We start from the raw sequence: 72,089 nt of genomic DNA, 5'->3' as shown, positions 1-72,089 counted from the left end.
TCTCATTTCTGGTATACAAAACTCCACCACCTTAATCTTGCAATTTAGTTGAGCATTATAATGAGCCAACCAATCCATTCCTATAATCACATTATACCTCTTGAGGTCTAAACTTATCAAATCCCCAAATCTCACAATTTTTATAAGGGTAAAATACATTAAATCCCCTTGTGATTTGAGTTATTATCATAAAACCTCCTCATTATTTAAAAACCCCCATATAAACTCCTTGTGCTTTGGACTTCTTTGGAAAATGGATAGAAATCATCCAAATTGACGAAAAGATGTAAAATTCCAATGCTAACCCCGTTTTCAAAATGTACCAATAGTTAATTCAGGATTAGCTGTTATTTTATTAAATTTCTTAATTCATTTGAGAAAAAAAAGTAAATTAAGGGGCTAAATTGAAATTTTAAAAAGATTTCATCTTTTCCAAACAATCATCTTCTCCAACCTGCCTACCTTCACACTGCAAACACTGATGCCTTTTCCATTATCATCATCTCTAGGTTCAACCATCAATCATTTATACCAGGCCTCTTTTTTTTTGCATTTTTCTTCATATTCCTTTTCTTTTCTTCCTTCATACTAAAATGGATCAGATCAAATTAATATCAACGCCAAGAATCTCAATACTAAATTAAGCAAAAATCGCTCAAATTAAAGTCAACTTGTATTAGATTTGGGCAATGAGAAATCAAAATTCAACTAAAACCCACAAAATTTTTTCATGAAAATCACTGGATCAAAAATGTCTACACATTAAGAATTACACCCAATAACTCACTTCGCATTTTCATATAAACTTTGCCGGCAGTGGCTTCGCTGAAAGCTCCGGGAACACTTGGTGGGCAATATGGAGCTTCAAGCCATGCATCAGAGTTGGAGAGACGTCTACAATGGTGAGTGGCTTGGGCAGATTGTCTATCGAAATGAGATCTAAACTGGCCTTGTAGTCGTTGACGGACTTGGCGATGCGACCCATACTAGGAAATCTAAACAATAGTGCTGATGGCAACAGCGATGAAGCAAAATTGGTGGTGGTGGTGGATGAGGACAAAGGGGAAAGGAATCACCTGAAGGCTATAAGATGGTGGTGTCTCTGGCTTCATGAATCAAGTGAATTGTATGTTTAAGGGAGATTTTGAGTTGGTGAGAGAAATTCAAGTCCGATTTGAGAGGGTTTATCAGAGGTCATGGAGCTTTGGGTTTCTACTTTTAGTTGCACCAGAAGGGAAAGGAGAAAAAAATGAAAAAAAAGTAAGAAAAAGGAGAAAGGAAAGAAGAAAAAAAGAAAAGTAAGATTAACAAAGGTTAGTGTTGATTTTGCTTTTGTTTTGCTTCTATTTTTCTACTCCAGATAGTTCAGAAGAAAGAAAAAGAAGAATGAACAAGGAAAAAAAGAAAAGAAATAAAATGTAAAATTATCACATTACCCTTGACGTATTGTTATCATACTCACTTGTCAAGCGTGTGTAGTATACTTTCCGTCAATTTGGATGATTTCCATCCATTTTTCAATAAAAGTCCAAAGCACAAGGAGTTTATATGGGAGTTATTAAACAATGAGGAGGCTTTATGATAATAACCCAAACCACAAAGGGGTTTAATGTATTTTACCCTTTTTATAAACCATGTTGATAATTAGGTTTTGATCCCCCGTAAGTATTTTAACTTCCAAGTCAAGGGTAATTTAACGGAATTTATATCAATACCGCACATAAAGGTAGGATTTGCAAAAGAATGGGTTGCTCCAAAATCAATTAAAAGCTTAGTTAAATGGTGGAATACAGGGATCGTACCTTCCACCACTTTAGATGACTCGGGAGCTCGCTGACGATCCAAGGCATAAACTCTCGTACATACTTTCGGTCTACTCCCACTAGCAGTAGATTACTTAGGGTTTGACTTTTCTAGTTGCAAACTCTCATTTTCTTCATGGGTTTTAACAGGACAGGCGGTGATCTAATGCTCGGAACTTCTGCAACGAAGACATTTTTTCATCTTTCGCCAGTAAGTATCCTCGGTGTGGTTTGTCTTACCACAACATCCATAGTTTACTCGGGGAGCTGGTGCATAACTTTCTTCGGAGACAGTCCTCTGTTGTCCTCTTCCATTTTGAGCCCCTCTGGATGGAACTCTTCTCGGTGTCCCTGAGATTCAAACTCCACTCGTACCTCTTTCAAACTTAAGAGAATGTATATTTTGATTGCCTCACCCGATAGTAATACTAGATGCATCTCGTCTCGTTGTTTGAAAAATCTGAACTTGAAATCGGTCTTACTCCACTCGTTGAACTTTTTCAAGAGCATCTTTAAATGTATCAATTTGAGTTGAAACTAAGTCTTTTTGGATTTTCACATTCAAACCCGGTGCAAATCACCTTATACATTTCTGCTCATTAACCACTAATTTCGGAGCAAATTTAGAGAGTCTGGTGAATTGGGTCTCATATTCCGCACATTTGAAGTGCCTTGGCAGTTTGATAAACATCTCTTTTCTCCTAAATTAAAAGCGAAAAAAACTTCTCATTAAATTTCCTAGTGAAGTTAAACCAAGTACGTGCGGTTTGCTCCCTGTCCTATTTTGCCCTTATTACGTTCCACCAGAAACGGGTCGCGCCTTCTAACTGAAAAATGGCAAAAGTTACTTGCCTTTTCTCGGTGTAGTGTAATGCAGTAAATATATCCACCATTCTTTCAAACCAGTTCTCGGCAATTTCGAAATCTGGTCCTCCAAGAAATTTAGGAGGAAAAAACTTTTGAAACCGTTCCAGAGCCCTATCTTCACCTATTTCAGGGCCCTTTTGCTGATTACCGGACACTTGACCTTGTTGGTCAACCAATCGAACTAATAAATTAGTCATACGATTGATAACCATAACTATCTGGTCCCCTTCTTTACCTTCAGGTCCCTGGTTCTGATTTGCTACAGATCCTTGTTCCTCTTCTTGATCTTGAGCTTGTCTGGGTCCACGCCCACAGCCCCGACCACATTGTCGTCTACCCTCCATTATTTCTCACCGGTCTAGAGTTTACGGATTATAACTAATGGAGTAAATAAGTATTTGTATATAATAAATACTTATGCATCATCAAAAGTTAAAAGGAAATAAAGTCAGAATCATGATAGGCAAGTGAAAACACAAAGCATTTAAATGCCAAAATCGAAATAAAGTCAAGGTCAAAATTAATATACATTTAAGGGCTATAAATTATTTACAATCAAACAAGGCCCAAAATATCAAGCATAAGCCCCAAAAGTACAGGCATAGTTCATCAAGCCATGTCACACAACCATCGAATCAAAATAAAACTGTACAACCACCGAGTCACCACATCCCCTACCCTTTCTATGTACAATGATCAAAATCATCCAAAATGATAACCTAACAGTCAAGACTTAGTCCACCGCAGGACTAGCTGACCTCCCATCCTGGGCAGGTTCAGCTCCTACATCATCTCCTATGTTAGAAGTCTCATCACTTAAGTCTTCAAATAGATCACCACAAACATTTAGGATAGATTCAGCTCTAGACCTCACCTTCAGTGTTCCCCTAACCAGTTGCTCCTAGGTTCTCCAAGTTGCGCACAGAGATCATCGGTCCTTTCTTGACCCTCAATCACATCATTCTCAAGCTCTTTAATCCGATCAGTTTGCATTTTAATAGTTTTCCTTAATTGATTCAATTCAGGTTCAAGCCTAACATTATCCTTCTGTAAGGATCGAAGACAACTTAAGAGGGGGTGAATTAGGTTTTCTAAAACCAGATAAGATATAGGTCACCCTTTTTCTTTTTTTTTACCTGCCCTTCTTCTCTCGAAGACCACTCAATGGATCAGATTGCAAGATAGCTCAGTTGTTCGTGAGATGAACAGATGAACAGATTATGAAGTAAAGCTATAAACAGAAATAGAGAGACAAACCAGGTTTCAAACTCCACTTGAGTTTGAAATACACTTTATATAACAAGCTACTTCAGGTTGAATAGACTTGCAACCAATATCTTGTGTACAAGGGAAGAATCACTTCCTTCTTGCCTCAAACCACACTTGGTCAAGCAAGAAAGTTTTACAAACACTCAGATAACCCTCACAATGCTACACTATTGAAGAAGCTTTATCACACCTGAAAAGCTACAAGAAAATTACACAAGCTGAGAATACAAGAGTTCTTTTTGAGTATTCTAACACTCGAATCACTCACGAATTGATGTAGACTTGTTGTGCAAAGTTCCTCTGAGGTGGTTGACTATTTTCCTTTTATAGGAGACCAAGAAATTCCACAATTAATGCTGTCAACGGATAGAAGCGAACTGAAGATTCAACTAGCCGTTGGTACTGTCGGACGTCCGATATTCAGTTTTTATGCGTCCGAACGAGATCAATGAGTTCTGGAAGTTTTCTTGAATCTCTTAGAACGTCCGATCCCCTATCACCATGCGTCCGAGGGTAAGATGCACACTTGAAATTTCTTCTTCAATTCCTTCGGACAGCCGATGCGTCCAATGTGTTGTGTCCGAAGTGCAGCAATGCTTGTCGGACGTCCGATACTCAGGTGTTGAGCGTCCGATCGTGATCAGTAATTGTAGAAGCCCTGGCTTGTCTTCTTCGGACGTTCGAGTCTGCGTTCTTCATACGTCCGAAGTTACTCAAAGGATGTCGGACGTCCGATACTCTCCTTTTGTGCGTCCGACATCTTCCGCAGCACTTTTCATCCTTTTTTATTTTCTTTTTGCTTTACGTCCATAGACCTGTTTAGTGTCATTTCTGAAAAAGGTCTCTACAAAAAATATTAGTAACATCCATTTGTTTTGTAATCATCAAAAGATATGAATTGAGATAAACAATCTCCCCCTTTTTTATGATGACAAAACATTTGGATAGAGCAAAAGTATACGAACTGGGATATAACAACTCCCCCTAACGAAGTGCATGAGTATACAGTAAGAAACGCAACTTCCCCTGAAACTGACTCCTCCTAACTAGTTACTCTACACCATCAGTGCTAATCCAATTCTCCCCCTTTTTGTCATCACAAAAAGTGGGTATCAATTTTGATACCAGCAGCATCAGATAACATCAGTACGATCCATCAGAAACATACGCAATTTGATAATACAGATTTCTCAATCAGATAATATCAGCAAAATTCATTCATGTTCAGCACAATCTGGAATCAACAGAAACATTCATAACAAACACATTCATTCAGCAGATTCCATAACAAACAACCAGTCATAACAACCATCCATAACAAACATTCATAACAAACACTTAGTCATAACATCCATCAACAGTAGAAAATATCCAGTTGTACAAACCATGAGTACAATACTTAGTACATAGCATGTGAAAAGTTTTGCAATGCAAAAGATGAACTATAGTCCTAGATTAAGGTGCAGTGACCTAGTAGTGCCTAGATGGTGATTTTGGATGATCCAGGCCTCCTCCTGGCCAGAGGAAACTGTTCAGGGTCCTCTTCTTCCTCAGTTTCTTCACCATCATCTTCATATGCTTCCTCAGTTACTGGAGTCTTGCCTTTATCCTTGGGCTGAGAACTGGAAGCTAGTGTGGTCTCAGTACCAGTAGTTGGCCCTGTGGGCTCAGGTCTTGGCTCTTTCCCATGAGCATTTGCATTGTTTTCAGGTATTGGAGGGACAAGAAGGTTTCTTTTTTCAATGAAGGAGGATTGTTGGGTAGGAGTCATGGTCATCATGAGACCATCTTCAATAAGCAAGACATGCTGTTTGAGGTCTTCAAGCAATGAGATGACTTCAGAATTGGAAGATAAGGACTTGTTGGCAGATTTTCTGGGATGAATGGTGAAAGGGGAAACATAGTCTGACTGATCATGAGAAGTCCTAGGAGTGACAGGGATTTCATGAAAATTTTTTCTTCTAGACTCAGCCACAGTCTACTTATAGCACCAATGGCCATCAAAGAATCTTAGTTCTTTCTTTCAAAATAATCTTTTGAAAAAACTGTTGAAACACTGTCTTTGGGTGATTTTCCAGAAAAAGGTATTTCAAAATGGGCAAATATAGGAGCCAAAAATTTACCATAAGAGAGCTTTCTACGACTATCAATGCTAATTTTGAGCAGAAACTTGCACATCACAAAACCAAAGTCAATGCGGATTTTTTCAACAAAACAGTAGAAAAGATAGAGCTCCATTTTGTTTGCATCTGTTCTGTGGCCATCAGTTGGCACCAACAGATTTGAAATGATGGTGAAGATGATCAGATTTTGAGGACTGAGATCATCTAATCTTGCCTCAGCAGGAGTGTTGAATTTTGTTTGAAAATATGTCATGAGTTTAGCATTGTAAAAATGATGATAGGCAGAAGGAAATTCCTCATACGAAAAGAAGTTTGCAATTTTTCTTTTGTAACCATCTTCAATCTTTGTTTTCAAAATGGAGTTTACAATGTCAGGTGTTAATGTGATGTTCACAGAGTTGACCCTAGAGATGAGTTCTGTGTGTGAGTTTTCCTTTCTAAAATTAGCAAAGAACTGATAAAGCATGTCAGGGTAAAAAGTATTAGGAATGGTCAAGAGATGAACCCATTTTTGGAATTCAAACAGTTTAATAACAGGTTCAAGATCAAGCTTATGAAATTCGTAGGGAAGGATGAGCCTTTGGATGATGAACCCTTTTTGAGAGACTAACTCAAATCTGTCTCTGGCTTCATCATCAATGAATTTTGGAAGAGGAGTTGGTTCTGTTACAGGCTGAGATACTGGATTCTTTCTAGAACGTTTCCCTTTCGAAGTTTGTGTGACAGATGCCTCCACATTTTGAGTTTCAGACCTTGTCCTTGGAGACTTCCTGGTGGAAGGTTCAGAGGTTTGCTGATTCTCAGCAGTATTTCCCTCATTCTGCTGATCAACAGAGGGATCAACAGATGGCTTTCTCTTGGATTGGAGAGTGCTTTTCCTTTTTGCAGTTCTTTTTCCTTTACCAGATGACCTTGTGACAGTTTCATCAACCTGGATAGCCTGCTCTGGTTCCTCATTTCCACCAACAATGTTCCCTTCCGAGATCTGCCCTTCCATCTGCTCATCAGATAATTCAGAAGTTGGAGTAACCAGTCTTCTTTGGGCAGTTTGCTTCACTTTACCACCACGGGTCACAATCTTCTTTTTAGGTGCCACAGTAGATGGTTCCACAATTTCAATGTCCTCATCTCTAAGCCTAAAGGACCGTCCGGCACTAGTAGATTCTCCTCTGATTCTAACCATGATGCAATGTGGATATGATTTTTGATGCAGAATGTGGTGTATAGAGGAGGAATGCAGTATGAGCCAACTAGAATGCACTAAAATACCGTAAGGAGAGAGTTATGTGAAGTTAGGGTTTCGTATGTAAATTGGGAGTTTTGGGGTAGTTGGGGGTTAGGTGTGATTTTTATAAGTGATTAATGAGCAACAAAGGTGTAATGGAGTTGGTTGAGTCAATTTCTTGGAACTTGGTTTGATGAGAGAGGAATTTGAATTTCAAATATGAGAGGAAACTGAAAGGTTGCGTCCGAGACTATGGAAGATAATGAACTGGGAAGAATGGGTAACTACCTTATAGTGCTCAATTTTTGAGTGTTGGACGTCCGAACGAAGTGAAGCGTCCGACACAACCGTCCGAACCAGGGTTTTTCTGAAACTGGACGAAGAACACTGTCGGACGTCCGTTCCAATTCATCGGACGTCCGATAAAGATTGACCAGAAACGAAACTTAGAATATTTTTTCTGAAATGCCTAGTTTTGTTCTTAGGAACACAAATTGATCCAGTAGAAGAGCTTTTGTGAGGATATCAGCGATTTGCTCTTTAGAACAAACAAACTGGACACGGATTACCCCCTTTGAGACAAGATCGCGAATGAAATGATGTTTTATATGAATGTGCTTAGTCCTAGAGTGCTGAATGGGATTTTTTGTCAGATTAATTGCACTAGTGTTGTCACAGTACATAGGTACACATTCATACACTAAACCAAAATCATTTAATGTGTTTTTCATCCATAACAATTGAGCACAACAAGCACCAGCAGCAACATATTCAGCTTCAGTAGTGGACAATGAGATAGCATTTTATTTTTTACTAAACCAAGATACCAAACAATTTCCAAGAAAGTTGCATATACCAGTAGTGCTTTTTCTATCTATTTTACAACCACCGAAATCAGCATCAGAGAATCCATATAAAGAAAGTTCATGACATTTTGGATACCACAAGCCAAAGTTTAAGGTACCTTTAAGATATCTAAAAATTCTTTTTACTGCATTCAAGTGTGATTCCTTTGGACAGGATTGAAATCGAGCACATAAGCATACAACAAACATGATGTCAGGCCTACTGGCAGTTAAATAAAGTAAACTTTCAATCATACCTCTGTACTTCTTTTCCTCAACTTTTGTACCTTCCTCATCTTTGTCAAGTTTGGTAGAGGTGCACATAGGTGTTCCAACAGGTTTTGAATCCTCCATTCCAAATTTTTTCAGCAGCTCCTTGGTGTATTTTGTTTGATTTATAAATGTTTCATCTTGGGTTTGAACCACTTGGAGTCCAAGGAAGAAGTTTAACTCTCCCATCATGCTCATCTCAAATTATTTTTGCATGATGATGGAAAAATCCTTGTACAAGCTCTCATTAGTAGCACCAAATATGATATCATCCACATATATTTGCACAATTAAAAGGTCTCGTGAGTTTTGTCTTGTGAAAAGTGTAGTATCTACAATGCCCCTTTTAAAACCATTTTCAATCAAAAAATCACTCAAACGTTCATACCATATTCTAGGAGTTTGTTTTAATCCGTATAAAGCTTTTGAGAGTTTAAAAACATGATCTGGATAAGATTTATTTTCAAAACCAGGAGATTGGTCAATATAGACTTCTTGATCTATAAAGCCATTTAAGAAGGCACTTTTAACATCCATCTGAAATAATTTAAAATTCTTGAAACATGCAAATGCTAGAAACATTCTAATGGACTCCAGCCTAGCTACGGGTGCAAAGGATTCATCAAAGTCTATTCCCTCTTCTTGGGTGTATTCCTTAACCACCAGTCTGGCCTTATTTCTAACAACCTCCCTTTTTTCATTCATTTTGTTTCTAAAAACCCACTTTGTGCCAATGATAGGATGGTTTTGTGGTCTAACCACCAGGGTCCAAACTTTGTTTCTTTCAAATTGGGTTAACTTTTCTTCCATAGCTAAAATCCAGTGCTCATCATTCAATGCATCAACAACATTTTCAGGTTCAAAATGTGACACTAAAGCAAGATTATCTACCAGATGTTTAGAAGAACGAGTTCTGACCTTTTCAGATGGATCACCAATTATAAGCTCCCTGAGATGGTTCTGGACAAATTTTCAGGTTCTTGGAAGATCATTAGGAGTAGTGGTATCTTTGTCATTCGCTTCTCAAGTTGGACTGTCCTGAGTATCAGCATCCTTTAAATCAATTTCTGGTAAGGCAGAGCCATGATCATTGATTGCTAACTTCTTTAATTCTTCTTGAACACCTGTATCATCATCTTCACCACAACTCATGGAAATGTCACCATTAGATTCATCAAAAGAAATGTGTATTACCTCCTCTATAACCAGTGTTCTACGATTATAAACTCTGAAACCTCTTGTGTTTTCACAATATCCCAAGAAAATTTCCTCATCAGATTTCTTGTCAAACTTTTCAAGATGTTCCTTGATGTTCAAAATAAAACATTTACAACCAAAACTTTAAAGTAACCAACAACAGGCTTTTTCTTAAACATGAGCTCATAGGAAGTTTTGTTCAAAATTGGTCTTAAGAGAACTCTGTTCATGGTATAACAGGCTGTGTTTATGGCTTCAGCCCAAAAATACTTTGGTAAATTGCATTCACTAAGCATGGTTCTAGCAGCCTCTTGGAGAGTTCTATTTTTTCTTTCCACAACACCATTTTGTTGGGGGACTCTAGCAATAGAGAATTCATGTGTGATGCCATTGTTATCACAAAAATCTGGAAAGCCACAAAAACGAAATTCAGTACCATTATCACTTCTAATTTTGATAATTTTCAAGCCAATCAAGTTCTGAACTTTAGCAAACAGTAATACAAAGTTCTTGAAAGCATCATCTTTATGTGCAAGAAACATTACCCATGTATATCTGGAATAATCATCAACAACAACAAAACAGAATCTCTTACCACCAATGCTTGTAGTTTGTGTAGGACCAAACAGATCAAGGTGTAAAAGTTCTAGTGGCTTTGAAGTAGAAACACACTTCTTGGGTTTAAAAGATATCTTGACTTATTTTCCAAATTGGCAAGCATCACATATCCGGTCCTTTTCAAATCTAATTTTTGGGAGACCTCTAACAAGATCCTTTTTAGAAATTTCTTTTAGCAAATCCATATTGAAGTGACAAAATCTTCTATGCCACAACCATGGGTCCTCATTTGCAATTTTGAGACATTTGAGATAGGAGGAATCAATTTTTTCAAGGACAACTACATAGATATTATTAACTCTTTTTTCTTTGAAAATAATGTTGAATTTTGAGTCAAAAATGAGACATTCAAGTTTCTTGAACAGTACCAGCAGATTCCTATCACACAGTTGGCTAACACTTAATAAGTTATAGCTCAAATTGTCAACAAGAAGAACATTGTGGATGAAGGTTTGACCATTCTTACCAACATCACCAATACCAACAGTTTTGGCTTGGTTATCATCTCCAAACGTTACCTTTCCACTTGTTTTTTGCTTAAGTTTAATGAATTGAGATGCATCACCAGTTATATGTCTTGAACATCCACTGTCAATGAACCATTTTGATTCTTTAACAGTAGTATCCAGGTTCACCTACACACAAAACCACAAGATAGTACTTGGTACCCTTTACATATTGGGTCCTTAAGAGTTAGCATTATGTCTAACCATCCACATACATCTCATACCATTTTTCATGTTTTTCTTAACATAGCAGTTGCTATTCATGTGACCAAATTGGCAACAGAAATTACACACTGACATTGGATCAATCAAACGAACTGGTTTAATAAATCTGACTTGCCTTCTCCTATGGATAGCAAACTCATTTGCGTTTTGATTCAGTCTTATTTGATGAGTGTTAAGATGAGGTTTAATGTCATTCTTTTGAAGACAGTTCTGTTTTATATGACGTAACAATTTGCATAAATCATCCATCATTTTTCTTAGACAACATTGTTCACTTCTGAGTGTGTCACAGAAATTTTTCTTTTTGTTGAGTTCAGCAAGCATATCAGTTTCAATTCTTTTCAGGTTTTCATTTTCATGCTTAAGACACTTGTTTTGTCGAAAAAGATTTGCATTGTCTTGAATCAGAAAAGTAATTTTCTGTTTTAGTTCTTTATTTTTAATATAAGATTCTTTCAAATTGTTGTGCATTTTTTCCAAAAATGAATTAACATCATCATCAGATTCATTATCACTATCAGTTTGAGAAGTACAGGCAGTTACCTCATCATCACCAATGGCCATGAAAGCCACTTGAACAGATTCCCCTTCTTCCTCAACTTCACCTTCTGAGTTGCAATCATTCCAGGTGATCTGGAAATTATTGAACTTTGGTTTTTGTTCAACCTTGTTCTCCTTCTTTTTCTTCATTGGACACTCATTTGCATAGTATCCTGGTTGACCACATTCGAAACACTTATCAGTCTGCTTCTTGTTGAACTCCAGTTTTCCTTTGTTTCTGAAGTCATTAGACTGATTTGGGAAGGAATTGCTGGATCCACCTTTCCTGAATCTTCTCTTGTTAAGTATTCTTTTGAAGTCTCGTGTGATGAGTGCAATATCACTGTCATCACCTTTCAAATCATTTCCATCCTGTGAAGTTGTTTCATCTTCGTCTTGTGATGCTTTCAGTGCAATACTCTTTCTTGCCTTGATGTCTTCTTCATCCTGCATCTTAGATTTAACTTTTAGTTCGTAAGAGGTTAGAGAGTTAATCAAAGATTCAATTGATAAAGTATTCAGATCCTTGGCTTCCTCGATGGCGGTCACTTTGCTCTCCCAGTCCTTTGATAGAGCATTCAGAATTTTTGTGTTCTTTTCACCTAGAGAATACTCCTTCTCAAGCACCTCTAAATCTTTGATCAGATCATTAAATCTGCAATACATTTTGTCAATGTTTTCATGAGGCTCCATCTTGAAAGATTCATACTTGGTAACAAGAATGGATTTCTTTTGCTCTCTCACATTCTCGCTTCCCTCATGGATCTCTCTAAGCTTATCCCAAATTTCTTTTACAGATCTGCAGCCTTTGACTCTAATGGACTCATTTGAGTCTAATGCACTGTACAGAATATTCATAGCCTTAGCATTTAGAGTGAGATGAGTTCTATCTTCAGCAGTCAACTCACTTCTGGTTTTTTGTCTCGGCCTATGGGTAATTTCATCAATAACAGTCGCGTCATATGGACATTCACTAACAATGAACCACAATTCAATATCAATGGATTGTAGGAATATAATCATCATTTCCTTCCAGCTCACATAGTTTGACCCATTGAACATTGGAGGTCTAGTGACAGATTGTCCCTCAAAGAACATGGCATTGTTGGTTGTCATTTTTACTCCCAAGCCGATTGAGCTTAATCTCAAGGAGACCAAGCTCTGATACCAATTGTAAGGATCGAAGACAACCTAAGAGGGGGGTGAATTAGGTTTTCTAAAACCAGATAAGATATAGGTCGCCCTTTTTCTTTTTTTTTACCTGCCCTTCTTCTCTCGAAGACCACTCAATGGATCAGATTGCAAGATAGCTCAGTTGTTCGTGAGATGAAGAGATGAACAGATTATGAAGTAAATCTGTAAACAGAAATAGAGAGACAAACCAGGTTTCAAACTCCACTTGAGTTTGAAATACACTTTATATAACAAGCTACTTCAGGTTGAACAGGCTTGCAACCAATATCTTATGTACAAGGGAAGGATCACTTCCTTCTTGCCCCAAACCACACTTGGTCAAGCAAGGAAGTTTTACAAACACTCAGATAACCCTCACAATGCTACACTATTGAAGAAGCTTTATCACACCTGAAAAGCAACAAGAAAATTACACAAGCTGAGAATACAAGAGTTCCTTTTGAGTATTCTAACACTCGAATCACTCACGAATTGATGTAGACTTGTTGTGCAAAGTTCCTCTGAGGTGGTTGACTATTTTCCTTTTATAGGAGACCAAGAAATTTCACAATTAATGCTGTCAACGGATAGAAGCGAACTGAAGAGTCAACTAGACGTTGGTGCTGTCGGACGTCCGATATTCAATTTTTATGCGTTCGAACGAGATTCATGAGTTTTGGAAGTTTTCTTGAATCTCTTAGGACGTCCGATCCCCTATCACCATGCGTCCGAGGGTAAGATGCACATTTGAAATTTCTTCTTCAATTCCTTCGGACGGCCGATGCGTCCAATTTGTTGCGTCCGAAGTGCAGCAATGCTTGTCGGACGTCCGATACTCAGGTGTTGAGCGTCCGATCGTGATCAGTAATTGTAGAAGCCCTGGCTTGTCTTCTTCGGATGTCCGAGTCTGAGTTCTTCACACGTCTGAAGTTACTCAAAGGATGTCGGACGTCCGATACTCTCCTTTTGTGCGTCCGACATCTTCCTCAGCACTTTTCATCTTTTTTGATTTTTTTTTTGCTTTACGTCCACAGACCTGTTTAGTGTCATTTCTGAAAAGGGTCTCTACAAAAAATATTGGTAACATCCATTTGTTTTGTAATTATCAAAAGATATGAATTGAGATAAACACCTTCGCTAGTGTCTTCCTTACTTCCACCATAGCTAAAACTATTGGATTGAAATAGGCGTAAGTATGTCGACACTCGCAACGCTGATGGCGATTAGCTGGATTCTAATATACGGCAGCTCCTCCTGACCTGATCTGGTACCTAATCATCGGTAACGGATCACAAGGTTGCCCGCCAACTTGACTACCACTAGGGCGACTAGGTCCGTCAATTCTACACAAAATATAGATAAAAGTTTTAGTACTTTTAAGAAAAAATGATCAAATATAACCTTAAAGTCAAAAATTTCTAATATGCCCAAGTCACTTCAAACTTAGGCTCTGATATCACCTGTGATAGCCCCACCTCTCCTTAGGGAGAACTCTAAGAATTAGCAATTTCTGCCCAACTTTCGTCGGGACTCAGTCGACTAATGAACTAACAACCTAAGAAAACTAATGAAATATCTTCGAAGTAAAAAGGTACAAACCATAATGAAAATATACTCGCCACGCTTGCTTCTCAAACTTAGAATATAGATCTAAAAGTCAAACTTATAACTCCAAACTTAATTTACATAGTTTGCAGCAAACTTACAAATTCACGTTTACAAGAGTCAAAGTTAAAATTTTTTAAATAAAAGATTACAATCCAAAGTACAAGTTCAAGATAAGAGTTAATGTTATGAAAGTTCTTGTCCAAAGTCCCATCCGAACCTGTTAAGGAAAAACAAAGGAGTGGGGTGAGTAAAAAACTCAGTGAGATTCCAAATAAACATATAAGCATATAACCAATTAGAGACGTAATATAAATGAGCAAACGCAGTATAATACTAGAACAAATTAATCACAATTCAATTCAAAAATACAGGTGGCTTCCAAAAGTCAAATCAACTTAAGTTTGATCATATTGAAAATCCGTTGACTCTCTATCAATGTTTGCATTTGCATCCAAGGATTCAATGTCTGTAGAACACTACTTACTCCAATTTCGTCCACTAGTCAACCCCCTTATCGGGCCCGAACATCTCAAATAGTATAGTTAGGTAATACTCGAGTATACCAATTTCCAAATTTTAGTAAACAGTCCTGAGAGTTCATCGGTCTTCTCAACCAAACTCTTGTTGGCTCGATACAACTGACTCACCTATGAGGTTGAGTACCCAAACAGTCACAATAGTTGATGGGATATCACCCAAACAACACACATATAGTCACATATAGAGAAATCACATCTTATAATAGCAGTATACAGAGCCTCAATGGAATCGAAAGAGATCGAGTGTGATAAAATACACACTCACCTCGAATTTGTCAAATCAAATGTTTAGATCAAACAATCACAGATCAAGTATTCAGATATCTCACATAGATAGGTAACAAGCAGAGGAACACTCACCTATTAAGAAAGGCAAAGCTTATTCATCAAGTTCCTTGGTTACCCTCACCTCCGTTTCTCAGTCCTAGGGCAACAAGTGAAAGTCATTAACATTCTAGATTCATTTTCCAACCCAAACGTAAGGTCATTAGGTGACCAAGTGAGTTGTTAAATGACTCCATTTACCATGCAAAGTAGACCAAAAATATAGGAAAAGATCATAAGAAAATGAGTTTGACAAGTGCAAGAAAGTTGAGCAAAAGAAAAGTCTTATTCAAGTTCAAAAGTGTCTTCGTGGGTAAACAGTCGCCTACACGCAGTTTCAGAAAAACAACCATATCTCACTGTAGAAAATTCAAAATCATGTGCCGTTATCAGTGTTAGAAACTAGACTCGAAGAGCTTTCCAATGGTATAAAATGCAAATTCTAGTTCCTCTCCTATCAATACCAGTAATCCGGGGAAATTGACTGATTTTCTACATTGACAAAAATTACCTCATTCCTCCTTGCTAACCTCATTTATTTTGGCTCAAATTTATCCAATTCATTCTCTTAATATTCATAATATAGGGGTCAAGTTATATAGCACCATTTAAACTTTAAATTCAACACACAAAATGAGGAAATGAACCAAAACAATCCAGCCAATAAGAAAGAACCAAAACAATCCGCTATCTTGTCCAAACAACCAATTTATTTGCTTCATTGCACCTCAACTCACACATAAGTTTAAACCAAAGTTTAGTCAAGTTTCTCAAGCTTAACAAAGGTTCAATAAGTCATAAAGATCAAAGTGAACCTCTACTCCATGGCTAGACAGCAAAGAGAAAGAAAACAGTCCCCAAGTTCACATTCAACTCCAACCTCCATCCTTTCATTATTGTTAACTTAACAAACATTCCAAGAGTTATCTCTAACTTTAAGAGGGCCCATAATATGTTAATATATCAAGGAAAATCATAAACAAAGTTTAGACAAATTATCAAACACATGACATGCCATACAACCAACCCTACTTCCACTTGTTTAACTCACGGAGTTTAACCACAAATAACATCAATTCAACTTCTAGTTCGTCATCGAAGCCTCAAACACTTGATATAACACAATAAAGATAAGATTTAAGGATCATTTACCTTTCTTAAGTGAAGTTTGAATTACAAAAAAGTCCACCAAACAAGAGCTCCAAGCTTGAAACACACACAAGCCTTGAAGATAGTTCACTCAACTAACTAGGGTTCCTTCTCTTTTGATTTTTGCTCAAAGTTCAAGTTAGGATTTTCAAGCAAGAAAATGGAGTTTTTCTTCTTCTCTTGGAAGTTTGAGAGGGCCGGCCATATGGAGGAAAAAATGGAGCCAACAAGGTTTAAATTCTTTCAATTTCCTTGGTCAACTAAGTTGCATGGTTAAGACATTGTTAATTGTCTCAATCTTGGTCATCCTTCCTTTAAACTTTGCCAAATAAGGTTGCTACCCTTCAAATATTTCAAATGTCTAATTAATACCCTTAAACTATCATAAAAAGCCTCAAACACAATTAGAAGGATATTTGGTCCTAATGCATATAGTGAAATAAAATGATACCACTTCAAGGAGATGTTACAATTCATGTAGAATGCAATGTAAGGAAATGTTTTGATTTATTTAGTCTTAGGGCAATGTAAGTAATTGAGAAGAATTTGTATTTTTAAGTGAGGGTTCTCACACAAACTACTTAATCATGACCTCCTTGAACTTTGCAATCATTCTCGAATTATTTCCTATAAAAATCAAATCATCTACATATAAGTATACAACAAGAATGTTACCATGGACAGCACATTTGATATATAAAGTGTGCTCTTACGGATATATTTGAAAACCAATAGCAAGAATATATGAGTCAATCTTGATATGCTATATCTTCAGGGCTTGTTTCAATCTATACAGGTCCCTCTTTAACTTATACATTTTATTTTCTTGATTGCTTCTAACAAATCCTATAGAATGCTCTACGTATATTTCTTCATTCAGAACTCTATTCAGGAAATCTGATTTGACATCTATTTAATAAAGTTTTCAATTGTTTTTGCAATTAGAGAAATTATCATATGGACTGTGTTAAACTTGGCAAAAAGTGCAAACACTTCAAAATATTTAATTCCATGTTTCTGCTTGTATCCCTTCACTACTAGTTTGATCTTGTACGTATCATTTTCTTTATTCTATTTGAACTTTGTCTTTGTCACCCACTTCACTTCAATAGACTTTTTGCTAGTTGGAAGAGAAATAAACACCTATATGTCATTCTTTTCAATGGCATGATTTTCGTTCTCCATTTCTTTTATCCAACGATCATCATAGGCTGCTTCCTCATACACTACTAGATCAAAATTTACAAACAAAGCAAAATTAATAACATCTTCATCAAAAGGAACATTGTCTTGAGAAATCACATAATTCTGCAAATAAGTTGGCATATATCGTTGATGTTGTAGACATCCTATTTAACTCAATTTGTGGACCTTCAACAATAGGTGATAGCTAAATATCATAATTAGCCATCTTTTCCTGATAATTCAAAGTCATCTTTGCTATTTTGGGATCTTTAATAGACCAATTTCAAATGCCTCTTTCATGAAAAGTCACATTTCTACTCATTATCACATTTTCTGTCACAGAATTGTATAATTTGTAAATTCAAGAAATGTCATTGTAACTAATAAATACGCACTTCTCCCCCTTATCGTCAAGTTTCTTCCTCAACTGATCAGGAATATGAGAGTATCAACTGATCAAGAATGTACGAATAGGTAATGCACCTAAATAATCTGAAATAGCCAACAAATGGTCTTCTACCACTCCAAACTTCTTTTGGAGTTTTTTCGGGAATAAGTTTGGTAGAGCGCCTATTCAACAAATAAATTACACAAAAAACTATCTCTACTCAAAAGATTTTGGCATATTTTTTCGTTTCAACATATATGTCAACATATCCATATTGTTCTATTTTTCCTCTTAGTCACTCTATTTTATTGTGGAAGATACTTGGTAGTCAACTGATGTTGAATACAATTTTTCTCAAAAAAATCATCACACACTACATATTCTCAATCACTATTAGTTCACAAAATTTTAATTTGATAGTCACTTTGCTTCTCAATAAAAGTCTTAAAAATTTTAAAAGTCTCACATGCATCAGATTTTTGCTTCAAAAAATGCATCCAAACCTTTCGACTAAAATCATCAATAAAGGTAATGAAATACCTATAGCCACCATTAGAAGGAAATTCCCCAGTACACCAATCTAAATGAATAATTTTCAGTATTCTTTTGTCCCTCCAGGATTTACCAATATGAAAAACAACCCTGTATTGCTTTTTCAAAACACAAATATCACAAATTTGTCAGGATTTTTGATACCAAACAGCCCACTAATCATTCTTCTACTAGCCAAAAATTTCAAACTGTCAAAATTTAAGTGACCAAATTGCATATGTCACAACCAATTATTATCATCTATCATTATACTCAAAAAAGAAAAATTTTCAATATTCAAATTCAATGAAAATAAGTGATTTAGAGTCATTAACACACTGGAAATCATTCCAATATTTTTATCAAAATAGTGCAAGTAGTATTCCTAACGCAAATGTCATATTTCTTCTCTAACAATTGGCCTATGCTCAATAAATTATAATATAGCACATGAACATAGAAAACTTCAAAAATAAAATTAGTAAATCCATTTTTCAAGCTAATAGAAATTTTTTCCTTAGCAAATACCTGTAAAACAATGTTATTTTTGAATTAAACTTTATCATAGATAGATTAATCAAGCTTCATAAAATAATCTTTCTTGCCAGACATACGAATATTGTAACTTGTATCCGAGTACTACTTAATTCTATCACCCATAGTATTATTAGCTAATAATAAAGTTTGAATTTTTATTATTATCTTGAATCTAATTGTCAACAACATTAGTTTGAAAATTCCATTTTATATTCTTTGTAGATCTACATTCAAATTATCTATGGCAAAATTTTCACAATTATACCATTGAATCTTTTGTCCAAAATTACTATCTCTGCCTCTACCAGGACAATTTCTAAAATTAAAATTGTTACCTCTATTATGTCGAAGGATTTGATACACCTCCTCTGCCTCTATTGTTGTAGCTACTACCACCTCTATTGTTGTAGCTCGGATTTCTCTAATTGGATTGACCTTGCTCCTAAACTTTATTATTGTCTTTAAAATTCAATTGCATCTACAATGCTTTCTCTATCACATCCTTATTCGGAGTATCTTCTAATTTTCTATTAATTCTTTGTTCATGTAGAATTAATAACTCCTATATAAATCTTCAATACTCAAAATTTTCAAATCTTTTTGTCTCTTGAATCATAGCTACACATGATTAAATTTCATAGGTATGGTGTTGAGAATTTTCTCAACAAATATTCTATTAGGAGATCCATATTGGTTGAGTTCTATCTCATTTTTAACATATGACAAATGAGAAAAATATGGCTCAATAAATTCAGACTCTCAATTGTCATCAATTCAAATTTTTGCTTCAACATCATCAAATTATTTTGTTAAACTCTATCAATTCCTTTGTATGTCTTTTCCAAAATATCCCAAGCTTCTTTACCATATTTGCTATAGCAATTTTTCTAAAAACTGACATAACAATCGCCAAATAAAGTTGTAACAACGTTAGACTTTTTTATCTTATCCGCTTTACTAGTATCCTGAGCAAGTGAATTCTAATATGTCGATATAACCCACATACCTTTAGATGGCTTATCATTTGTTTTTACCAAAAATTGAACTTTATCTTCATTTTGAGTTTTTAGGATAGAAAAAACAATATAGGGGTTAAGATTTGCTGTGACAACCCCACCTCACCCTAAGGCAAATCAAAGGGTTCGGCGGACCGCCTGCCCAGTTCTCGCCGGGACTACGGATCCGGAACAAACGGAAACTTTACCCTACCAAACGCTCAAAAGAACTTCGAGAAGATAACATTTTGAACCCAATTGAGTCAAACTAAAAGATACAATAAGCTAATCACACCCGGAAATACTTGTTCCGAAAGATAATACAGTGCTGGAGCGCTACCACGACCGATAAAAAAAACAGAATGAAGATCGAAAACAAGCCGTGGATGAACAGTGACTGCCACGCCACAATCCAACTAAGTACAAGTAAACTTTGTTTAACATGAGAGAATGTACATTCCCAAATACATATGCCACATAACCATGAGGAAACACTTTAAAACATACGTATTAGGAAGTTCACAAACCCAAAAGGAAACATTGTCATAAGATGCATTTAGAGTTTCCAAATTGTTGAGAAGCTATACCAAAAGAACAAAAGAATTTCAAACTAGCTCAACTCATTCTTCAAAACATCGAAGTTTCAAAAGATTGTTCCCTGTAAGGAAAACAAGGATAACAGAACGGGATGAGGTAGAAGCTCAATGAGGTACCAAAAGTATAAATAGTAGAAATCATGAGAAATCACTTTTAGAACACATATACACGTCAAATAATAAGAATGAATGAACACCAAAAATTAAAAGATACAGGTGGCTCTCAGGAGCCAAATCCCCGTTGCAATATTTGATCCAACTTACTTGACACTTCGTCAACATTTAATGAAACACACATGTCCGTAGACCCCACTTACGCCAAAATTTCGATCACCAAACATACCCTTTACCGGGTCCGAACGCCAAACAGGAACATGAATGGTAATACTCAAGTATACTGAAAATTTAGAGTCTTCAATACCCTAAAATTTTCCAGGAACCGGCATCCATGGATTGTCAATTTTCCTTGATCAAGCCCTTGCTGGCTCAATTCATTTGACTCCCCATGAGGTTGAGTTCAAAATTAACAAGAAGGTCGTTGGATACATTTTCAAACGACATCATAGCAAGCATAGGTAACAGGTTCAAGTATACAGAGGTAACAAGTCACACAAGTCAGAGAACGAGGGTAATAAAGTACACCATCGTCTCGTACAAGATAAGCAGGCATTCAAGTAACAAGGTACAAGTACAGATAACCAGTTTAACAATAATTCAGGGGAGTTGTACACTTACCGATTAAAGCAAGGATACTTCAAAAGTTCAACTAAAGTAGGGCTCTAAACATCAAGAAACCCTAGAATAACCAAGGTAAACAATTATGGTACCCATAGCCACAAATCCATTAGATAAAATGCACAAATGAAACTCGACTACAAGTCGTATACCTCGCCAAACAACTACTAATGCAAGGGTGTAAAACATGATTTTGGGAACGAAAAGGTAACATGAAAACCTAGGACTCGAACAACCCCAAAAACCCTTCTTATAAATATCCCAAACCAAACCAAACTCGAAGAAATCCAATATTCCCAAAATTTGGATAGCATATCCCCTACATTTCCTTACTTTTCCATCCTACAATCAATACCAATTCATCTCAAATCAACCACATACAAATCATAGATTATAAAACACACCTCTCGGCACAATAACCACAACTGAAGCTACACTTATCGGATTAAAACAAATCTCATAGCGTTTCGAAGCCAAGACATATACCTACATTTCTTATGAAGACCTCCAAAACCAAATCATGCATTTTCAGGGTCAAAAATGGAAATTTCCATGAAAATAGAAATTTGTCCGCGAAACAGGGCTCATGAGTAGTCAAGGGTATTTCGGTCATTTCATGGGTTACAGTGCTCCGATTGAGCTGAAATTTTACAGGTAGATAGCTAACTCAATTATCAATAACTTTCATGTTCTGGGAAAGGGCTGATTTGACCTCCTTTAAGGACGAACATACAGTACAAAATTAGGACAGATTACTAACCCTAAGCTGGAATTTCCGCACAAATTCTGAAATTTTCCGCAAACAACTACAACTAACACACAAATACTTCATTTCACACCATATCAAGCTATCATTCATGGCCAACCACTACTTATCATATAAAATCAGAAAAAATCACCAATAAAATCTGAAATTTAGCTAACTCTTCCTCAAACTATAAAATCTTCTATAAAATAGCATATTTTGCCACTAAAACCCATTAATTTGACATTAGCAAGAACAAAGAGGAAGTTCCCAAGCAAGGTACCTTGACACTTCAAGAAAGATGATAACTTAGGGTTTTTCCTTCACAAATCCCTCCACTAGAAGTAACTTGGATGGAGTAATTTGATAATTCAACGGTTGAAACTCAAGATTTGAACAAGAATTGAAGTTGAAGTTGAAGAAACTCTCTTGTTCTTTCCTCTCCATAAATTTCGGCCAAGACAATGAAAATGGAAAGAATTTGGGTCAAAATTTGGTTTAGTAAAGGTTAAGACAAGTCCAAGTCAAAATTAAGGTCCAATGTTTCAAGGACAAATGGTATCCAAGGGTTAATCCTCATCTTGTTATCTTCCAATGGTTAATCCCTCTAAGTAACCTCTAATTATTTCCTAGCACCTTGTAAAATAATATTTCTTAATACAAAACTTCAATTAATCGGCAAAAATTTATCGCACTTAGCGCACTAGCGGACCCCACATCCATAATACGCTTCAAACTTAATATGAACTAACTTAAACTAGGAAAATGATTTAAAAACTCTATTTACTTATAAAAATCTCTGGAAAATCAATATAATAGGGTATAATGAAGAAAATGCATGCGAGAAAATAAAATAAAATATTATGAAATAAGGAAGATTTACGAGTCCTCACACTCTCTCCCCCTTAAAGAAATTTCATGCTCGAAATTTTCTTACCACCAGGATCTATAAAATCTAACGTAAATGGCGGATCGTACCTTCTACGTTCTTAGACGGGTCAGGGGCTTGATGTGACTCTAGGAAAGACACCCGAACTGACACCTTCGGTCCAGTCTCTTCCCCCTTCGATTGGCTAGAGTTGGTCTTGATTGATTGTCGATTCCCACCCCTTTCTCGAGATCGGCCTGGGCAATTAGCAATTTGATGATCTGCACTCTCGCAACGTAAACATTTTCTTCCTTTCTTCCAGCAAACATCCTCCGTGTGATTCGGCTTTTCACAGTACTCGCAGGGACCATGGGAAGCAGAGCCCGAGCCTCTCTGTGAAGCATCACTTGACATTCCAGGAAATCTTAATCCTCCAGTTCCCTTTCTGAGCTTGGGAGGTATGCTTGTATCCTCCTATCCCACGCTACTTTCAGGAATAGCTCTTTTTCTCGCCTGAAAAGTTCTAACTTGTAACCTTGCGCTTTCAACTCGTCGAACTTTTTTCACTGCGTCACTGATGGCACTCAGTTGGGTTATAGCCAGATCTTTCTGAATCTCAACATTTAAACCTTGGATAAAACGCCTTATCCTCCTTTGCTCAGTTACAAGTAGTTCGGGAGCAAACTTAGACAACCTAGTGAATTGACTCTCATATTCGGCAACAGTCTGAGCTCCCTGACGAAGCCTAATGAACTCATCTTCTTTCTTTTCTTGAATTAGGGATGGGAAATATTTCGCGTTGAACTCTATCATGAAGTTCGCCACGTCCTCGGTGTTTGTGCTTTTTTCCATTTCAATCTTATTACGTTCCACGAAGAACGGGCTGCTCCCTCCAGTTGGAAGACAGCAAATGTCACCTATCTCTCCTCAGTATAATACAACGCCGCAAAAATATCAATAATCTTCTCTAACTACCATTTGGCCACATTAGGGCTTGGTCCTCCAAGGAATTTTGGTGGGGAGAACTTCTGAAATTGTTCGAGGGCCTTATCTTCCCCCTCTATATGGTTACCAGGGTTTCCAGGTTGAGAATTAAGGTTTTGGCCCTGATGCTCTACTACGTGAGCTAAATGATCAGTTATGCGCTGGAGAGCCGCAGCTACCTGAACGTTAAGATCCACTCCAGGTTCAGGATTGAGTTCAGGCATTGGTTCCCGATTTCCCTCTTCATTCGACAATTACTTACGTCCACGGTCCCTGTCTCGTCCGCTACGAGTTCCTTCCATTGGATTAACTAATCTAGACTCGAGGCACGAATACAATATACAAACTAGCGAGGTCAGTCAGTCAAATATACATATAATACGTCCGCATCAATTCAAAAGTAAATATACATATAACCCGACTATATCAAACAAATCACACAGTAACAGTCAGTCAAATACAATCAAAGGAAATCCTATGGAAGTAAGGGGGTCATTCCATAATACACACTACGAACTAGACCAAGAGTACAAAAGCAACTAACGAAACGCTTTCCCTCCCCAAGGGTTCCATCCATAATCTACAAGAATAACACAATTTATCTCTTAGGCAGAGTTAATCATCTTTAGTGAGCCCTACACATCATATAAAGTCCCGTAAAATCAGATTTCTAATTCACCCAAGTCATTTCTAACCTAGTCTTTCATCCCTTTTCGTATTCGGGTACAAGAATTCAAAATAAGATAATTTACCACTCGAGCTGGCCAGTCCCAAGAATAAATCATCTACATTTGTAATTCTTACCGGACATATATCTATTGTCTCCAAGTACCACGATAAAGGTTGGAAAACTATAAAATTTCATCATTCATAACTTATGCTCAAAAGCACGTAGTCATTTACACCCGTTCACATGATCGAGATCATACCACCACTTGATCCCAAGCTCACTTCGCGCAAAGACCATGCGAAGTGGCTCTGATACCACTTGTGACAGCCCTACCTCACCCTAAGGTGAACCAAAGAGTTCGGCGGACCGCTTGCCCAACTTTCGCCAGGACTACGGATCCGGAACAAACGGAATCTCCACCCTACCAAACGCTCAAAAGAACTTCGAGAAGATAACATTCTGAATCCAATTGAGTCGAACTAAAAGATACAATAAGCTAATCACACCCTGAAATACTTGTTCCAAAAGATAATACAGTGTTGGAGCGCTACCATGACCGATAAAAAAAAATGGAATGAAGAACGAAAACAAGCCGCGGATGAATTGTGATTGCCACACCACAATCCAACCAAGTACAAGCAAACTTTGTTTAACATGATAGAATGTACATTCCCAAATACACATGCTACATAACCATGAGGAAACACTTTAAAACATATGTATTAGTAAGTTTACAAATCTAAAAGGAAACATTGTTTTAAGATACATTTAGGGTTTCCAAATTGTCGAGGAGCTATACCAAAAGAACAAAAGAATTTCTAACTAGTCCAACTCATTCTTCAAAACATCGAAATTCGAAAAGATTGTTCCCTGTAAGGAAAACAAGGATAACGGAACGGGATGAAATAGAAGCTCAATGAGGTACCAAAAGTATAAACAGTAGAAATCATGAGAAATCACTTTTAGAGCACATGTACACGTCAAATAATATGAATGAATGAACACCATAAATTAAAGGATACAGGTGGCTCTCAGGAGCCAAATTCCCGTTGCAATACTTGATCCAACCTAGTTGACTCTCCATTAACTTTTAATGAAACACACATGTTCGTAGACCCCGGTTACGCCAAAATCCCGATCACCAAACATACCCCTTATCGGACCCGAACACCAAACAGGAACATGAATGGTAATACTCAAGTATACCGGAAATCTAGAGTCTCCAATACCCTAAAATTTCCCAAGAACCGGCACCTATGGATTGTCAATTTTCCTTGACCAAGCCCTTACTGACTCAATTCATGACTCCCCATGAGGTTGAGCTCAAATTTAACAAGAAGGTCATTGGATACACTTCCAAACGACATCACAACAGGCACAGGTAACAGGTTCAAGTATACAGAGGTAACAAGTCACACAAGCCAGAGAACGAGGGGATAAAGTACACTCTCGTCTCATACAAGATAAGCAGGCATTCAAGTAACAAGGTACAAGTACAGATAACTAGTTTAACAATAATTCAGGGGAGTAGTACACTCACCGATTAAAGCAAGGATACTTCAAAAGTTCAACCAAAGTAGGGCTCTAATCACCAAAAAACCCTAGAATAACCAAGGTAAACAATTATGGTACTCATAGCCACAAATCCATTAGATAAAATGCACAAATGAAGCTCAACTACAAGTCGTATACCTCGCCAAACAACTACTAATGTAAGGGTGCAAAACATGATTTTGGGAACGAAAAAGTAACATGAAGACCTAGGGCTCGAACACCCCCAAAAGCCCTTCTTATAAATATCCCAAACCAAACCAAACTCGAAGAAATCCAACATTCCCAAAATTTGGACAGCATATGCCCTACATTTTCTTACTTTTCCATCCTACAATCAACATCAATTCATCTCAAATCAATCACATACAAATCATAGACTATAAAACACACCTCTCGGCACAATAACCACAACTGAAGCTACACTTATCGGATTAAAACAAATCTTATAGCGTTTCGAAGCCAAGACATATACCTACATTTCTTATGAAGACCTCCAAAGCCAAATCATGCATTTTCAGGGTCAAAAATGGAAATTTCCATGAAAATAGAAATTTGTCGGAGAAACAGGGCTCATGAGTAGTCAAGGGTATTTCGGTCATTTCATGGGTTACAGTGCTCCGATTGAGCTGAAATTTTACAGGTAGATAGCTAACTCAATTATCAACAACTTTTATGTTTTGGGAAAGGGCTGATTCGGCCTCCTTCAAGGACAAACATGCAGTGCAAAATCAAGGCAGATTACTAACCCTAAACTGGAATTTCCGCACAAATTCTGAAATTTTCCGTAAACAATTACAACTAACACACAAATGCTTCATTTCACACCATATCAAGCTAAAATCAAAAAAATCACCAATAAAATCTGAAATTTAGCTAACTCTTCCTCAAACTATAAAATCTTCCATAAAATAGCATATTTGGCCACTAAAACCCATTAATTTGACATTAGCAAGAACAAATAGGAAGTTTCCAAGCAAGGTACCTTGACACTTCAAGAAAGATGATGACTTAGGGTTTTTCCTTCACAAATCCTTCCACTAGAAGCTTTAATCCTCCTTCGTAAGTAACTTGGATGGAGTAATTTGATAATTCAACGGTTGAAATTTAAGATTTGAGCAAAAATTGAAGTTGAAGTTGAAGAAACTCTCTTGTTCTTTCCTCTCCAAAAATTTCGGCCAAGACAATGAAAATAGAAACAAATTGGGTCAAAATTTGGTTTAGTAAAAGTTGAGACAAGTCCAAGTCAAAGTCAAGGTCCAATGTTTCAAGGACAAATGGCATCCAACGGTTAATCCTCATCTTGTTGTCTTCCAATGGTTAATCCTCTAGGTAACCTTTAATTATTTCCTAGCACCTTATAAAATAATATTTTCTTAATACAAAACTTCAATTAATCGGCAAAAATTTATTGCACTCAGCGCACTAGCGGGCCTCACATCCATAATACGCTTCAAACTTAATATGAACTAATTTAAACTAGGAAAATGATTTGAAAACTCTACTTACTTATAAAAATCTCTGGAAGTATAATGAAGAAAATGCATGCGAGAAAATAAAATAAAATATTATAAAATAAGGAAGATTTACGGGTCCTCACATTTGCCATACTTCAATCTATCAAATCTCTAGTAGTACTTTGATGGACCCAAATCATAATAAATACAAACCCATAGGAAAATATTCAATAAAACGATTAAAGAGGCAAAAGAATTTCTTCTATTACTTGAAACAAGGCTACGGCCACTTTTACAAAATATGCAAAGAAATGAAACTAATAACAGAGGCTACTGACAATACTTAACAAAACCCTGAGGCTAACTATATAAAGCCCTATGCAACTTACTTATCCCATATGAACTATTACTGACTATTACATTTGTTAGATTAAATCTCATATGATTAGACCCAAACTCTAAAGAATACAACTAATATTTCTAACAAATATACTAATGACATGTGGCCATAGCATAACAAATTAATTAATAGTGGCTTGGTTTAACTATCTTCTAACAGTGAGCCAATGAGATTGGAAAAATAAGAATCTAATTGTTTTTTTCATACAACCGGATTTAGCTTTATTTGTTGATGGATTTTTTTTTGGGTCATTCTATGTTTTGTTGAATTTGATGTTCTGTGCTTGTATATTCAGTCTAGATGCTTATTTTTCTACTACTTCTATGGAGTTTTGACAGTTCTTTGCTGGATAATTTTGGAAGAATTTTGATTGAATTTAAGTATTTCTTGGTTGGAGTTTGGTTATTTTGTGGGGTCAATTGTTAGTTTTTCATTATCTTAAGTTCCATACAAGATTAAACCTTTGAAGCTTAATACTAGCATTTGCAGCTTTTGTGCTTCTTTCCCAGAAGAAAAAAAAAAGAAACTTTTGTGCTTCAATTGCTATTAATCATGGTATTGGTGTTAACCAGGAAAGGGGGAAGGAAGATTTTGAAGAGTTTTGATGGGCATTTTGGAAAATCTATCATAACTTTGTGATGACATCATTCAAACTTAAGAGATAAAAATTAGTTTGCTAACGGCAAATGCGTTTTTGATATGAAATTTTGAATTTTAGGGAGCTTTTTGTAGTTTGGTTGAACCTGAAGGTCTAAATTGAAATTTGGCCAAACCCTCGAGGGAGGTAAATATAATTAACCCTCTATTTTAATAATTTTGTTATAGTGACCCACTCCTTTTTTACTAATGTAGTAAAATTTAAACCTTATTTTAAATAATCAATCATCCTACCACTAAAATTTTTTCACACTTTGCATTTAAGCATAATATTCCTCTTATGCCAATTTTATAACTACCCTCAGCAAATTAATTAGGCAAAGAAATTTAGAAGAGAAAATATCAAATTTCATGCAAAATGGTTGTTCTAATAAGTACTTTTTTTTTTTTTTTTTGCAATTAAACAATCCTTCCATTTTAAAAGATTATTTGTCACTTAAATAGCCCATCCTGCCTTAGGAAAGGTGCCCGAAATTATCCCTTTCCATTTTACTCACTATTTTCCAATTACCAAACAGGGCCCAAAAGTACAAATAGGCGCCAACTTGCTGAGAATATCACCCTCTTCTTCTTCTGACAGAGTCCTTCACCCCTTCGTTCCAACCTCCATATGTTCTTCTTGCAAATGGCAACCATTTGCAGAAAAACCACAGCTCGTAAAAGAAGCAAAAATAAAAGGAATAATAGAAAAAAACAACGGAGTGAGCTTCTATTTCAGCAGCCATAAACCCTAGTCTCTCCTCTCACTGACTTCGAAGGTACCGCTTTCATATATATGTGCATATAATTTTTTTCATTTGATAACGGTTTGTTATACTTTTAAGTATAATTTGATTCATAATTCTTATTTAGTTTTGCTTCATCATACTTGAATAGCTGTAAAATTATTGAGTCCGAGGGCATGTGTGTTTATGCGTTTCTAGTGTGTGTGTGTGTGTTTGGGTTTTATTGTTAGTACTTTTTTGGGTACAGAATGTTTAGATGTTTGATTTACAAGGTTAGCAAGCTGCTGACTGCCGTCTGAGAAAGCCATGTAGAATTCGGAATGTTGGATATGAAGTTTGTAATCCTAGGTTGGAGTTAGATAGGTTATGTGTAGTTTACGTATGTATGAATTCATGTAAAATTTTCATAAATTATTGGCAGTTTCTTTAGGTATTCAATGCATAGACTTCCTTTTTACTTCTTGTTTAAACTAAACTTTGATGGAATTTCAGACATTGGGTAGTTTCTATGGAGATAGATCTTCTATTTACACATTGACTAGATAGAACAGGTTGTTGAACTTGATTATTGGTTACATTTATCCCTTCTTGTTGGGACAAATACATGCATGGCAAGCAATGGGTAATTAGTTTTGTGGTTTGTGTAGATGTGAACTACATACCTAAGTTGTCCTTTTATTAATTCTGTTGGCGCTCATTTGTTGGTCAAATGTGGTTGGTTGAAGTAGAAGTTCATTAATTTATTGGTTAGAATAGCCTTAACTTGGAAACACAATGTGGGACGAACTTCAGTATTTGGTCTAGATCATTCCACACATGCATTGTCACTATGATTTATGGTGCATTTTGCCTTTGCTGCTGTGGATTATCATGGGACTAATTTAGTGTTTTTATTGATTTTGTGGAAAGGATCTCGATGTGGTGTCATGCTAGCCATGATTTTATCTTCTTCTTCCAAACCTGGAGAAAAATTTGATTCTATGCAAACTTAGAACTGTTTTGTGACTTTATCAGATGTGCAATGGCTTTTCAAATAGCAAATGATACATATTTAAGATAGCTTTCTCCTTGATGAAGTTTCAAAATGCTGGTTCCCTGTTGTGTCTTTGAGTTATCCAATCTATTGCTTCAAAATTGGATTAGTAATCATTTATTTCTTTAAAGTTATGTTTGGCTAACTATAGAAAGAGTTTATATAACTGTCAGCTGAAAGAGGAATGAAAATATTATAACTAAATTAAATCTTCTTGTCTATTAATCTCGAAATTAGCTGTAGTATAGAGTGGATGGATGTTTTAGCTAAGTGGCCAATTGTTATGAGTTAGTCGAGATTCTTCTTATGTATATTGACATCTTCAGTTCTTGACACGTTCACAAATTTTCAAGTTAGCAATCAAATTAATCGGCTGATCATAACATTTTTTTTGGTGTGTAAATGTCATTGGTAACATTTATATCAGTTTAACAAGGAGAATGTATAGAAACTTAGACGAGGCAAGATGAATAGTTGGCATGAAGCCCATTGGTTGGGAAACAAGATAAATTGTGACCGGTAATCAGATTGCAAATTTTGGGCTTGTTAGTTTTGGTTTTGAAATTTTGAGTATCATGGTTACTTTTACAGCTTGAGTTTGTTTCCCTCTTACATGTCCATGCCAAATTAAATAACGTTTTGCATTTTCCGGTGGACAACTGAGTCAAATTTCATGTTTAAATGAACGTAAACGCAGTTAGTCTACAGCATGCTTTTGGAGCCTTGCTTCCATGCTAATCAGTTTAAGTGAATAAAAAATCATCTCATAATGGGAATGGAATTTAATTTTGGATTGTATTTTGAGGAAACTGACTAACTGATCAGCATGAAAGTTTTAGAAGATGAGCTGCCCATTTCCACAAATATGATGAAGATGAAGAAGATTATTCTTCTTTGGAGAATCCTGTTGTCCCTAAACTTGCTTTTAACTTCTTGAACACTCCTAGTTTTTAGTAAGGGCAAATAGCAAGCATGGAATGAGGTTGTTTTGGATATTCTTTAATAGAATATCTAAATGTGAATCCTAATTATGATATTTGCTTTGAGTTCCTGGTACATGGTGATTTACCTTATCAATCATGCCATCCCAGTTGGATATTTCTTCTGCTTGCTGCTGCTATTAATGCAGTGGAAGCAAAAAGTAAAAAAAGTAAACTTTTTTCCTCCTAGAGAAGAAAATGTTGATTCAGATGCCCTCGTGTGTTTCTTTTGATTGGCCTTCTCAGAGAAAAATTTTAGTCAAGTTTAGACAACACCTAATGGAAAGGAAGTTAGTGAATTAATTGTGTCCTTAAGAATTGTTTCCCAAATGAAAAGCAGATATGACCAAGGTGTAGTGAATCAAATGCTACGTGAGGTATTAGGTGTAGTGAATCAAATGCTACGTGAGGTATTTTGAATAAGAAGCTGATGATCTCATATGAATAATGAACTGCCATCAGGTAGATGGCTAGTTTGAGCTTGAGTTTCATGGTTTTTTTTTTAATATAAAAATCTGGGATAATATTCTCGAAATGTGATTTATTTGTCAAATTTTATGAAATTTGATATCCATTAACATTTACAGGTTTGAAACCATTTTAGATTCTTTTCCAATCCTTGAATTAATTACTTAAGATGTTCATGCATGTGAACAGAGCAATAAGGAAAGAAGCAATGGGGTTGCTGAATATCATCAATCTTTTATTTCTTCATGAGATGATGTCGACCATTAGAGCTTTTAACGATGTGAATTGAGCCAAACACTTGGTGTTCAGGCTCTGTTTGTATATTATATGAATAGGGTTCGAGTTCAGCTCAAATATTAACGAATTATAAGTATTGCTCGAATTTGATTCATTTATTTGTATAAATATTTGAATTCAAGTTCGAGTTTGAGCTCGAATTTGAATTTGGAGATGATTTAATTATGTTTTTAATAATTAATACTCCATTTAGAATAAGTTTAATTGTATTTCTTGGTTTTAATAAACTAAATAATACTACTAATTTATGATTAATTACTTTTCTAGGTAAAATATAACATATATTTAATAATATTAAATGTATCTATATTTTTATTTATTTGTATTTATTATTATATAGGTGTTCACGGACTATTTGACTAGTTGAAGAACAGCTTCGTGTTCGGCTCGATTATTAAACGAGCCTAATATTGTGTTCAAACTTGATTCGTTTATTAAACAATCAAAGTTTTTCAAACTTGAATGAGCCGAATACGAACATGTTTGCGAACAGCTTGGTTACTTAAAAGCTCTATCGACCATAGAAAGTAAATAGTCTACACAACTTTGTCAATTTTTCTTTAGGGCCTTCTAGAAAGCACAATCATTAACAGCTTACCGACTTTTTTTTTTCACCAGTCATTTTTTACTCACTGGTGCAAATGTTGACTTACTTAAATACTGTATTTTCCTCCTTTTCCACATGCAGCAAAATAACTGAACTTCATTACAACGCCCTTTTTTTAGAGCCTAGACACTGCTATGGACCGTGTCTTGGCCCTGGTTGGCCCTGATTTTAACACCTGTTGCTTTCGAAACAAATTAGACTACTTCCTTGTCTACAGGCCTTTAAACAGTGACATTTTTTGCCTGTCATTCACATTATTTTTCTTCAAACTACTATAAGAGTAATTCTGCATGTCATTAGGCTTGTGAATATTCTCTTGGCTAAAGCATTATTTTTACTCTTTTATTTACTAAAACTGTTTGGTCTCAAGGTTAGCACTTCCATCCGAGTACATACTAGTTGTGCTGTCTTAAGTCTCTGAAGTGGTTTCTGAATTTGATCTTGATTTATCTACCATAGTTATTAAAGGCGTGTCATGGAGATAGTAAGGGGCAATTTTTGCGCATGATTTTGATATAGGAAATTGTTAGAAAGCTCACGTCCTTTGGGCTTGGGAGAAGGGGCACAAGGCTCTTGGGCGCGCACTTTTTCATTTTTTTTGGTTGAGTCTTTAATTTAGAGTTGACTCATTGAGATGATCATTCAAAATCATTAGAAGTTTCTTAATATTATCTACTTTTGATCATGTTGTTTTGGGTTGATGGTTCATTCTTAGTTGTGACTATGATGGTGTGTTAAATATGTTTATGACTTGTGTATCTATGACTCTTATATGAATGTGCTTAGTGTTTTGGGGATGGTTATTGATGCTTTATTTTCTATATTCTTATTGTGAATGACTGAATATTACATATGCTGCTGTGTTTTTTTGGTGCTTTTGTTAGTTATGCACATTTAATGTTAAAAAGCAAGTTCCATTCCTTTTTCCTAAGGTGCAGGACCTTGGTTCCTAGATGCACCTTGTGGCTCAAATAATTAATATATCCAGAATTAAATCAAAGAGGGGCGTTGCCAGTGTCTTTGATTTGATTGTTTCCGTGTAGTCCATTTATGTTGCATTCTAGATAATAATTTAATATGTAAGGAAACACTTATATGCCTGCAAGTATTCTCTCAGTGTATGATATATGTATGTATATACATACATACATCCATACATATACATATGCGTGTGCGCGTGCGCACTATAAATGTGTATAAACATGTGTATGTATGTTATGTATGTATATTGTTGCTTGGGAGTAGATTTGTGTTGGAAAGGTAGGTAGTAAATGCTAAACCAAGTGGATTCAGAAAGCAATACTTGGAACATATTTCTTTTCCCGTTACGCAATAGAAATGTTTCAAAAGAATCTTTTGGCATGCATATTCTCCTTATCCACGACAAACTTCTTGCCATATAGGTCTCCGCTCAGTCTCCACTCACTCTAATGCATTGATATGTTCGCCCTCTTACTCCTCATAATGCAATTCTGCCACCTGTCCTGTCTTTTTCTTGGGAATTTGTGAAAATGATTCAGTCAAATAGTTTCATTTTCACAGTGCCACAGGGAGATTTTGCAACTTTTTATCTGCTTTACCCAGCAAACTTCATATTTTTTCTACTTTTCCTAAGTAATGCTTCTTAATTTATGAGAGATTAGTGTTCTTTTAGCTTTCTTAATGGAGAAACAAAATCTAAAGGAACTTTTTAGGGAAATTTACAGATCTCCTCCTTCCAACACTTCAACTCGATCTAGGAGGCGTCACAAGAAGGTCTATCCTATTCTTAATTCTTGCATCTGTCTTTCTGCACATTTTGTTTTAGAATAGTTTTTTTTCCCTGATTGATGAGGATATGGTGCGTGATATACTTTAGTTCGTTTATCATCTATTAGATTCATTAGGAATTGAAACATTTTTTCTCAATTAGCCATGCCCACCTCTAACCCTTGGACTTAAGTGGTATCTGTTGATGTGATGCAGAAGGAATGGCTTTAATTTTTATATCTGCTCTTGTTTGTACAATTCTGAGGATAACTAATTTTAATGGTTACAAAAATTGAATTCTTAAAAATAGTTAATCTTGGAATTGGGAGTTAGAATTCGTTCAAGATTTTAGGATGCTAATGGACCTTGTCAAAGATAATCAGGATTCTGCAATTTTGCTGACTAATTGCCTGATAGCCTTTTAGTTTTGGCATAGAAAGAAATGGTGAATGTATGGACCATCTAGAGTAAAAAATATTTCTTTCTTGGAAAAGGTAGAACTAGTAAATTTGTTGTCTTGACTTTTCTTCCAATGTGATAATATGGTTTATTTGGTATTTGTTTCCATAGTTCTGATGGGTATGTAAGGTTTTCTTTTTAACAAAATAAGAAATTCTCTTAATTTTGGTGGCATGTAAGAAAATAGTACCATTTTACTTGGTATACTGGTTCTTGTTTGGTTGATATTTTGTATGCGAAATTGAGTTTAAATTTTGCTCTTAAATACAGTGCTGTTAGACGTTTTGCTTCAAAAGTTGTTGTGGTGTGATGTAATTCCTAGTTCAACTACTATGAGGTGCGAAGGTTACTAATAGAGAACAACGTAAGGTCCTTAAAGATATATTGAAGTTTAAAATAGTTTATGAGTTCCAATTAGGTTTTGAGTAGATTTGCAGCATATGTGATAGTTGGAATTACTGCACCGACTGTCAACGCAAAATCTACTCTTTTTACTTTTTTTAATTTCTAAAATTCTACTGTTGCATGAAAGTTTTGTCAGACACAGATTGGTTGGTTGAAGTCATGTTTTAACTCTTGCTTTATCGCTGCCCTCTATCTTTTTGGAACCTAATCTATACCTTTTAAGCAAATTACTAGAATAGTGCGTCTATTACTTTTGTCTCAAGAAGTCTTTTTAGACTTCAAATAATTGTTTTCAATTGCATTTAAGGTCTTTTTGTTATATAGCTCATGCCTTGAAAAGAAAAGTTATGTCATGAGCAAGCCACTAATTAACGTTCTCTAACTTCATGGTGATTGTTCATGACTATAACATCCAAATTTTCATATTTAAGCATTTAATAAGTGAATGTTGTTTTGTAGGTTGAACTTCCAGAGGGACTATCATCATTCACCCATATTTACCATAATGATTTTGTTGGCCGAAAGTAAGATTTCACATTGTCTGTGCTTCTTGCTGAGTTAAATTTACTTTGTTGAACTGAGTGGTAAATTTAGTCCTTCTCTACTCTGCTCCTCCTTATGGCATGTGATTGCTTGTATGGTTTTTCCTTAGGTTACAGAGACTTTGCTTCTAGAATTAGTTTGACTTCTGGACTTCTTCAATGGGCAAAATTAGGGACGCAAAGAAAACTTGTCAAATTCATTTTACCAATCTTAATTTTCAAACTAATGTAACTTTGCAACCATGTACCACTTAGTCTTAAAGGATGGATGAATATAATGAAGTAGCTTTTGGATTTTAGCTGAATGTTTATTACTGCTTGTAATTAGTTGCCATGGAAATGACATACTAAAGTATTGTCTTCTGCTCTCAGACCAAAGAAGGTGAAGGATGATGATGTGGCCATTTGTTTCTGTAAATGTGATCCCGATAACCCTGAAAGTGCTTGTGGAGATGGGTGCTTGAATGTCATGACCAGCACAGAATGTATACGTGGGTACTGCCCATGTCAGGACTATTGCAAGAACCAGGTGAGTTTTGCTGGTTGAGTTATTTATTGTGACAATTTCCACAAAGGGTACTGTGACCTTTGTCTTAGTTGTTCAGTGGAAAAAGAGATTTGGAAAGAAAGGGAAACAGGACTGAGACTATGAATAATTTTTTAACCTAAGATGATGATTAAGCTGCTATAGATGTGCTACATGACTGCTGATATGGCTTTTGTGGGTCCAAACAATTATTTTGTTGCTGACTCTGATTACATGTTAGTCTTCCCAGTTGACATATCTCTGATGGGCATAGGTCTCATGATGATGTGGAAGAGGACTTTGGATCTGTTGATCACTGAGTCTGAACTCTGATATGAGGTGGACCTATTTTTGGTTGCTGTTGAACCCTTGTCCTCAAGCAACCACATTAGAAGTAGCGTTAGTATCCTTGCTTCATGTATTAGGTAGGAAGCCATTTTCTTTACATGGTAAATTGTTGAATAGCCCCTACCGCTTCAAAAGTTCTCATATTGATTCCCATGTATTCAAAATGAATTCAGTCCTGATGTATATTAATTCTACTACAATTTGGTCCCCCATTTGTTTGGGGTAATTTTTTCAGCGTCTGTGGAGAAGGATTTAGTACTCACAGTGGGGCATAAAGGTTATTTAGTACTATGGAAATGACTTGCTGATTACTGTGGAACTTCTACAGTTTACCTGATTTGTAAACTTTGCAAATGGGGTTTAACATGCAGAGTTTGGTATCCTGGATAATGGTTGCTGAAGAGTATGGGTCTGAATCTTGGGGATTGAGGATAAAGGTGTTACGCTCGTGTGACTTTATTTCACTATATTATTTGTTAATTGTGTAAGGGAGAGAGGAAGAGATCTCAGTTGGAAGTCTATTAGGTGTATTGGATTAGTGAGCTTGTTGTTTTGTGGTTTAGATTGCCAGTTTAGATTCCGTTTGTTTGCTGATAACTTGAGAAAATGACATCCAAATGCAATGACTTTCTAATTACCTGATTTAAAGCCAAAATTTTCTAGGCTATTGGTTTCATCACATTTTGAGGTTGGAGTGAATGACAAAAGAAGAAAGTTTCTGCAATGAGTTCAGTCTTTATTGTGTATAAAAAAAGTAAATAAATGCACATCCAATTTGCTTGATTCCTACTCAAGAGAGCATAGACCCGATGAAATACCAAATGTATTTTCATAACCTTATTATCCTCATTTGGCCTTCTTAAAGATGCTCATGGATACAATCGGTATTCTTTACTTGCAACAAATGCAGTGTTAGATACTGCATTGTAGACATCCACTAGCAGACAAGGCATCTTTTGGATTCATTAGAGAGGTAAGAAAAGGCAACAGCCACCTACAGATGATCTAATGTGCTTTTGATTCCCAATGGGTTAGGTCAGTTTAAGTTGCTCACTTTGTTTGGTCAAATGTTCTTGACTACTTGTGCAAAGGGGAAGAAAATAACTGCTGATATGAGTTTTAACTCTTGATTATTTGTTGTCTGCTAGAATGCATGATACATGTATAGAACATAGAGACATGGGATCTTAACCGGAAGTTTGTGATGTATTAAAATCTTTTAGAATGTCACCTGATTGAGATTTTTTGAATGTATATTTTTGTGGAGGATATATTAAGATTTTTTTTTTCTTTTAACAACTCTTGACAGAGATTTCAAAATTGTGAATATGCCAAAACCAAGTTGTTCCAAATTGAAGGGCATGGATGGGGTCTTTTAGCTGATGAAGATATTCAGGTTCTGCAACATATACACCTTTTGCCTAATTCAGTTGTTCAAATTTTCTTGTTTAAAACTAATTACATCAGTAAGAGACTAAGATTGATATTGACAGAAAGTTATACATTTATGTGCAACATGTAACAATGTTCCCTAGCAACTTTATCTTCTTAGCACATATATGCTCATTAGCATGGCATTCCTGCAGTTGCTTATCCAGTATTTCTAGTAGAAATGTATCAGCAATTTTACAATTTTAATGATGTTCTAGTTTAATGGAGATTAATTGCTGCTTTTGTTAACCTTTTGATCTCACATTCAATAATACTACTTCTGTTGTTACTTGATCCACTTATGCTCATGACATGCTTTTATGGACCATTTTCCCCTGAAATTGTATGTTTAGGCTGGACAATTCATTATTGAATATTGTGGAGAGGTTATCTCATTGGAAGAAGCCAAGCATAGATCACAAAGTTACGAAGCACAAGGTGAATTAAAACTTTCTGCATACATGCTGTTATCCAACTGCTCTGACTAACTGTACATTTTTAATGACTTGATGTAGGTCTTAAGGATGCATATATAATTTCTTTAAATTCTAATTATTTCATTGATGCTACAAAGAAGGGGAGCCTTGCCAGGTTTATAAATCATTCATGGTGAGTCTTTTAGATGTATAAATGGATATAATCTGTCCATGTTAAATGCATTTTCAGTTTCAAGTAACAATGTGGTTGAGATCTTGTGTCTTAACTCATCTGGGAATCTAGAAATGCAATTTATACTTTTTACACTTGAATTTGTAGTCTACCTACTTGCGAGACAAGGAAATGGACAGTGTTGGGGGAAATACGAGTGGGGATGTTTGCAAAGGTAGACATATCATCTGGAACAGAGCTGTCATACAATTACAACTTTGAGTGGTATGGTGGTGCCACTGTTTGCTGTCTGTGTAGGGCTGCTAATTGTTGTCTATTTCTGGGTGCAAAATCTCAGGGTTTTCAGGTGATATTTTGTTAGGCAATTGCTTTATTTGTTTGAAAAATTTACGGTTTTAATTTTGTTTAGAATTATTTTAGTAGATTAAGGTGTTATTTACACTTTGTCGTACACGATTGCAGACGCTGATGTGCTAAACACTTAAATGGTTTTTTAAATCACTTGATTAGTATATTCATGAAAACCGGCCTAGCAGTTGGGGAACAGGGAGTGATAGGGGAGGCATGGGAGGGTAAAGAAAAATAAAAAATAAAAATAAAAACATTCACGAAAACCCTTTCTTTTTGAGGGAGTAAGATGTTTTGTGTTTGCATATATACTAAAGTTAACTCTGTGGAGGGAGAAGCTGAATTTAATCAAAATCAGTTATTTCTTGTGGGGTTTTTTCTCCTACTATCAAGCACTACATGGATCAAGTTTCTTGGATGAAGTAAGGGCTAATGTCTATGAACAATGTAATCTAGTTAATTGAAGATTCAAATGGTCTTACATTACAGCTATGAGTCACATTGTTATCAGTGTTGACAACCTTGTTTGGTTACCTGAGCAGCAAATTTCTTCTTGCTCTGATTCTTGAAATTTGTGGCACTTCAAGTTTATCTACATGTCTGTCATTGTTAGCCCCTTGTAAGTATTTCACATTGATCATCCATTGGCCATGCCTAGCTTATTAGTGTTTGACTTTATGTTCTTTGAGAAACAAATTTTACTCGTTGAAATGAAACGTGGAGGGAAAGTTATTAATTGTTAAATAGTTGATGCAGCACGAATACTTGGTGGGCACAACAGCTTTGTAGGAAGCCCAAATATCGAATTTGACCCGAAGTTAAAATAGCAACTAGGAATAGGATGAGAAAATATGCTTAAGAAGATAAAAATCAGATTAGTAATTCTAGGAATCAGTCCTAGGAATCTTCAGGCATCACACCTAAAGTTAGGATGTATTCACACAACCCTAAGAAAAGAGGATCAGAAAATATAGAATTCAAACCAACTTCCAAGTTGGTTCCTTGTTGAAAGAGAAGAAGCAAGAGAGGAAGATATTTTGGGATGACATTCCTTCACTTCTAATGTGAGTAGTACAACTGACATATATATACAAGATTGAAATAATCTAGATCCTAAAATCAAGCTATCAAGATCCTAAAATCAAGCTAGAATAATTAGCTATCTACTTCCTATAATTAAACTAGGATAATCAGGCTAATAATCAGGCTATCTAATCCCTATAATTGATGTATAATATATCACACGTATCTAGATATATTCAACACTCCCCCTCAAGTTGGAGCATACAAATCATATGCACCAAGCTTGCCACATATATATTTTATACGAGGACCTCTTAGGGACTTGGTAAGAAAATCTGCAAGTTGATCACTTGAATTAACGAAACCCGTCTCAATAACTTTGGAGATCAATTTTTCTCTAACAAAATGGCAATCAACTTCAATGTGCTTAGTCCTCTCATGAAAGACTGGATTGGAGGCAATGTGGAGTGCAGCTTGATTATCACAAATCAACTTCATTGGGTCACTAGTCCCCAAATTCAACTCATTGAGCAATTGTTTAAGCCATATTAGCTCACATGTAGCCATAGCCATGGCTCGATACTCAGCCTCAGCACTGGATCTAGCAACCACATCTTGTTTTTTACTTTTCCAAGATATTAAGTTGCCACCAACTAGAATACAATAGCCTGTGGTAGAACGACGATCAATAGGTGATCCTGCCCAATCTGCATCAGCGTAACCAATTACTTGCATGTTTCCTTTATCAGTATACAACAATCCTTGGCCAGGTGCTCCTTTGATATATTTGAGAATGCGGAGAGCTGCATTCCAATGAGTATCACATGGGGAATCTAAAAACTGACTGATCACTGAGACAGAAAAAGATATGTCAGGATGTGTTACTGTAAGATAGTTCAACCGTCCCACAAGCCTACGATACTTTCCAGGATCCTTAAGTGGCTCCCCCTGTCCTGGAAATAATTTAATATTGGGATCCATTGGAGTTTTGACAGGCTTAGCATTTGACATGCCTGCCTCCTCCAAAATGTCCAATGCATATTTTCGTTGGCAAATAACAACACCTTCTTTGGATTGGGCAACTTCGATACCCAAGAAATAACGAAGCTTGCCCAAATCTTTCGTCTGGAAATGGCCAAAAAGGTGGTTCTTTAACTGAGCAATTCTATCATGATCCTGTCCAGTGATAATAATATCATCGACATAAACGACAAGATAAATGCTACCTTTTGATGGAGAATGACGATAAAACACTGAATGATCAGCCTCACTACGGATCATGCCATATTTTTGGACAACATCACGAAAGCGTCCAAACCAGGCCCGAGGAGATTGTTTGAGACCATAGAGTGCACGTTTTAGTCGACAAACCATTCCACTAGACTTCCCCTGAATAACAAAACCAGGTGGTTGATCCATATAAACTTCCTCCTGCAATGCACCATGAAGGAATGCATTCTTGATGTCTAATTGGTGCAAAGGCCAATGATGAACAGTAGAAAGAGATAAGATGAGACGAACAGAAGACATCTTGGCCACTGGAGAAAAGGTGTCAGTATAATCCAGACCAAAAATTTGAGTATAACCCTTAGCTACTAGACGAGCTTTAAGACGATCAATTTGACCATCCGGACCAACTTTAACAGTATAAATCCAATGACAACCAACAGTTGATTTACCAGGTGGGAGTGGGACTAGCTCCCAAGTGGAATTGGAGTGAAGAGCAGCCATTTCATCTATCATTGCCTGACGCCACCCAGAGTGGGACATAGCCTCACCTATAGTTTTAGGAACAGACATGGACGACAAAGAGGACAAAAAGGCATAATAGGATGAAGACGCGCTGATAATTGAGACAAGTATAGTTGGGACATTGATTGCGAGTAGAACGAATACCTTTGCGGACAGCAATGGGTGGGCTGGCTGGAGAGGAGATCGTGGTAGGTGACGAACTTGGAATAGTTCGTGAGGCATCAGGGACATCAGCAGATTCTCCAACACCAGTATCTGGAACTGTAGTAGGACAATTCCTTACATTGCGTCTCTGGTAAGTGAGCAATGGTGGTGGTGATGCGGGTGAAGGTAAGGACTCTTTAGGAGGCTGACTAATGTCAGTGTCATGAGTAAGAGGAACAAAATAAGTAGAAACAGGAATATCTTCCGTGATTGTAGAATGCTCAGACTTGTTAGGCTGAAAGAAAGGAGTAGACTCAAAGAACGTAACATCTGCAGAGATGATGTATCGTCTAAGATCAGGAGAAAAACATTTGTACCCTTTTTGTGTTCGAGAGTACCCCAAAAATACACATTTGACAGCACGTGAAGACAGCTTATCTTTTCCAGGAGTGAAATCATGTACAAAACATGTACAGCCAAATGTACGAGGGGAAATAGAAAATAGTGGAGCATTAGGATATACAAAAGAGTAAGGAACTTGATCCTTAAGGACAGATGATGGCATGCGATTAATCAAATAACATGCAGTGAAAATGGCATCCCCCCAAAAACGTAACGGAACATTTGCATGAAGAAGTAAAGTACGTGCTGTTTCAACCAAATGTCTATTTTTCCTTTCAGCAATCCCGTTTTGTTGTGAGGTGTGAGAACATGATGATTGATGAATGATCCCTTTAGACTCCATAAAGGACTTGAAAGAGGTGGAGAAATACTCATGTGCATTATCACTACGTAAGATTTTTATGGAAACACCAAATTGTGTTTGAATTTCAGAGACAAAACTTTGAAAAATAGAAAACACTTCAGATCTATTCTTCATAAGAAACACCCAAGTACAACGAGAATAATCATCAATGAAAGTAACAAAATACTGAAAACCTAAAGTAGAAATAACACGACTCGGTCCCCAAATATCAGTATGGACCAAAGAAAATAGAGATTCAGCTCTACTATTAGCCCTTTTCGGAAAATGACTACGAGTGTGTTTTCCAAGCTGACATGATGCACACTCTAAGGAAGACATGGTAATAGATGGCACCATCTTTCGAAACTTATTTAAACTTGGATGACCCAAACGACTATGGATTAGCAGAGGATCATCTATTGCAGAACAAGATACTGGTGTTGGTAAAGACAGATGGTAAAGTCCCTGAGACTCACGCCCTGTGCCAATCGTCCGCCCTGTACCTCGATCCTGTAAAATTACAGATTCCTCATCAAATGTAACTAAGCAGTTAAGAGAACGACACAAACGACGAACAGATACTAAACTAAAAGGACAATTGGGTACAAAAAGAACAGAATCGAGAGGCACAGAAGGTAGAGGGTTAGCTTTGCCAATCCCTTTAGCTTGGGTTTGTGAGCCATTAGCAAGAGTAATATTGGGTAGAGAAGTAGAACTATGGAGTGAAGAGAAAAGTTGTGGATTACCAGAAATATGATCTGTGGCAGCAGAATCTAAAACCCATGGGCCAAGAGATGGAGATTGAGAGACACATGCGCTAACATTACTAGTGTGTACAACTGAGGCAGTAGGTGTGGAAGACTGTTTGGCTGTAAACCATTTCACAAAATCTTCATACTCAGGCTTGAGAGTTGGTTCTGAACTTGCGCAAGGTTCGGATTGAACAATATTCGCCACTTGTTGGGGAGGACGTCCATGCAAGAGCCAACATCGATCTTCTGTGTGGCCAACCTTTTTACAATAGTTACAGTAGGGTCGATTTTCGTTACCATTATAACCACCTCGACCACGGCCACGTCCACGACCTCCTCTTTGGCTGGATTGAGATGCCAAAGCTGATGAATCAACAACGATAGTCTCCGAAGATGATTTTGATTCATCCGGGAGCCGTAACAGCCGTGAAAAAGCTTGAGACAAAGTAGGAATTGTGGGGCTAGCAAGAATCTGGTCACGAATGGTAGAATATTCTGCAGGTAATCCAAAGAGAGCCAAAAGCATAAAAAATGTACCTCGCTGAGAGAGTTGTTCCTGCTGAGTTGCAGCAGGGGGTAGCAACTCATTGAAATCGGAAAGGACCCCTTGAATTCTGCCTAAGTAAGAACTCATAGGCATATCAAGTTTTCGAGGTGCAATGAGACTCATCAAATCAGAACAAACGGCATAAACACGGGATATATCATTAGTGTATAATGCTTTGGCTTGCTCCCAAACACTAAAGCAAGTCTTATGTGGACGGAAAATTTGCTTTAGTGAAGAATCAATGGTCTGCCAAAGCATGCTACACAATTGAGCATCGATTCGCTCCCACTTGGATGGATCAATCATAGTATCATCAGGTTTAGTAGTAAGATGATCTTTATATCCTTGTCCCATAAACCATAGCTCTACGTCAGCAGCCCAAGCAGAGTAGTTACTGCCTTTTAGTTTTTCGGTAGTAATAATAGTACAACCAGTAATAGATGGATTGGCCATGAGAGGAGTTGTGGATTTAGATGTAGATGTTATAGATGTATCGGATGTAGACATAATGATATTGGGTTAAAGAAAATCACCGGGTAAAATCACCGGGTGGGATGATTAGAAAACGAATTTCTCTTTCTAACTTGCTCTGATACCATGAAAGAGAAGAAGCAAGAGAGGAAGATATTTTGGGATGACATTCCTTCACTTCTAATGTGATTAGTACAACTGACATATATATACAAGATTGAAATAATCTAGATCCTAAAATCAAGCTATCAAGATCCTAAAATCAAGCTAGAATAATTAGCTATCTACTTCCTATAATTAAACTAGGATAATCAGGCTAATAATCAGGCTATCTAATCCCTATAATTGATGTATAATATATCACACGTATCTAGATATATTCAACACTTGTCAACAAAAGCATGCCAAATCAATGCTTGGGCATTCGACACATCCTTCCCACGCCTCCTATAAATCTTAGTGGATTTTTGCCACTTATCTCTATCATCTCTCCCCGGCTCGAGAAGACTCCGGCGAGTTAATGGCCTGATACCTCTCATAGAAATTTGGTGACTTCTGAAATTCAGATTCGGTAATCCATGTACAATCTGTACGTGGTCGTCCCCTCCAATGAACAAGATACTTCTAGTAGCCCCTCCCCCTTCTAGTTGACACAATTTGGTGGTCAAGAATATCTTCAATTGCTTAACGTAAGTGTGTAGGAGGTGGAAGAGCAGCCTTAGAAGTCCTGTCTGCTGAATCATCGAAATGACCATCATAAGCAGTCAAATCTTCAATATTGAACACGTTGCTAATCCCCATATCTTCGGGTAACTCAAGAACATAAGCATTTGAGCTGATTTTCTTGAGAACCTTGAAAGGACCTGCACTTCTTGAATGTAGCTACTTGTAGATACCATTAGGATACTTCTTTGGCCGAACCCGAACCATAACTTCATCCCCTTCTCCAAATTCTACAAGTTTCTTCTTCAAATCTGCATGTGCCTTGTACCTTTTGCTGATAGCAATCTGGCATCAAACTTCATCATATATATCCAAAATATGCTTAGAGAAAGCCTCAGCTTCAGCACTTGGACAAGCGCTGGCTAGTAATGGAAGTAAATGAATTGGTTTGCAAGGATTATTTCCCGTTACAGCCTCAAAAGGACTATAACCAGTTGATCTATTTACTGAAATATTGTAAGCAAATTCTGCCATTGGTAGAATTTGATCCCAAGTGGAAACATGATCACCAACCAAACACCTAAGTAGATCACCAAGGCTGCGGTTAACAACTTTTGTCTGACCATCCGTTTGAGATGGAAAGAAGAAGAAATCTTGAGTTTTGTATGCAGCATCTTCCATAAAGTCTGCCAAAAATAACTCATAAACTTCACATCCCTGTCTGAAACTAGTCATTGGCAGTCTAACTACCTCGTTGAAGAAAATCTTAGCAATATGGACAGCATCCGAAGTCTTAGCACATGAGAGAAAGTGAGCCATCATAACCTCGCAATCTTCTTGGTAGTCCAAGGACAAAATCCATGCTCAAATCTTGCCACGGTTCATGTGGAATGGGTAGTGGCGTGTAGAGACTAGTGTTTTTCTTTCGCCCTTTGGCCAATTGACAAACTCGGCATCTAGCTACAGTCTTGCCAACATCACGTCTTATACTTGGCCAATAGAAATGATCTTGCACCGTGGCAATTGTCTTGTCATGCCCAAAGTGTCCAGCAGCACCTCCACCATGTAATTCCCAAATTAACTCCTCCCTCAGTGAAGTACTAGGAACACAAAGTAGAGTCCCCTTGAAAAGATAGCCATCATGGATGGAGAAATCAGCATATTCTGCTTGTTTATCAGCCATTAAATCCTCGTATATGACCTTGAAATCTCTATAACGACGATAATCATGCTTAAGTGAATAAAAACCAACCACTTGAACAGCCATAGCAGTAAGAATAAGATGTACACGACTAAGTGCATCGGCCACCTTATTCTCAACACCTGCCTTGTGTTTGATAACAAAATTGTATTGTACGAAAGAAACCCATTTGCCATGCCGATGACTGAACTTCGTCTGAGAATTTATATATATGAGGATTCATGATCATAATATAGCACAAATTCTTATAAATAAGATAATAATGCCAATGGCGAATAGATTGAATAACAGCTTAGAATTCCTTGTCATAAGTAGAGTATTTCTACTTTGGCTCATTCAGCTTTTCACTAAAATAAGCAATAGGATGGCCTTCTTGACTTAGAACTCCACCAATCCCAACATGAGAAGCATCACATGGGACCTCAAACACCTGAGAAAAATCTGGCAGCCTAAGCAGTGGAGCATTGGTCATTCGCTTCTTCAATTCTTCAAAAGCCTTAGTTGTAGCTTTTGTCCATTGAAACTGTCCCTGCTTCATGCAATCAGTGATGGGAGCCATAATAGAGCTAAACCCCTTTATAAATTGGTTGTAGAATGGAGCTAGCCCATGGAAACTGCGAATCGCCTTCAAATTAGTAGGAACTGGCCAATCTACAATTGCCTTCACTTTTTCCGGAGCAGCAGCTATCCCTTCATTTGAAATGACAAAACCCAAAAATACAACACTATGAGCCATGAAGTACACTTCTTCATGTTGATATAGAGCTTTTCTTGATGAAGAACTCTCATTACTTGTTGAAGATGGTTAATGTGCTCCTTTTTGTTCTTGCTGTAAATTAAATATCATCGAAATAAACAACCAAAAAGCATCCAATAAAGGGCTGAAATACCTGTGTCATGATTCTCATAAAGGTGCTGGGAGCATCAGAGAGGCCAAACGGCAGCACTAGCCACTCGCAGAGACCATCCTTTGTCTTGAAGGCTGTTTTCCACTCATCACGTGGACGAATTCCGATCTGATAGTACCCCTTTAGCAAACCAATTTTAGTATAGACAGTTGAACCAGCCATCATATCAAGCATATCATCAAGTCTAGGTACGGGAAACCTATACTTGATTGTTATCTTCTTGATTGCAAGGCTATCTACACATTCTCCAGGTTCCGTCTTTCTTTGCAGTCAATAAAGTCGGCACTGCACAGGGAATTAGGCTCACTTGAACATGTCATTTGTCCAAGAGCTCATCCACTTGTCTCTTAAGTTCATCAGACTCACTCGGGTTCATGTGATAGGCAGGCAAGTTAGGGAGCTAAGAGCCTGGTATGAAATCTGTTGCATGTTGGATATCACGCATAGGTGGTAGTCCATGTGGCAAATCTTCTGGAGCTACATCAGAAAAATGGGATAGCAATTTGACAATTTCTGGATGCACTTCTTTAGATTTGACAACTGCTGAAATTTTCAGCTCTTTGAAGACTAATACCATGATAATTCCTTGCTTCTTGCTCTCCCTTTCAAATTGCTTCTTCCTCAAAATCCGAAGAGGCTTCTTCCTCGTCTCGATCACTTCATTAACCCTTGAATTCTCTTGTTTGGTTGGTTTCTTGCCGTGAAACTTCATAGTTTCAACACTCATAGGCTTTAAGACAATCTGTTGGTTATTAAATTTGATTTAGTGTTTGACTTCTCATTATGATCCACATCTCGGTCATAGAGCCAAGGTCGACCAAGAAGTATGTGGGAAACAATCATTGGAATAACATCACACCATGTAGAATCACTGTAAGGTCCATGTTTAATGGACACCAAGCAACGTCTCGTTACCGGAATAGAGCTACTGTTAATCCAAGCAACCTTGTAAGGTGCAGGATGTGGCTCTGTAGGCAACTTTAACCGTTGTTTGGTAGACTCTGAAACCACATTCATGCTACTACCACCATCAATAATGAGCTTTCTAGTCTTTTCTCCACAGCAAACAAAGGTTTGAAAGATTGAAGTTCTTTGCTAGTCTTCCTTTTGTGACTTTGGTGCACTGAGGATACGCCTCACAACTGAGAGATAAGACGTGTGTTCTTCTTCCTCTTCCAAATCATCAGACATTAAGTCATGGCAAATTAGTCAAATAATCAGCACCTTCATCCTCCTCGACCTCTAGATTTTTCTTATCTCCGAAATCAACGCCAATGTGCAAGTTTCTCTTGTTCGGGCACTCCCATGCCATGTGTCCCTTCAAACCACATTTGAAACATCCATCTTTGTTCTTGTTTCTTTCATCGATTGTTGAAGCCTTATTTTTTGTCTCTGTGGGCTTGGAAGTTGCTTAAGTTGCTGCTGATTTATATGGCTTGCCATTTGTAGCAAATCCTTTAGGAACTGCCTCCCCACCTTGAGTATTGAACCTCTTAATTAGTGGCAGGCTCTTTTCAAATCTAAGAGCTGCTTGGAATGCATTATCAATTGTGTAGATATCTCGTCCCATCAATTCTTTGCGAAATTTAAGTCTCAAACCCAACTTAAATCTGGATAAAGCTTGTGCTGAACTTTCTGTTCCTCCACAGCAAATTTTGAGCTCTTCCAACTTGTTCATATACTCAGCTGTCATTCCTCCTTGCCTTAAATTATTCATATCATTGAAAAGATCAGCTTCATAATGTAGAGGCACGTACTTTCTCTTCAAACGCAGCTTCATCTCTTCCCACGTCGAGTCTAGTTGTCCAGCAAGTCGAAGATCATGCTCGACTCCTGTCCATCACACTTGGGCTTGTCCAACAAGTTTCATGATAGCAAACTTAACTTTTCTCTCATCAGTCATATCATACCAATCAAAATGGTGTTCCAAAGTAGCAAGCCAATCAGAAAAAACCTTAGGATCAATTCTTCCATCAAAATCAAGAATATCAACTCTTACCTTTTTTGTGATGTCACCTGCAAAATCATAAGCGTCTTGTCTCCCTTCCCTTGCCGATTGAACAATCTCATCAGCCATGTCAAGAAGAGAAGCTCATGGCCTTCCAAAAGATTGATTTTATCTATTTTCACCCCTACCAGATTGATTCCCAGTTGTGTCTTCAGGCTGTTTGGGATGCTCTGGTTCCTTTCCGTTGATTTTGACCCTAGATCCGGACCCACCCTTGCCTCTAGATTCAGGAATTTGCTGTTGTTCAGTATTTTGTCTTCTAACACAGTAACCCTCTCCAAGAGAAGATTAATGATGTTATCCCGTGCCTTGTCTGTGTATTGACCCCTAAAATTCAACCCACTTCTTGTCGTAATGGGAAAGCCTTGATCTGATTACCAAAAGACTGACGCAGCACGAACACTTGGTGGGCACAACAGCTTTGTAGAAAAGCCCAAATATTGAATTTGACCTGAAGTTAAAGTAGCAACCAGGAATAGGATGAGAAAATATGCTTAAGAAGATGAAAATCTGATTAGTAATTTTAGGAATCACTCCTAGGAATCTTTAGGCACCACATCTAAAGTTAGGATGTATTCACACAACCCTAAGAAAAGAGGTTGAGCCTGCGGGAAAATTTTATTAACGATATAAATCTGACTTCTCTTTGTGGAGAAGTGGTTATTTATAGATGCTAGAACAAAGCCAACTCCAATCCTAATTAGGACTTCTAACTAGAATAGAATTCTAGTAAAACGCTAGAAAGCTAAGCTTTCTTATTTCCCATATCAACTAAAATACTAATTACCAATAATAATTACTAAACAGAAAATTACCATAAACATAAAATTCCTGCAGCTAATAAAATTACTAAAATACCCCTGCTGGTGAAAATCAGAAAACGAAATCCATGGGATTCAAACCAACTCCCAAGTTGTTCCTTGTTATCAAAAGCATGCCAAATCAATGCTTGGGGCATTCGACACATCCTTCCCACACCTCCTATAAACCCTAGTGGATTTTTGCCACTTACTCTATCAATAGTACAACGTTCCACTGATTTCCTAACTATGCGGCTGTGCTTAAATTGAGGGAATATATAAGAGATTATTGAGGAAGCAAACATGTGGAGACTGGAGTAGTTGAAACCTTCTAAATAAAATCTAAAGAAGTTGTGGACATGTTACTAACATTATGACTGCTTTGGCTTTTATGAAGTAATAACATCACATGCATTGAAAAAGAAAAAGATCATAACTCAATTGCACTTCCATTTTTCATTTGAAAACCATATTCCATCCTTGTCTATTTCATTCTGAAAAATGCTTACAAAGTTCTTAGTCTTTGCAGGCCTTCCTTTTAGCTAGTCAATCTCGAGATGCTTCAATTTCTAGATTAACTTGATTCAATATTAATTGGAATGGTTGTTCTTTTCTGAAATTTTAGTACTTTAGCTTTTTGAAATTGGAATGCTTCAATTGTTTTTTGAAATTCATTAATTTCTTCCTCTATTTCCTTTTGACATTTTATCTCCTTGTCCAACTAAAATTTTAGTTATATCAAAACTTTTGTGTTTCGCTCATTTGCTGTTGTCTCATCACGTTGCAGGAATATAACCATGTGTGGGAAGAGGGAGATGACAGGTAATTTTTCTCTGCATGCTGTAGATTTGCTTTTCAACTTGGGAAATTACCTTTGGCTTGATGAGAACATTTGATGATTGTTAATTAGCTGATGTTCATTTACTACAGGAGATTTGAATGGTTAGCAACAGAACTTTTGTACCTCAGGGCAACTACAAAGTGTCTGCGGCCTTTAGAAATTCTACTGTCTGATATTTGGGAATTAGTTTCCAGACAAATTGAATTTTTATATATAGGGTAAGGACAAAGTACTTTAGCCATAAGATCTCACATGAAAGTGTTTTAAGTGACTAAAAATAAGAAATCCTCCCAACAGATTCTAATTACATCTTACAGCCTTACAGCTGCAAGGCCTTTTTTGTCTTCCAGATCCATGCCTCAAAATTTGGCCAATGGGCTACCACTTAGTCAAATGCTTTACCAAGTTACTGCTGTGCAAATATGTGCTTTGCAATCTCTCTCTCTCATCCTCTTTTTTTTTGTAGCGGAGATTAGAATCCAACGCCTCGCCAGAATTCGTACTTCTTCTTTTCTTATACACGTCTAATGAAGTTACAAGTTTTTGCTCTTAGATTCGATGCTTTTGCATTTGCCTGTCTTCTTTTCTCAGGAATAGGATGGTGATTATGATTATTGCAACTGGTAATTGTCTTCAAATATCTTTTCTTCTATTAATTGTTAAGAAAAGGGTTGAAGTGCGTAAATACTTGCTTGGATAAAGCTACTTGTATTTGTTCAGATACATACATTCCAAATCCAGATCATTTGGTTATGGAGATGGGTTTTCTTATTTCATATTTGTCAGATAATATGACTCTGTTTGATTGATATTGAATGTCAATCTGGATCTGCCTCTCTGTCTCATTTTTAGCCGATTGTTTTGCAACCTTGTATTATTGAATGCTCAGGTTTAATATAGTTCAAAACTCTTGGAATGCAACCTCATTTGGTTTATTTTAGCATCTTCATTTGTAGGTAGTTGGTATTTCCCTTCTGGCAATCAAAGTGCTAGTTTCATATCACCTAATAGGAGTTGATTGACCTCAATATACGGGATTTCAATCAAATTTGAACAAGTTTAGATGTTTCAATAAAAATGTAGTGAAAAGCTTAGTCTAATCCTCCATGTGCTAGCCAACTGAAGTTGGGCTAGGTAGGAGGGAGAATAATTGAGGGATATCGAGAAGAGGAGTAACAAGTGGTACTGAAAGTGAAAGAAAAGAAGGCGGAGCCAAGCCAAAGAAAAGAAGAAGGAAGAGGTAGACACAACCGTCTGGTGAAGGGAAAAAGAATAAGAAGCTGGGGTGGTCTGTATTTTAGTCTTACAGTCGAGGTCATTGACCTTAACCATGAAGTCCAGATCTCTGATCTCAACTTTAAAAATTGAGAGCACTAACCTTCACTTTTAATTGATCTTTTCCTGCCGCATGAATCACAGACCAAACTTGTGGACGTCAATGTTGATTTTGAAGTTGCGATTACTAATATCAAGTTACCATATTCCTGGAATTTAATTTAGTGTATTGATATCTGTTTAAATTCTTTCAGTAACCCGGATATACAGGTCAATCACCACTCTTTTACTGGAGGTATTCTGCTAATATAAAAGAGAGGCATATGGCAGAGAAGCTTAGTCTGATGATGGCCTCTAGTGTTGCTCAATTCACTCAGTAGTTGTGAGAGTCTCCATAAAAATTTGTTATTAGCAGTTGACCGTCATTAGGTGTTTTAGTCTGGTTCAATGAATAGTTTGCACATGGGAATATTTATTATTGTTGTTTCAGAAAGATGGATCTGCAGCAGTAATTGATGAATTGATTTCGGCTTTTTAGCTAGAATTTTTAAGTATAAAATCTGAATCATCTGAAAGATATGTGAATTTTTAAGTATAGAATTTTTAGGCGTCAATTATTCGTTAAAGGGTAGTAACTCCTCTCACACTGCAGTTTTAACTGTTTTTCCACCACCTCACTTTTCTTGAGAAAAGCTTCTTTGTGCTTACTTTGCTTGGATTATAATCACTTTTTGAAGGCAATTAGTATGGTAGAGGGATATACTTTTACATGACTGTGACAATATCTTTTTTCGGCAATATGTCAAAGGACATGAAACATTTTCATGTGGTGCTTCATGATTCTAAAGAATAGAACTGATTAAAAAATTCCAGGAGTAGAGATTGATTTTGAAGGATAAATGAAGATATATTCAGAAAATTGGGTGAAGGGAAACCTAGAAATCATTCCTAGGGTGACGCAGCACGAACACTTGGTGGGCGCAACAGTGTTGTAGAAGGGCTTATATATTGAATATCACCGAACTTAAAATAGCAACTTGAAATAGGCTGGCAGATTATGCTTAAGAAGGTAAAACTGGTTGGTAGTTCTAGGAATCACTCCTAGGAATCTTTAGGCCTCACACCTAAAGTTGGGATGCATCACACAGCCCTAAGGGAGACGTTAAGTCTGCAGGAATATTTTATTGATGACCAAAAACTGCCTTCTCTTTGTGGAGAAGTTGATATTTATAGACACTAGGACAAATCCCTTTCCAATCCTAATTAGGATTCCTAACTAGAATAGAATTATAACTAGAAAGCTAGAAGGCTAAGCCTTCTTATTCCCTATAACAACCAACTTACTAATTACCAAGAATAACTACTAAACAAATATTACTGTAAACATAAAATTCCTGCAGCTAATTCAAATTACTAAAATACCCCTGCCGACAGAAATCAGAAAATAAACTCCATAGAGTTCAGGCCAACTCCCAAGTTGGTTCCTTGTCATCAAAAGCATGCCAAATCAATGCCTGGGCATTCGACATATCCTTCCCACATCTCCTATAAACCTTAGTGGACTTTTGCCACTTATCGCTATCATCTCTCCCCGGCTTGAAAAAACTCGACCCCGAGAGTTAATGGCCTGATACCTCTCATAGAAATATGGATCCAACTTCTGAAATTCAGATTCGGTAATCCATGTACAATCTGTGCATGGGTGTCCCCTCCAATGAACAAGAAACTTTTGGTAACCACCCCCTCTAGTGGACACAATTTGGTGGTCAAGAACATCTTCAATTGCTTCACGTAAGCGTGTAGGAGGTGGAAGAGCAGCCTTAGAAGTCCCACCTGCTGAATCATCTAAATGCCCATTATAAGCAGTCAAGTCTTCAATATTGAACACATTGCTAATCCCCATATCATCGGGTAACTCAAGAACATAAGCATTTGAGCTGATTTTCTTGAGAACCTTGAAGGGGCCTGCACTTCTTGAATGTAGCTTCTTGTAGACGCCCTTAGGATACCTCTCTGGCCGAATACGAACCATAACTTCATCCCCTTCTTCAAATTCTGCGAATTTCTTCTTCAAATCCGCATGTGCCTTGTACCTTTCATTGCTGGTAGCAATCCGGTGTCGAACTTCATCATGTATATCCAAAATATGTTTAGAAAAAGCCTCAGCTTCAGCACTTGGACGAGCACTAACTGGTAATGGAAGCAAGTCAATTGGTTTGCGAGGATTATTTCCCGTTACAGCCTCAAAAGGACTATAACCAGTTGAACGATTCACTGAACTATTGTAAGCAAATTCTGCCATTGGTAGAATTTGATCCCAATTGGAAACATGATCACCAACGAAACACCGAAGTAGATCACCAAGGCTGCGGTTAACAACTTCTGTCTGACCGTCCGTTTGTGGGTGGAAAGAAGAAGAAAACTTGACTTTAGTGTGCAGCATCTTCCACAAAGTCCGCCAAAAGTAACTCATAAACTTCACATCCCTGTCTGAAACTATAGTCATGGGCAGTCCATGAAGTCTAACTATCTCTTTGATGAAAATCTTAGTGATATGGACAGCATCCGAAGTCTTAGCACATGGGAGGAAGTGAGCCATTTTTGAAAATCTGTCCACAACTACTAGTATAGAATCATAACCTCGCAATGTTCTTGGTAGTCCAAGTACAAAATCCATGCTCAAATCCTGCCACGGTTCATGTGGAATGGGTAGTGGCATGTAAAGACCAGTGTTTTTCTTTCGCCCTTTGGCCAATTGACAAATTCGGCATCTACCAACAGTCTTGCCAACATCCCGTCTTATACTTGGCCAATAGAAGCGATCTTGCACCATGGCAATTGTCTTGTCACGTCCAAAGTGTCCAGCAGCACCTCCACCGTGTAATTCCCAAATTAACTCCTCCCTTAGTGAAGTACTAGGAACACAAGGTAGAGTCCCCTTGAAAAGATAGCCATCATGGATGGAAAAACCAGCATATTCTGCTTGTTTACCAGCCATTAAATCCTCATATATGACCTTGAAATCTCTACAATGAGGATAATCTTGCTTAAGTGAATCAAACCCAATTACTTGAACAGCCATAGTAGTGAGGATAAGATGCACATGGCTTAGTGCATCAGCCACCTTATTTTCAACACCTGCCTTGTGTTTGATAACAAAATTGTATTGTTGCAGGAAAGAAACCCATTTGCCATGCCGATGACTCAATTTCTTTTGAGAATTTATATATTTGAGGGCCTCATGATCAGTATATAGGACAAATTCCTTATAAATAAGATAATGATGCCAATGGCGAATAGATTGAATAACAGCGTAGAATTCCTTGTCATAAGTGGAGTATTTCTGCTTTGCCTCATTCAGCTTTTCACTAAAATAAGCTATAGGATGACCTTCTTGACTTAGAACTCCACCAATCCCGACATGAGAAGCATCACATGCGATCTCAAACACCTTAGAAAAATCTGGCAGCCTAAGCACTGGAGCTTCGGTCATTCGCTTCTTTAATTCTTCAAAAGCCTTAGCCGTAGTTTTTGTCCATTGAAACTGTCCCTGCTTCATGCAATCAGTGATGGGAGCCATAATAGAGCTAAACCCCCTTATAAATCTCCTATAGAATGAAGCTAGCCCATGGAAACTGCGAACCTCCTTCAAATTAGTAGGAACTGGCCAATCCACTATTGCCTTCACTTTTCCTGGATCAGCAGCTATCCCTTCATTTGAATTGACAAAACCCAAAAATTCCACACTAGGAGCCATGAAGGTGCACTTCTTCAAGTTGATATAGAGTTTTTCTTGACGAAGAACTCTCATTACTTGTTGAAGGTGGTCAATGTGCTCCTCTTTGTTCTTGCTGTAAATTAAGATTTCATCGAAATAGACAACCACAAAACGGCTAATAAAGGGCTGAAATACCCGCGTCATGAATCTCATAAAGGTGCTAGGAGCATTAGGGAGGCCAAATGGCATCACTAGCCACTCATAGAGACCATCCTTCATCTTAAAGGCTGTTTTCACTCATCACCTGGACGAATTCTGATTTGATAGTACCCCTTTCGCAAGTCAATTTTAGTGTAGATAGTTGACCCAGCCATCATATCAATCATATCATCAAGTCTAGGTATGGGAAACCTGTACTTGATTGTTATCTTGTTGATTGCACGGCTATCTACACACATTCTCCAGGTTCCTTCTTTCTTTGGAGTCAATAAAGCCGGCACTGCACAAGGACTTAGGCTGACTTGAATATGTCCTTTGTCCAAGAGCTCCTCTACTTGTCTCTTAAGTTCAGCAGACTCACTCGGGTTCATGCGATAGGCAGGCAAGTTAGGAAGTTGAGAGCCTGGTATCAAATCTATTGCATGCTGGATATCACGCATAGGTGGTAGCCCATGAGGCAAATCTTCAGGAGCTACATTAGAAAAATCGGACAGCAATTTGACAATTTCTGGAGGCACTTCTTCAGAGTTGACAACTGCTGAAATTTTCACCTCCCTGAAGACTAATACCATAATAACTCCTTGCTCCTTGCTCTCCCTTTCAAATTGCTTCTTGCTCAAAATCTGAAGAGGTTTCTTCCTTGTCTCGATCACTTCATTAACTCCTGGCTTCTCTTGTTTGGTTGGTTTCTTCTCATGAAACTTCTTCATAGTTTAGCACTCATAGGCTTTAAGACAATTTGCTGGTCATTAAACTTGAATGAGTAAGTATTTGACTTTCCATTATGATTTACATCTCAATCATATAGCCAAGGTCGACCAAGAAGTATGTGGGAAACGGTCATTGGAATAACGTCACACCATATGGTATCGCTGTAAGGTCCATGTTTAATGGACACCAAGCAACGTCTCGTTACCGGTATAGAGCTACTGTTGATCAAAGCAACCTTGTAAGGTTCAGGATGTGGCTCTGTAGGCAAATTTAACCGTTGTACGGTAGATTCTGAAACCACGTTCATGCTGCTGCCACCATCAATAATTAGCTTTCTAGTCTCTTGCCCACAGCACACTAAGGTTTGAAAGATTGAAGTTCTTCGCCAGTCTTCCTTTTGTGACTTTGGTGCACTAAGGAGCCGCCTCACAACCGAGAGATAAGACGTGTCTTCTTCTTCGTCTTCCAAATCATCAACATTAAGTTGCGCTATCTCAGTCAAATAATCAGCACCTTCATCTTCCTCGACCTCTAGATTTTCCTTATCTCTGAATTCGGCGCCAAGGTGCAAGTTCCTCTTGTTCGGGCACTCCCATGCCATGTGTCCCTTCAAACCACACTTGAAACATCCATCTTTGTTCTTGTGTCTTTCATCGATTGTGGAAGTCTTAGTCTTGGTCTCCGCAGGCTTGGAAGTTGCTTGAGCTGCTGCTGATCTATATGGCTTGCTGTTTGCAGTGAATCTTTTAGGAATTTCCTCCCCACCTTGAGTACTGATCCTCTTAAGTGGTGGCTGCTGCAGGCTCTTTTCCAGTCTAAGAGCTGTTTGGAATGCATTGTCAACTGTGTAGATATCCCGTCCCATCAATTCTTTGCGAATTTCAGGTCTCAAACCCAACTTAAATCTGGATAAAGCTTGTGCTGAACTTTCGGTGCCTCCGCAGCGAATTTTCAGCTCCTCAAACTTATTCATATATTCAGCAACTGTCATTCCTCCTTGCCTTAAGCTAGTCATCTCATCAAAAAGGTCAGCTTCATAGTGTAGAGGCACGTACTTTCTCTTCAAACGCAGCTTCATCTCTTCCCACGTCAAGTCTAGTTGTCCAGCAAGTCGAAGATCATGCTCGACTCCTGTCCACCACACCTGGGCTTGTCCAACAAGTTTCATGATAGTAAACTTAACTTTTCTCTCATCAGTCATATCATACCAGTCAAAATAGCGTTCCAAAGTAGCGAGCCAATCAGAAAAGACTTTAGGATCAATCCTTCCATCGAAATCAGGGATATCTACTCTTACCCTTTTTGTGATGTCTCCTGCGAAATCATAAGAGTTTTGTCTTCCTTGTCTTGCTGATTGAACAATCTCATCAGCCATGTCAAAAAGAGAAGCTTGTGGCCTTCCAAAAGATTGATTTATTCTATTTTCACTCCTACTAGATTGTTTCCCGATTATGTGTTCAGGCTGTTCGAGATGCTCAGGTTCCTTTCCATTGTTTTTGTCCCCAGGTCCGGGCTCACTGTTGCCTCCAGATTCAGGGATTTGCTGTTGCTCGGTATTAAAAATTTTGTCTTCTAATACAGCAACCCTCCCTAAGAGAAGATTAATGATGTTATCCCGTTCCTTGTCTGTGTATCGACCTCTAAAATTCAACCCACTTCTTGTCGTCATGGGAAAGCCTAGCTCTGATTACCAAAATTGACGCAGCACGAACACTTGGTGGGCGCAACAGTGTTGTAGAAGGGCTTATATATTGAATATCACCGAACTTAAAATAGCAACTTGAAATAGGCTGGCAGATTATGCTTAAGAAGGTAAAACTGGTTGGTAGTTCTAGGAATCACTCCTAGGAATCTTTAGGCCTCACACCTAAAGTTGGGATGCATCACACAGCCCTAAGGGAGACGTTAAGTCTGCAGGAATATTTTATTGATGACCAAAAACTGCCTTCTCTTTGTGGAGAAGTTGATATTTATAGACACTAGGACAAATCCCTTTCCAATCCTAATTAGGATTCCTATCTAGGACAAATCCCTTTCCAATCCTAATTAGGATTCCTAACTAGAATAGAATTATAACTAGAAAGCTAGAAGGCTAAGCCTTCTTATTCCCTATAACAACCAACTTACTAATTACCAAGAATAACTACTAAACAAATATTACTGTAAACATAAAATTCCTGCAGCTAATTCAAATTACTAAAATACCCCTGCCGACAGAAATCAGAAAATAAATTCCATAGGGTTCAGGCCAACTCCCAAGTTGGTTCCTTGTCATCAAAAGCATGCCAAATCAATGCCTGGGCATTCGACATATCCTTCCCACATCTCCTATAAACCTTAGTGGACTTTTGCCACTTATCGCTATCATAGGGTTTACTGGGAATCTAACCTGCTGAAGTAAAGAATCACTTCTTACATTAGCATCGCACCGAGTCTGGAATTGAATGTCATTTCTGCTGAAAGTTCTAAAATGAATTGCATCTCCTTGTCTAGAAGATTAAATTGTGTTTGACCACTAGTTATTCCTGCAGTAATATCAGCTTGGTTACTCAATTCAAAGCGCTTTCCAACTGAGCATTTGAGTAGAAGAGTCCTTATGATGCAGATGAACTGCAAACAAGATGAACCAAATCGTTCTAGTCAAATACTTCCAAATCAAATCTGTGTGTTTTACTCAGTTGTCTAGAAGTTTGGTTGAGAAAATAGTTTGGCTGGCTTATATAGGGCTTTTGATTTTGGCTGATTTAGTCAATGCAATTTCACTTTAGTAGTTAAAAAAGAGAATTCCAACAATTACTTTTGCCTTTCTGAAGAGCTGATATATCGTTAGGGCTCAGAATGAGTGATTGTTTGGTTGTCGAGTATGGTTTTGCCATTGTTTGCCAATTGCTTTTTCTTTCTTGTTCACATTCACTATTCAATTTTGCCTTTTACCAGCAGAATCTCATAAACAGCATGATTACACTGTTTGCTCTGGGTGCCCCATAATCCATCTTTTCTTTTGTCAATCTATCAATACACTTGGTGCCAAAATGTTTGCAGAGAGTTAATCTGCACACGAACATGCCAGTTAATTGAAATTGTTTCATCCACAATGATCATCTCTGATTGCTTTTTTTTTTTTTTTTCATTGTTCTAAAATTAATAGGTTAGATACAGCCATTTAAGGCTCCTTATTTCACAGCTGAAGTGCTTGTTTTTTTCTCAGTTCTGTGTACCTGTTTGAATTGCATAACTGGATATTTTACTCTGGTTTTGAAACTACTGGCAGTGTACAATGTACTTTATGCTTCCCTTTTATCTGTCACGATTCCTTTTCTGTGACAGCTGCAGTCAGGAATTTTTCCTTTGTAATAGTCGTTTTGGTTTTTGGATATGATATATAATGTAGCTGTTTCTATGCTGGTACAGAGTTGAGAAGGTTCCACTTCATGACTCTGCTAAAGATGAGCCCCTTTCACGCATCCCTGAAACCATTAGCCCTTTCAAATTTGATTCTTTGGATGGTCTGGCAACTGATTACTCTCAGAAAATGGAAGTTGGCGATGTGCTTGAATGGAAGTTGGATTCCTCTACTACTGTCATGCCACACAATTCAGTTCAAGTTGATGGCATGACAATGAATACCGAGAAAGTAGAAGTCTTGGAGAGCGGAAAATCAAAGGAACAAGACATGCAACAGGCCGTTTATCAGATGAGAGCAGTCTTATCTGGACTTCGAATTGATAGTGCTTCTCAAAATTTCGATGTCGGATCAGGCTCATCTTCAAAGAAGAAATCCGACCGTTTATCGAAGCGAAAGAAAAGATCTACTGGGGGAAAGCAATCCAATACAAAAAATATTGCTGATCTGTTTCAATCAAAGGAAGCGCAAGAAGATGTTGGATCAAATTCGTCTTCAAAGAAGAAATCAGAGCGTTTACCGAAGCAAAAGAAAAGATCTACTGGGGGAAAGCAATCCAATACAAAAAATATTGCTGATTTGTTTCCATCAAAGGAAGCACAGAAAGAAGTGCGCAAATATGAGGTACAAATAATCTTTCTCAGAGTTTTTGTGAGCCTTAAAATATTCCCCGTATCTATATCTGTTACTAGCTAGCTTATCTCTCTCTCTCTCTCTGCACACATTGGCATCCTATTCGTATGTCATATAATTGAACCTTGTCTTGTTTTTGTCCAAGACAATCATGTGAATTGTATGGGGCATGGTGGTGTTCCAGTATTTTGTTCTCGCGCACGCGCACACACATGCGCTCACTCTTTCTTTCTCGTGAAATGAGAGGCACTTGGGCTTCCCATCAGTTTGTAAGCTTGACTTGTTTTACTAAGGACAATCATGTATGCTGTATGGCGCATGGCGGTATTTCAGTATCTTGTATCATTGCTGAATGCTGCATTTAACGTTATTCATCTTTTTGCTACAGTCAATATGCTTGCAGTTGAGTGAAAGTTTGTTTAAGTGGTGTGGAAGCTTATTACTAAAACAAGGAATGAAAATAATGCTTATTTAGAATGTGTTGGGCTATTCAATCTGATTGATTCTTTGTTGAGTTTTGAAGGTACTGTCAAGCATATGAATTAGTCTCTTACATCACTAAAGAAGGCGAAATATTTGTAGTTTTGTATGTTTATGCTTAATTCTAGTATTGCTCATTGAAGCAACCGCACTCTTCTTCTTGTTCCTTTTTTGTTTCTTTTCTTTTTGGTGTTTGCCTTCTTTCTTTTCGCATTTTGTTTGGTTGATGCTTCCTTGAAATGTGTCTCTGTTGTCTAGACAAATAAGCAATTTGTCCTTACCATCACAACAACTGATTAAAATTTTATTATGTTTGTCAAAACCTATTTCTTAATCTTCCACCAATGATAATCCTTCTAGTGCTTATGCTTGTGTATATTGTAGAATCATTTGCATCGATATTCTTTTTCCTCTTGGTTTCTTTGCTAATGCATTATCCTGATTCTCAAATAATCCTTGCCATATTTATCATATTTTTATGATTTTCAGAAAATTAAGAACCAAGCTGCTGCCAATCTCAAATCCGTATATGATGAAATACGTCCTGCCATCAAAACGCATGGGAGGGACAGCCAGGACAGTATTCCTTCTAGTGTGGAAACTAAGTGGGTTGGAGCGCACTGCGCAAAATATAAAGCTGATCTCAACTTTAGTGTTTCTGTCATAAAGAACTTTCTCGATATTGCTCATAAGGGTGGTAGTGGATCAAAGGCTTCAGGAAGTGGACTCTCTCTGAAAGAATGAAGTGTTGTTGTGCTGGCGCTAAAGAATGCATTGGAAACATATCTAAATTTATTTAAAAAAAAAGTGGGGACCATTTGGGATTTGAATTCTGTAATATTTTAAGTATTTTGAAGTTTGAGGAGTTATATCTGTGGATTTAAATGAGAAGGTATTTTGTGAACTTGGTTATTTATAGCATAAGAATGTTATAAGTTTAGTTTGGTTAGCATTCCTTCTGTTGGCTTTGAGTTATTTTGTTAGTGTTTTTTTATGTTACCTACTCTCTGGTCAAAATTATGTTGCAAATACGTTAAGTAACTAGGCATAATTGGCACCAAATGCTAAATATTTGACTGATGGTTCTTGGCAAAAATTTGATCTGTCATTAGTATTTGATAGCAATTTGGCCTACGGCGACTTAGTCGTGGTTAAGAGTGAAGGAATTGCACTAGTTGTGCTGGTAAGAAAACAAATTGAAAGTCTGATTGACATTGTTTATGATGTCACATGTATATAAATATTTAAAATAATGAAAATATCATAAAAAATACTTTAAATGATTTAGCTACTATTATCAATAATAATATGGATAGATTAATTAAAATCATCTCAAAAAGATTTGAAAGACTAGAAGGAAGAATGAACCAATTAACCTCGATATGTAGAAATATAAAAATTGTGCCAACACCGTGTACCCTAGAAATCAAGGGAAGTTATCTAGTAAAATCGAAATTAATCCATGGGAGCATTGCAAGACAATTATTCTCCAGGGTGAGAGAGAATATGATAGTCCTTCTAATGTTCTGCCTGAGAGAAGAAAAAAGGAAGAACAAGAGAGTTTGATTGATGATCAAAGGGTAAGTGTAGGGGAAAAGTGCAAGGAGAAAATTATAAATGAAATGGAATTAGCATCTAAAACTAATGTAGCCAGACCTCTCATACCATTCCCTCAAAGACTTAAGCAAAATCGATTGGAAAAGGAGTTTGAAAAGTTTGTTAAAATGTTTAAACAATTGCATATTAACATTCTTTTTGCAGATACTATTTCTCAAATTCCATCTCATGCCAAGTTCCTTAAGGAAATCATGTCAAAGAAAAGGCGTTTAAAAGATCACAAAACGATAGCATTGATGGAGGAATGTAGTGCATTGATTCAAAACAAACTCCCTTCAAAGTTAAAAGATTCTGACAGTTTTTCAATTTCTTGCACCATTGGTAACATTAACTTTTCAAATGCATTATGTGATTTAGGTGCAAGTGTTTCATTAATTCTTCTATGCATTGTTCAAAAACTTGGTTTAGGTGAACTTAGGAGGACTAGGATTTCTTTGCAATTAGCGGATAGGTCAATTAAATATCCTCTTGGTTCGCTTGAGAATGTGCTTATAAAAGTCAAAAATTTCATAATTTCGGTTGATTTTATTGTTGTTGATATGGAAGAGGATGTTAATATGCCAATTATACTTGGTAGACCTTTCTTAATTATGATCGGTGCTATTATTGATGTTAAACAAGGTAACTTTAAATTCAAAATGAAATTGAGTTTAATTTGCACAAACTTGAGAAATTTCCTTCATTTACTAATTGTGTTTATGCAATTGATGTGATTGAGAATCTAACTCAAGATATGAGTTGGATTAAGCAAGAGTCCGATGCTCCTAAAGTTTGTTTGTTTGATGCTATTTTTCAAGAAGATGATTTGGAGATTTTGTAAATAACTAATTTCTTGAACTTTCAAGTGCCTTATAAAAGAGCAAATCATTACGAAAGTTTAGAAAAGGAAAAGGACTACCACCGCAGTCAAATGAACAAATTCCAATTCTTGACATTAAAGTAGTGCCTGATCATCTAAGGTATGCATTTTTTTGGTGAAAATAATGCATTACTGGTAATAGTAAGTGCTTTTTTTGATGATGTGCAGTTGGACAAGTTGTTACAAATTTTAAGGAGATACAAATCGACAATTAGTTGGACCATATTTGATCTCAAGAGTATAAACCCTACTATTTGCATGCATAGGATTTTTTTGGAAGAGAAATGCTAAGTCGGTGGCGGAAATTCAAAGGCGTTTGAATCCAAATTATTAGCATTTATTTTACTTATTTTTAGTTAGGTTTTAGATTGAGTTTTTGGTGTGTTTTAAGTTAAAATGGAAGAATTGAATTCTTTTATAAGTTATTTTTCATACAAGTAGTGTTTCTTAACCAAAACATGCAAAAGTGTGGGTTAATATGCAAAATTGGGTTGTTTTTGTAGGTTTTGGTATCCTTTAAATTGATTCAAATCAAGAAGAGATTGATAGTTTTGACATACCTTGGTATTTTGGCTATATCTTGAGTTATAAGTATCGGATTGAAATGTTTCTTAAACCATTTTGAAGATAAAACACAGCTCTACAATTCTTATGAAGATATTGAAATTCAATTCATTGATTTCCATGGTCAAAAGGTCAAAATACACTTAGGAGAAATTTCTGTTAAAAGCTGAAACAGGGCATCAACCATTCAAGGATATTTTGGTCATTTATCATCCTACAGAGATCCAAATGAGATGATTCTTAATAAATTGGAAAGTTACTCAAAGAGTTACAATTTTCATGTTTTGTTCAAGAGCTAATTCAGCTTCCATCATCAAGAAATTTGCAGTTGAAATTGGTCCAAAAACAAAGCAAAGTTGATATTTGAGCAAAAAGTGAAAAATTGTGAACAATGAAGAACCGCGAGGTGATCCACAAGGTATACCTTGCGGATCCCTGAGAAGTTTTTGCAAGTTGATTCTGCAACTTGCACTCATTTCACACTACTTTATGGACCAATTTTTTCTGATAAAATCCGACTGGAACCAGCTAAACTTGAGTTGGAAAAGTGAAGAACAACTTTATAACCACATTATGAATATCCCTTGTATCTCATTCACTTGAGCAACTTTTAGCATCTTGTAGCACCTTATAGTAAGAAGTAGAGGTAGAAGTAGTTTAGCACTAGTTTCATATTGTGAGTTTCAAAGTTAGTTTAAGAGTTTTGAGAAGAAGGTGAAAACACTGTTGTATTAAACTTATTTGAGAGGTCAACTAGTGAAGGAATTCAAGGATTCAACCTTCAAGACATTGAATAAGAATTCTTTTTCCTAACTTATCTCTTGTTCTTATTTTTCATACTTTGTTATAAGTTTATTTCATACTCATATGTTCTTAATATGATATCTAGACAAGATTTTTATAGTTTCGATTTGAAAATGAACTTTTTATAGTTTTGATTTGAAGTAGTTAGGGGATGATGATGTTTTTTCATGACTTGTTAGTTTGAGAACTTGTGCTTATGCTTTATAGTTGTTTGGCCTTCAACTATGAATGATTTGATCATTATTAAGCAATGAAAGTTACTTTCAAATAGATCTATGTTCTTAAACATTAGCCTTATTTTCACGAAAGTAGTGAATAATGGTTGGTTGGAATCATACAATAACTTCATTGAACTTATTTAACTTGTTTCTTACCTTTTCTCTATGAGCATAAGTGAAGGATGATTCAAGAAGTCAAGGAAATTGGCAAAAGCAATTTCTAGAGAAATTAGTCCAAGTGGTTGCTCTTAAGAATGTCCACAGGCGAAAGCAAGGGCATATATTTGAAAATTATTCCTTGAAAATTCATGCAAGCATAAGCATAATCGTCTTAATTAACTTCTAATCTTAAAATAACAAGGGATTCTGATCCCTAGGATTCTCTCTCTAAATTTTTCAGTAATTTTAATCGAACTTATCTTTACTTTTATTTTTTTTTTTTTGCAACATACCAACCATATGGTTGGTTTTACTATCTAATGGTTGGTTTTATATTTATTGTTTATGTCATATGGCAAGTTGTATCGCCTAACCTAATATCTTTCATGGCCGATTTTATTACATAGTTAATTTTCTTTGTTTTTATTTCTTAAACTTTGATTGTTTAGATAGTAAAATAAGCAATTAAATTCAATTGATTATCACATTCTAAATCCCTGTGGAATCAACAACTATTATCTCTATAATTAATAAACGAATCATACACTTGGGAAAATAGGGCAATAAGGTTTTAAAATTTGTAGTGTATAAAAAGACCCTATCAAGATTTTGGCACCATTGTCGGGGATTTAGGTGCAACACTAGAGTTAAAGTAAGATATATTAATCTAGATTTAGTTACTTTCTATTTATTTTACTAATTTTATAGTTTCTATCTTTCAGTTGTAATTTTGGTTATTTTTAGGTACTAAATTCTTCACTAAAGGCACAATTTACCTTCAAAAATTAAACATGGCAAGAACAGGAAGAAGATGCGCCCAACAAGAGCAAATTGAGGTGAAAAGCATAGGTGAAATTTTCATTGAAATGGAGGAATAAAGATTAAGGCCTTTGAGGAATTATGTCTTGCCAAATGAATTAGGAGCACAAACAAGTATTACAAGGCTGGTAATTAATACAAACAACTTTGAAATCAAGCTCTCACTTATCTAAATGGTTCAACAAAGTCAATTTGAATGAAATACAACGGAGGATCCTAATACTTATATAGTTAATTTCATGGATTTATGTGGCACAATCAAGATAAATAGAGTAAAAGATGATGCAATTAAACTAAGCATGTTTCTTGTTTCACTTTGTGATAAAGCAAAGTTTGTTTAATTCTTATCCACCTAATGCTTTCACTTCTTGGGGTGAGTTGATAAAAATATTCTTGAATAAATATTTTTCTTCCAAAAAAAGGCAAAATTTCACATGGATATCATAGGTTTTGCTCAATATGAAAGCAAGTCATTATATAAAGCTTGGAAGAGATTCAAAGATCTTTAAAGAAGATGTCTCCATCATGGTCTCCCTGATTGGTTGGTTGTTCAAATTTTCTCTAATGAACTCAACTATCCAAACAAGATCAACATAGATGCCACCATCGGTGAAATTTTAATGAAAAAATCAATTAAGAATGCTCAAACTTTGATAGAGGAAATACTTCTAATAACTATCAATGCATAAATGAAAGAGATAACTTAAGAAGAGCAACCAGTATGTATGAAATTCACACTCTCAATTTTTTAAGTACTAAATTAGAAAATATGTTTAATTCTCGAATGGATAATGTTGAGAGGTTGCTAAGTAAATAAGGGGAAAATGATTCAAATTCTCATGTAAGTGTTGTTTATTGTTCAACATATAGTGGTAATCATGATAGTGCTAACTATTTTCATATGGAGCAAGTTCATAATATTAACAACTACAATCGGCTGCCTCAAAATAATCTTTTTTCAAACACTTCCAACTCCGGTTGGAAGAATCATCCCAGTGTGTGGTGGAGAGACCAATCAAATTTATAAAATCCTATCAATCTACCCGATTTTTTAACAAGGCTACTTGAATCACATTTTTTAACTTTGGAGGCCAATTTTAAAAAACATGTTCATGAAACAGAAGAAAGTTTTGATGATGTTAAAACAAGCATGAACAATATGATGATTGTGATTAGAGATATGTAAGACCAATTAGGTACAATTACTAATTCCATTAATTTGAGGCAATCTGATGTGAGCATGGAGTCTCAAGTGTCAAGTTACTTGTTCATTAAAGGGGCTACTCGAAGTTATCTGGAAGAAAGAGATTAAGGACCGAATTTTTTAGTTCAAGTTTCATTAATTTTGTTTCTAGTTATGGCCGAATATAGTTTAGTCCATAGTTAATCGTTATTTGGACCGAATTTGTAGTTAATAAAATGGTTCAACTCTCAAGGTTGAAACTATAGTTGTTAAATCCAGCCCGGCCCGACAGTTCAACTGATCAACTCGGTGAACCATCAACTAAGCCGAATTGGGTCTTCAATTGGACCATTCAAGCAATGAAACCATTGACTAGTCAACGGACCAGCAGTTTAACCATTAAACCCAGTGAATCGGCCGATTTTTCAAGCAACCCGAGCCATATGTTGTTATATGGAAAAATTTTGTGTAGATGCTTTGATGAAGGTTCGAACATGGACCTTATGCATAGAAGTAGACTGCATCACCACTGAACCAACAATTTGTTTGTTAGTAGTTTTGCTTTTCTTATGTTATATATTATATTCTTATTCTTATTTTATTTCTCCAAAACAAAATTCATTTGGAATCTTTTAATAATATTTTATTATTCCCTAAACTCTATAAGTTATGAAATAAACTTAAAAAATCAATTATAATTCATAAATAGTTTAGTTCATAATTGAAATACACAATTCATAAATATTTTTAGCTTTCATCAATTCATAAATATTTTTACCTTTCATTTTAAAGGTAAATATCATTCTTAATAAACTTTTGCACTTAAAATTCATAAATAAACTTAGATAAAATTTTATACTTGAAGTTTGGTGGATTACTAATTAAATTTAGGTTATTAATTCTCTAATTCTTAAAAAAATTAATTATTCTATAATAAATTAGACTAACGGAGCATTTATCATGGCATAGTTTATTGTAGTTTCAACCATATAAAAAATTATAAGACATAATATTTAAATATATATAGTGACTCACCGGTTGGACCACTCACCCACTGGCTGAACCAATAACTTGTTGACCCACCTCTTTTGCCAGGTCCCTCCTCGGACCAGGTTTAATAACTATGGTTGGAACCATTCCTTTAGCTAGGGTTAGTTAGGGTTATGGGCCGGGTTTCAAGATCTATTAGTTGTGTTAGGGAATTATGGTGTAAGACACATAAAAACATTATTTCTCTCTTGAATAATCAGATTAAGGGAATACGATAATTTGAGAACATAGTTCTTGAGAGATTTCTCTCTTTGGCTCGACGAGCTTCTATTGAACATCTAGAATCATCTAGTGTTCGTATTTGGCTTATCAATCAAGAATTTCATCCTTGATTGTAGTGCCTTCTAACAAATTTCTAGGGTTTGCTAGTTCGTTTAATTGTGGGTTAAGAAGGTTTGCAATCACGGGGATTAGAGAGGTTCAAAGTAGAAAATTCCACCCAATTCAAACCTGTGAATATCACCATTGGTCTGGGATCCAAGTTATATCTTTTGTGTTGCTTCAATTCATTAGTCTTGTAAAAGTTTTAGGATCATCCATTGCCATTTAGAACCGCTAAGGATTGTCTTTGTTCATCGAGTTTCTTGTTTGTTCATCGCATCTTGAATTTTCTGCTTGTCGTTAGTTTATTCTTCTTGCAATCTGTCTGTGTTAATTTTTTTTGTTATTTTCATTGTACTAAGTCTAGAATTTTGGTGTTAAATTGTGTTGGTTGCCAGTGTTTTATTCTAGAAAATTTGACCCAAAAAAAAAATATCCAGCCGTAGGGTTTCTTAGTGTTCATCGCGTCTTGCCTTATTTCTAGTCGGTTTTTGAAACAATCCATTTGAAACTTCCAGCCATTATTTTCCTTTGTTTTGTCCAGATTATATCGTTAATTCTTGTTGTTAATTCATGTCCCTTTGGTCGTAACATCCCAGTGAAATTCTGCAAATTTTCAGCCACTAGATGTCTATCTAGCTGTGACCAAAACTAGGGTTTTGTGTTCTTGAATCTGTCCACAACAGTTGTTGATTGCATGCGCTCTTGTTTCCAGCATCTTGTATGATTGTTGTATCGTGATTTCATGAAAGTTTGAGTCAAGAAAAATGATATACAATCGTTGGTTTTTGCAACAAACTTCTGGTCGTGATTTTGTTTGAAGAATCCAAGTCATTGTTTAGGGTTCTTGTTAGAGTTTGGTTGTGATTCTAGAGTTTGCATCGAAAATTGGACTGACCTTGCATAATTCTTGAGTTGTTGAATCGAAGTACCAAATTTCTTGAGATTTTTGATTGTTTGAAACACAATCTTGAAGTTCTTGAAGCAACAAACTCGAATCTTGAAGCTTTATCCCACCCTAAAATTGCCCTTGTCTAAAATTGAGAGATTGTGAGCTGTTTTTTTTGGGGAGGGGGGGGGGAGGGAATTCAACATACTTCTTGATGCGATTCTTGAAATGCCAAAACGAATCAAGAACGTGAACCACAAGTCTGGATCTAGGTTAGGAATTAACGCTTAGGGATAGAGTTCGTAATCTATCTTGGACCGCACAAGAAAGACTAGAACAGGTAGGACAAGGTGAATACTGGATTGATAAGTTGACGAATCACCTTAGGGCAACACTGATGTTCAATGGGGGGTTCACAAGCCAAGAAGAGCTCTTTCATTTACGAAAGAAATCTGAAAAATTTTCTCAATTTTATTCAATGCCCCAAAAACGTTAAAGCTAAGGTTTTTTATAACCTTTTACAAGACCAAATTCCTAATCCAACTAGGAAATGAGAAATTTAACTCTAACTCCACTTAACTCTACGAATTAACTCCAATTCGGCTACTAACTATGGTCAAAATGACCTTTTAGCCATTTATTCCACTAATTAATGACTCAACTTGATAAACTAAAGCTGCTGGAATTAATCTAGGCAAACGGCACAAGCACAAAGAAACTCAAACCAAAAACTATAACATTAACTAAGGAAAAATGACTCTTTATAGCCTTAGCTAGGCCCAACGGCTAGCTTGGCTTCTTAGTTGCCAGATCCTGTATCATTCCCCTCCTCTTAAAGGTGATTTGCCCACAAATCGGAACACGAAGGGTGACAATTTGAATGACATGCCAACGGGTTAGCATTGTGACTATCATGAGCCAAGGCGTCATCCAAAGAAAAACCCTGTGACGCCCCACTTCTCCCTAAGGCGAATCAAAGGGTATCCGCGAGACGCCTGCCCAACTCTCGTCAGGACTCAAGCAATTTTCATTCAAATTTAATGCAATACTAGACATCACAACTAGATAAAACAAGTCAAATAATGCGGAAGCTTTCAACCTTAACAATTTATAACGATTATCCAAGCCTTACATCGAATATCCAAAGGATACTTCAATGCCCAAAATATACAACATCCAGATACATCAAATATCCAAATTATACATTAGATTCCCAAAAGTACACCCAATAAGAGGTCTAACCCAAATTACATTAGAAACCCTAAGCCAAAAGTACATCAAAAGGGGTTTCTCCAAGTTCATTCCGTGTCCAATCCTGTTAAGGAAAATAAATCTACAGGGTGAGCAAAATACTCGTGAGGCCAAAAACACACATGCAAGCACATAGTCCAAATAACAAGTCCAAACAATAGGTCAATTGATAAAGTACAAGTAATTGACAATTCCAATAAAATGTAAACAGAAACAATTCAAGGATATGATAGCTCTCAGGAGTCAAGTTTCACTTGCTTTGCCAGGGTCATTCGTATACCTCCCCACGATGACTCTCCGTCAACCGGGTCGGTATTTCCATCCCGTAGATCTCCACTTACTTCTCATGTCCGTCCACCGTATATACCACTCCGGGCCCGCACGTCATTTGTGGGCCGATACTCCACGAGTATGCCAAGCGAGATCTCTCAAATAGATCAAGCTTATCAGGTGATCTCATGACTCACCGAGGTTCCCGACCAAACCCATGTCGGCTCGAGTCCCACGGTCGGTCAACGAGTTTGGGCGTCCCCCATGTATATGTATGTGTCAAGGAGATTCACTCCAGCGACGTATGCAGCCATAGCATACTATTTCAGGTCAAGCAAGCATTTGATATATTCAAATATTCATGTCATGTCAAGCAGGTCTTTCATTTCATGTCAAGCAAGTTAATCATGGATTATTTGTTTCAAATGAGAACAAGTGCGAAAAAGTACACACTCGACTCCATTTTCAAAATCTTTGATCATTGGTTACAGGTAAGCATGTATCAAGTTCACAGGAGTTCAAGTAATCAGACACTTGACACTCACCAAGTAAACAAGGAAGAAATGTCACACGAAATTCAGGTGTCCACCGTAGGATCCTCTTGAAGGTCCTCGTACGAGTCTGAATAATTTAATAGTGAATTATCATTTATAAACGCCAATTATCACGCATGAGTGTACGCTTG

At 36.6% G+C, this 72,089-nt stretch overlaps 1 protein-coding gene across 5 annotated transcripts; it reads left to right on the top strand.

The window, feature by feature from the left end:
• The first annotated feature begins 29,058 nt into the window (after positions 1–29,058).
• LOC113737532 (histone-lysine N-methyltransferase ASHH1-like) lies at positions 29,059–62,340 on the top strand. 5 transcript variants are annotated; one of them, XM_072083366.1, is made up of 12 exons: positions 29,059–29,337; positions 34,396–34,444; positions 35,762–35,826; positions 36,217–36,373; positions 38,028–38,114; positions 38,503–38,587; positions 38,665–38,758; positions 38,906–39,104; positions 50,908–50,942; positions 51,051–51,179; positions 60,296–60,911; positions 61,890–62,340. In XM_072083366.1, exons 4-12 carry the CDS (start codon positions 36,314–36,316, stop codon positions 62,142–62,144), a joined length of 1,560 nt encoding a protein of 519 aa, XP_071939467.1. In that variant the 5' UTR covers positions 29,059–29,337; positions 34,396–34,444; positions 35,762–35,826; positions 36,217–36,313; the 3' UTR covers positions 62,145–62,340. The 5 variants fall into 5 exon arrangements, with proteins under 5 accessions (XP_071939467.1, XP_071939466.1, XP_027120555.1 ...); XM_072083365.1 differs by lacking the exon at positions 34,396–34,444; XM_027264754.2 differs by lacking the exon at positions 29,059–29,337 and having other exon boundaries at positions 33,930–34,444.
• The last annotated feature ends 9,749 nt before the right edge of the window (positions 62,341–72,089 follow it).

The sequence above is a fragment of the Coffea arabica genome, chromosome 3e (genome assembly GCF_036785885.1).
Source record: "Coffea arabica cultivar ET-39 chromosome 3e, Coffea Arabica ET-39 HiFi, whole genome shotgun sequence".
NCBI classification, from domain to species: Eukaryota; Viridiplantae; Streptophyta; class Magnoliopsida; order Gentianales; family Rubiaceae; genus Coffea; species Coffea arabica.
The sequence above is the reverse complement of the archived record's forward strand: the minus strand, read 5'-3'. Positions and strand labels throughout refer to the sequence as shown.

Bases quoted from the DNA above. Each gene is read 5' to 3' on its own strand.
- LOC113737532 (XM_027264754.2), top strand. From the start codon at position 34,352: ATGGAGAAACAAAATCTAAAGGAACTTTTTAGGGAAATTTACAGATCT. The intron at 35,827-36,216 runs GTAAGATTTCAC...TTCTGCTCTCAG, and splicing joins AATGATTTTGTTGGCCGAAA to ACCAAAGAAGGTGAAGGATG. The intron at 36,374-38,027 runs GTGAGTTTTGCT...AACTCTTGACAG, and splicing joins AGGACTATTGCAAGAACCAG to AGATTTCAAAATTGTGAATA.